Source organism: Acartia tonsa, chromosome 9 (assembly GCF_053477335.1).
Source record: "Acartia tonsa isolate MP-2025a chromosome 9, ASM5347733v1, whole genome shotgun sequence".
NCBI lineage: Eukaryota > Metazoa > Arthropoda > Copepoda > Calanoida > Acartiidae > Acartia > Acartia tonsa.
The window spans coordinates 29,092,186-29,152,029 of record NC_137268.1 but is presented as its reverse complement, the minus strand read 5'-3'; the positions used below and the strand labels follow the sequence as shown (position 1 = coordinate 29,152,029).

At 34.5% G+C, this 59,844-nt stretch overlaps 1 protein-coding gene across 1 annotated transcript; it reads right to left on the bottom strand.

The window, feature by feature from the left end:
- Window positions 1-1,802: 1,802 nt before the first annotated feature.
- On the bottom strand, window positions 1,803-35,111 carry LOC145328716 (medium-chain acyl-CoA ligase ACSF2, mitochondrial-like). The gene is made up of 21 exons (XM_080172517.1): window positions 35,017-35,111; window positions 31,605-31,670; window positions 23,633-23,701; window positions 22,431-22,514; window positions 21,372-21,419; window positions 21,093-21,154; window positions 20,498-20,559; window positions 15,517-15,647; window positions 14,721-14,761; window positions 13,573-13,661; window positions 13,071-13,145; window positions 12,210-12,279; window positions 11,292-11,361; window positions 7,139-7,209; window positions 6,399-6,442; window positions 5,588-5,640; window positions 5,066-5,148; window positions 4,433-4,529; window positions 4,073-4,155; window positions 3,858-3,917; window positions 1,803-3,096 (listed from the first exon to the last, which is right to left on the bottom strand). Exons 1-21 carry the CDS (start codon window positions 35,083-35,085, stop codon window positions 2,973-2,975), a joined length of 1,551 nt encoding a protein of 516 aa, XP_080028643.1. The 5' UTR covers window positions 35,086-35,111; the 3' UTR covers window positions 1,803-2,972.
- Between the last annotated feature and the right edge of the window lie 24,733 nt (window positions 35,112-59,844).

Sequence of the window (59,844 nt, the reverse complement as noted above, 5' to 3'; positions counted from 1 at the left end):
TAGGGTTAGTTGTAAGAGATTTTCATCGCAAATCGCAGAGGGCTAAAATAATTATACCCCATATTCACCCTTTTTACCCCATCCCCTCCCTTCCTACTGGATGAAACAAATGACAATAAATGAGTTCCATGTCAGCAACCTAAATTGATAAAAATTTCCCCCTGTTTTTTTTATATATCCATTACTAATAAGAATGGCAAATTCTTCTTTGATTATTTGATTATGAAGGCATTTTAAAAATACAAATAGCTATGTAATAAAATATCGTTTGAAGTCGTTTTTAAATATTTGAACAGTCACCATTTCAAATTTTGTTTCACCCAGCTATTAAAACCATGTAAATATTGTCTAAAATATCATTTTAGAAATGCGCATGTTAATAATACATGCCAGCCCTGACCAGTTTTATGAAATCCCATAAGTATTAAGTCGATAAAATATCCATAGTTTTCACAATTTTTGTTTTTACTAAATTTCAAATATTAAAATGTTATGGTTCACCCATATCTTTTATTTTTGGTATCATTATTGAAACATCATAAAAGGCGTCTATCTGAATACTTGCTTGGGTGTGTTATCATTTCTGCTAAAATATCAACACCACATTATTGCCCAAATTAGATGGTTTTAAAAAACCTGTTTTTGTATGCGACTAATTTGCGGAAACATACGGCTAAACGAGTGCAAATTATAGATATGCTTCGCTCTTAAATCACAAACACAGTGTTTTCAAAATATGTACAAGTTTGTTCTATGAAAGTCATTACAGTACTATACACATTTTTTAGAATAGGTTGCTATGACTAAAAATAGCATTTCCCCAAACTTAGTGTTGGGGGCTAATTTTACGGTACTTTTACATAAGTTAGGATGGGTTAAACAGGATAAAATGCAAGAAATTCTAGGTTACAATTCATTTTAATAAACATAATTTACAGATATTACACATTTTCAACAAGAAATAGAACAGTAAGAGTGAGCGCAGCTAACCTATAAATTAGATCTTGCCACTACACTCTTGTGGTTATAAGATGTTTATCTTTTACGATTATCTACATATTTGCTTGGAGTTTTTTTGCGGAGATGATGGTATACAATTCATGGTTTAGTCATTAAGTTTCATAGACTAAAAATATTAAGATCATTTAATATTCCCATAGACCATATAGAATTATTTTTAAAAGCAAAGCTTTTCTATAATCAGGGTCGGTCCGTCTGTCCGTACGTCTGTAACGGATAGCTCTTTTCGTCAATTTAGGCATGTTAGAATTGTCCTATCGATTTCAAACTTTGCATAATGATTCCTATAGGGGTTAGGCACGAGTTAAAAAGTGAAGCAACTCTATAATTCTTACCAGAAAGTCCGTACGTCCATTTTAAACATGTTGCATTTCAACTTTTTAACAACAAATTATTATGTGATAAAATTATCCGATTGGTCTGATTTTTGGTATACTGATTCCTGGGACAATAAATTACAATAATTAAGCAAATCAACTCTATAATCAAGTCCTAAAAATGTTAGTACGTCCATAAAAATTATCCTGTATCAAGAAGTTTTTCAACAAATTTACTCACAATTTTGCTTTGATTCTTTTTCATTTATATTCTGACACTCTACTATAGTGTTAATGTTCGTTTGTCCCTCCATTTCAGAGCTTCGCTTTTATGGATGTTATCATCCTTGTTTTAGGTTAGTTTATGGAAAATGTAGTTAACCTCCTTCCCTATGCTTGGGGTGGCGTCCCTAAATGTTAGGGGCGTGACCGCTTATATTGAAAATAAAACTCAATAAGACGACCTTTCTTATATACTTTATTCATACTATATATTAAAATATATATAATTTTTTATGAAAATTATTGTAATTTATAATATGTAAAATAAATATTATTTATTAAACTATTTAAATATAAAATTTAAACAACATACAAATATTAAATTTAATTGAACTAAAAAACCAAAAACATCATGTAAAAGGTGTTTTTTATTACAATTTTTTAACTTGAAAAGAAAAGCTTAAGCAATGTCATTTTATACTAATTAATTAAGATCAAATGAAAATACCCAAATTTTTAAAGATAATGAGTAAGATAATTTGGATTCAAAAATCCAAAAAAAGTCTCTTCCTACCGACTAAAATGTAAGCTATCTTAATATGAAATAGAAATATTTTGCCCAGTATATTAATAATGGCTGAATTTTAAAAATCTTTATATGAGGTTTTTTCATTATCAGTATTAAACTGTTAATTTCTTTTAAACATCCTGTATTCTAATATTTGAATAATTCTCCACAAATACAATTTTATCCAGAGTAATTATGATATTTTTATTATGAAACAGTCATTTTTTAACTTAAAAATTCAGCAGACAATACATATTTGGACCTAAAGAAGCTTTAAGTTGACAGATTTTATAAAGGCATTTGTTAGTTGTGCTTGTTTTGGTTGACCTACAGAATAAATCGGTCGACCTCTAAAAGTTGTTTGTGAACTGGGCATAGAAATTCAAACCTAAATGTAAACCACATTAGATACTGGTTAAGTAAGCTTAAGTTATAATATGTCCAAATATATGATTTTTGCCAATTGATAGACAGTTATATTTAAATAGATCTACGGGGCCGGTTTGCAATCAGACTTATTCCATCTTGTTACAGGAAATATTTACCACAAAAAATTACAGCTGTCTTTCTTAAATAGCAACCGAGAAAATCACTTTCTTCCCATAGCATTACGGACGGAAAGACAGACATTTAAAGTAGTAAGCTTTTTTTCTTGATAATTATCAATACACAATCTACACATAGTTATGAGAATGAGCTGAACTTTAAAGTATTGTGTCATTTTCTCAGGGATCTAAAGAGATAAGACAATGGCAAATAAATTGATGTAGTTCCCAACGATTTTACACAATATTACTAGTGTAATGAACAGCCTATTGTCCCCTTTCTCTCAGTATTTGCTGCAACTATTTCTTCTTTGGTTTGGAGTTCTTTTCCAATCCCAGTTTAGTTTCCATTGATTGTCGGAGCATGAACTTTTGTACTTTCCCAGTTGAGGTCGTCGGGAAATGGCCGACAAACTCAATATACCTAAAAGTAGAAACTAAAACTAGGGTTGTCCGGATATCCGGAAATACAAAAACTTTTATTGGCTCCTTCAATATCCAGTTATCTAGTAATCTGCCGGATATCTGGTATTAGAAATCAGCCAGATATCTGTCCAAATATGTAACCGGCCTAAACCTAACGGTGGCGTGCACAGGCTTTTGGAAACTCCAATTACTTGCAGGGACCTAAAGGGATAAGACAATGACCGATAAATTGATGTACATCCCCAATGATGATACAAAAAGTACTCCTTTGGACACTTAACTAAATTAACCAACCGATCAAAATTCAATGAAAGTCTCCAAGGTTGTTAAGCCAACGAATAAGAAAGCGTTATTATATGACTTTGGGGCTGAGGATGAATCAAGAGCTTTTTAAATTAATTTTCAAAATCAACTATATTAACAAATTACTAATAGCTGACCACCTAGCATCTAGGGGCTTTGAATTCAAAACGGCAGAATGAGGCTGAATATTATATAAAGCATTTTATATAATTGTAGTTTTTTTATGCATAAATAAGTTTTAAAAAATCATTTTTTTGAATGACCCTGTAGGTCACGGAAATTGTTTTAAGCTATATTAATTGTAGATTTAATCCTTGGGATTGTTTTAGGCTATTTTTATGTCCCCTATATACCCCTTTGAATAGAGAACCCCCTAGATGCTATGGGCGCAGCTTATAGTATTTCAAAAAATTAGAATTTCCATTCTCAATCGTCAATTGAAAATTAAAATATTACCTGGGTATTTTGAAATGTGCCATATTTCCTTTACAGAACTGTCTGATATCATCCTGTTGTTGAAGCAGCTTATAGTGCCTAATATAAAATGACGTCATACAATACAAATAACCAATGATAGGCCAGCATACATGTATATTGACCAATGGTAAAATGTATACTGGCCTATTATTGGTAATTTTTTTATTAGGCACTTTAAGCTGCTTCCCTGTTGTAGTGTAGTTCCAGGTACAAGTTTAATCCAGGCGGCCACTTCCTCACCCATCCTCTCATCTGTTACACCAAACACATGCACCTCCTGAATAGAATTGGGCAGGATTTCACGCCATTTTTAACATCGGGCTTGATACCGGATATTGAAACTATAGGGCCGGTTTTCCGGCAATATAATCTTTTATATTATACAACAAAAATCCCTTTTAACAAACAGTCACAAGTATTATTATTCTTAGTTTTACATAGCAGTAAGTAAGTAATGAATTATTAATATTACAGATTGACTAACTTAGGGACGTATAGTTATTGGGATCTTAAGCTTCTTACAAAAATCCTTAATACTTTATATGATAGAATACCTGAATAGATGGATGTGTGTGTAGATACTCCTCAATCTCCCTGGGATAAATATTTTCCCCACCTCGTATAATCATATCCTTGATTCTTCCCACTATCCTGAATTTTATTTAATACCTATAATTGCGACAACTTTTACTACAGAGAAACTTCCAATTTTTAATATTTACAAAAGGGCCTGCTTCATTGCTTCATGATCCATGTCAGATTTATATAGGAAATACACGCTTATAGGTGAGCTCGAGTTTTTCAAACATTAATTGTTTAAAACTTATAGTGGTTGAAGTATTCTGTAATAATTGACTGCCAAGTTTTAAAATATTGGTTAAAATTCATACAACAATTAGAGGCTATGGACGAAGCAGCTAGTATTTAAAAATAAATTTCTACTTCCATTTCATCCCTTCAGTTTATACATTAGAAAGGGTATGGGTAATAAGTGAATTTCTCGGCTACTGTGTAAGATAGACAGCTGAAGTTTTTTTGTCAAGATTTCGATACCATAGTATTATAATATATATGGGAATATTTGAAAAAATAAACTTTGACTTTTGCTTTCAACCTCTCAATTTTTATTTTTTGCAACTTATGGATGTTATCCTCCTTGTTATTAATAAAAATTTTGAAAGCTTTACCTACAATACCCATTTGATTGCATGACTGCCATATCCCCACTTCTCAACCAGCCGTCTGATGTTATAGTTTCTAGTGTCTTATCCTAATAGATATTAAAGAAAGATTTTTATTTAACCAGGGATCTTAAGGGATAATTTAAATCATTGGTTGAATGGTTTGGTCACAACAAGTTAAAACTAACGAATCAAAATTCATTAAAATTACACAAAGTTTTCATGCCAACGAATAGAATACAGTGATTATAGAAACTTTGGGTGCTAGTGTATATTTCAATCCAATGACCCGGTCCCTCCCTCAATGTAGCAATGTAGCTCTTGGCGCACATTTGTAAAGTAGAGTATTAACAATAATCTTATTATATTTTACAATCGTTTGTATTTTGAAGGGCTAGGAATAGAAACCAGACAGACCTACCAATACCGACAGACAGATGGACATACAAACTCAAACATTTATGGATGAGCTTCTTTAAACCCCAAAAATAAAAAAAGCTATGCATCTAAACTTAATTTATTGATAACCTTATCAGCCCAGTAGCCTCGCATAGTGTTGAAGCCTCTAGAATGTAACTCTCCTAAAATTATTTTTAAAATTATGTATCTAAAATCACGCAACCTAGTCAAAATAATATTAGCTTTTGATAATTGGGCGGTTTCCCGCGGAATGCCTACTTAATCGTTACTTTGTGTTTTCCTTAAGGTCATGTTAGGTTAGGCAATATTTGGTACAGTGCAGCCCAAAAAGGATAGGACACAGTATTTATAGGCCCCGCAGGGTTTAGACATGCAAATCCAAGACGTAAATCTAAAAATAAAATAGCCTAAAACTAACCTAAAACAGATGATATAAAATGGAGAACTAATACAGTGCAGTAGTTATCGAAATCTTAAGCTACAGACAAAAACCCTTACTGTAGCTGTGTTTAGTGCCCTAGGAAAATCGGGATAGATGTCACTGATTTAGGCCTATAAATTCTATTGACGTCATAGTAGATGGAAAGAGAAAAGGGATAATCCCCCTAGAAAAGATATGTGGTGTAGGATATATCCCCAAGTCAATAGAATGAACACAGTAATAGTGTCTGACTGATTATGACGTAACAAAAAAAATTAGCCAATGAGAGGCCACTATAAATTTTACCATTGGTCAATAACGGCCTCTCATTGGCTAATTTTTTTTTGTTACGTCATAATCAGTCAGACACTATTACTGTGTTCCAATAGAATAGGTAATTTAAAAGCAGTTCTATCCCCATTCTGCTAGGCCACTCTAGACAGCTACACCTTACTACTTTATATTAATCAACTTAAATAATTTAATTTTTATTTCTACCTGGTTCTCCAACAGGTACAATGTTATCATTTTCATCCACAATTCTATCACATTTTTACAGTCATATATTCAAGTATTGATATTTTACTGAGGAAAGTACCCTAAAAATGTGTGTTGGGGGGTGGGGGAGGCCTATGCTCCTACATAACTTAAAATGCTTGAGAGATCATTTTAATCATTGAAAGTTGGATTTTCCAAAAAAAAACACTTCAATAAGTTTACATATAAAAGAGATGTATACCAATTTTAGTGGCAAACCTAAATTTACATAGATAAATGCATAAATGTTGCATCTAGAGGAGGGATAGCAATGAAATAGCATAAAACCATCCCAAAATTCAAAACAAAGAATAACATTTTTGGACATATAAAAAGCTCCCCTTAAATGGAACAGCTCAGTGGTTAACGAGAGATTAAAGGACAAACGAACAAAAACCTTACCACTTTATACAATAGGATTAAAACTCAGATAGAGAGAGGAGACAATGGGCTTTTTATTACTCTAGTCCCCAAAGTTTCACAATAAAGTTTTATTATTCGTTGGCTTAACATCTTGGGGACCTTAACTGAATTTAAATTTGTTGGTTTATTCAGCTGAGTGTTCAAACATTTCAACCATTATTTTTTTTGCTACAGAAGGTTTAATTTTGTGTGCAAACAATAGGGATGTACATCAATTTATCGGCCATTGTCTTATTCCTTTAGACCTTGATTAAAAATTACTGAATTGACTATAATGCCTGATTTCAATATGATTTGAGGGATATCCAACTGTGCCTGTCATCAAGTCTATATCATCAGAAGAAAATCCCTGCAAATAATTTTGATACAAGGATGACACACATCCATAATTATTAATTATTGAAACAAGATGGAGTCCAAGAAAATGCCATTTCTCGCGGTCGTACGACGTCATGCGTCATGTTGGAAGGGTGACACAAATTTCAGATCTCAGTTTTCGCTATTTGATTAAATATTTTCTCTATAAGATAAAAGCGATGCTTGCAAGATTATTTAATTCGCTATGATATAAAGATAAATTATCTCAAATCGCGAAATCTGAGATCAGAGCTGGATCTTTAAATGTGTAGCCGTTGCCGTTGCCGCTGCCAGGGATACAGCCACTAACCTAATAGCAATCTTTAAATCAAACTGGCTACGCGTTGCCGTAGCCAAATAAAAATGAAATTTAAAAATAAAAAAATTATTTATGTTTTGGGTGGGCCATAGAAGATTTTAGAGATCCATATTTCTAGGATAGCTGGCATTGCACTGCAGTAAATTTTTTTTGATTACACGTTTTATTGGCAGCACTGGCAATGGCAACGGCTGCGGCTACGACTGCGGCCACGGCTACAGCTACGGCAGCGGTAACGGCAACGGCAACGGCTACACATTTAAAGATCCAGCTCTGAAATTTTATAAAAGAAAGAAAGAGAGAGTTGAACTTTAACATTCATTTTCAGGAGTTATAAACATCAACGACCCTTTTTAAAATAGATTCGCTGCTAATTGAATTAATTGATTTTACAACTTACAAAAACTAAATGTAAACAAGGATAAATTTATGAATTTAAAAAAAAATAATATATAAATGAATTGAATATGAATTATCTATTTTACAATAATGTTTGTTCATGCGTGATTGTGAGGGAGAGAGATATACTTTGTAAACAAAAGCAATTGAAGGCATAAGCATAATATTATCAGACATACGGACGTACAACATATCCTAATTATCAAGTAGATGCACTTCTCAAATTGGCTGTTTGTCTAGATTATAGATACACCAATGTATGAATCATATAGTTTATTCTCGTATTCATTCGAATCCGGTGGATAGGAACCGGTTCTCATCCATACGAAAAAACTATGTCTAGCATCGTATTATATCCAGTTTTCTACGAATATAGAAATGTATAATCATAAGATTAAAACCAGTTTTTTTAGCCGGTGCCTCCGGCACCTCGGGGCTAAAAAAACTAGTTTTAATCTTATAATTGTACATTCTATATCCGCGGAAAGCCGTTTATAATACGATACGAGAAATAACTATTCTTACACAGCGGCTTTGCAAAAATTCTTTTAAAAATTTGGGGAGGGATTTTTTTTTGGGGGGGGGGGGGGTGGCGGTGTCCCACCCCCTAAATAGCCTAAAACCACAACAGGACCAGTAGGTATATTCCCTGAAGAGTAGAATCCAATCGGTTCAGTGGTTACCGAGATCTTAAGGGACGTACGGACAGACATCATTCTACTTTGTATTATAGATAAAGATAAAGTTATAGAGTAGATTTGCAGATTAATTTTTATTTGAATGTACTTTACTCAGGGAGTGAGGGGACAATGAACTATAAATTAGTCAGGTCTCTAAAGTCTATAATCACGTTTTCTCATAAATTGGCTTAAAAACTTCGGGGACTTATATCTTGATTAATTTGTCCAAACTAGCAGTGTCCAAACTTTTCTTACCAACAATTTTTACCTACAGATCGAGATTTTTTTCAATCATTGTCTAATCCCCCTGGCTCCCTGGCGTTTCTAAATGTTTAATACAAGATCAAAGTAGGGGCCCTAATTGGGAATTTGAAACAATGATGTAAGGTAATCCAGGACTTAAAAGTTTGTGCTATCAAATGAATAATTGTCTGTAATATTTAGGATGTTGGAACCTACTTGGTTAGGTCTGAACAATATATATATATATATGAACAATCTTACGATGTGTAGGCGAAATTGAAAGTTTAAAAGTCAGGTATCTAAAAGGGATAAGACATTGGCCGATAAATTGATGTACATCCCCAAAGATGATCTACAAAATTCTGTAGATTTTTGTAAGTGGTTAAAATGTTTCAACACTAAATTTAATGAACCAACCAATCAAAATTCACTAAAGTCCCCAAAGTTATTGAGCTAAAGAATATGCAAACGTTACCATAAAACATTAGGGACTAGAGTAATAAACAGCTCAGTGTCCCCTCTTTCTCTGTTTAAAAGTAGACAACTTATGAGAAATAAATCAATGAATTAATCTAATGAATTCCTATTACTTTAAATTCTTGTAAATTTATAAAAATTACATACAATTTCTAAATTTCATCGTCTCAATGATTGATTACTTAATAAGTACTCTTATTAAACGCATTAATTAATATAAAACCCTAAATTTTGTACAGATTTGAAATAATGCTATATGGTTTAAATAAAGAAAATAAACCTAAAGTTATAAATCTTCCATGGACTTGTAAGAAACTCCACTGTAAAGAAAAACAATATCGGTCAAGCAGTTATTGAGATCTTATCTACAGGCAGACAAATATTCTGTTATATCCTCTCATAAAATAGTTATAAATCTTCCCTAGACCTATCAGAACCTCCACTGTAAAAGAGATCCATATTAGTTACGCAGCTATAGAGATCTTTAGCTACAGACAGACATTGGGTCCCTTTTGTATAATAGCTGGCGGCTACGCCCGTAGAAGCCTCTAAGGGATATTAGGGAGGGGGGAGTTGAATATGATAACTGAAATTTTTAATTTAAATTTTTAAAAAAGTTTGTTGTAACTTTTTTTTAGGAGGGCGGTGGTACCCTCCTCCAAAACTGTTATAAACCTTTCCAGGACCTATAAGAAGCTACCCTGTCAAGGAGAAACATATCGGTACAGCGGTAAGCAAGATCTTTCGGTACAGACAAACATCCTGTTATTTTAACATAAGGATTATTAAATAAGTATATCACTAGCGGCTACGCCCCTAGAAGACTCTAGGGACACTTAAGGAGGGAGGAGTTGAATTGGATAACCCAATTTCTTATTTTAGATTTTAAAAGAAACTTTTTTTGTGGGGGGGAGGGATTTTTTTAGGGGCGATTTCTCTTGGGAATGTGGTGGAACCCTTCCCAAAAATAGTTATAAACCTTCCTGGGACATATAAAAAGCTACTCTGTTAAGGAGAACCCGATAGGTTCAGCAGTTAGAGAGATCCTTTAGTACAGACAAATAGACAGACATCATCTTACTTTAGTATAAGGATTATCGGGTCATTGAATTGACCTCCAGAAAATAGAAATATGGCCTTATGCTCCACTGGAGTGAAGAGGCTGGTAAGTAAGTAAGTAAGTAGTAACTAAAATCTTTCCGTAAAATTTATTTATTTTTGAATTCAATAAATTAGCTTTTACTCTTAAATAGAAAATTTCAAAACTTGTATAAGTATAAAAATTATGGAGCTTTATAATTTTATTCGCAATTACAGCAAATTAATTTTGCTAATGTATATTAGAGAGTATAAATTGAAGTGAAAAAAATAATTTCGAGACACCTAGCGGGAAAATGTTAAACTATGTGATATACCTGGGTGATAGCAGTTGTATATAAAAAACAAGGATGACAACATTCATAAAAGCGAAGCTCTCAAAGTACCAAAACATATAAAACATCAGAAAAAAACTGAAAATGACTCAAATTGTACTGACATAATACATAACATCAACAATATTTTTTTAGTAGCAAAACGTGATTTTATTGGCTTCTATTCAAGATAGACGGCTGCTACTTCCTGTCTAAATTTCCATAATTATTGACCATATTTATGTATACAACATCCATGGCGGTCGAACTGCTTTTAAGCAGTCTAAATATCATACATATGATTTCCTACAAATTTTGGGTGTTTTTGGCCCGATTTTAAAATTTTTGTTGATAATAGTTTCAGTAGATAATTAAATTTCATGTTGTTTCAAGGGAATTTGTATCTTTAGATGACAGGTCAATATCAAAACTAAATATCTTAGCCAGTTTTTTGAATGATTTAAAAGTATTTAGGCTATTGATATTAGAAATTTAGAAAAAGTATGGTATAAAGTAGTTACGCTATTAATATTTACATCCTTACCTTTGGACAAGGGGCACCAGCCATAATACCAGTCTTTACAGTTGTTAACTTTGGCTCAGTTTCTTTCACACTAATTTAGTTTAAAATAGCAATTCAACAATTACCAGGAAGAGAACCTGCGACCGTGGCTCAACACGTAGCGCATCCGCTCGTCGTTGGGGAGGTGATAGGTTGAATTTCGTCTTATCCCTAGCACTATAACTAACTAAAGATGATAAAATTGGTTCTTACTGCTACTATGTCAGGTGCGAGAGACATTAGTAGTTAGAGTAGGGGGAATGCCTTGGCCATAAACAGGCGCAACTCATTACCATGCAAAGTTAGGACAAATGTCATGCAATACCCAAGGTGTTTGGACATAAAAGGAGACATTTGGCTCCCGTTAGTTATCCTGGGTTGTTGGACCTCGCAGTTGAGTGTCATGGACAGAATCCAAGCCCGTTTGAGGTAATGATAATTGGTAACCCTAAGATTTCAATTTCAGTTTCAAAAATTTTTTTTAGTTTTTTTTATAGCAAACTCTCCCAAAATAGTTAAAAACATTCCCTGGATCTATTTATAAGAAGATTCACTGTATAAAGGAGAACCTTATCGGTTCAGTGGTTAATGAGATCTTTCACAACACACACACACACACAACAAAGCAAAAGATATTTTGTAATAATGATACATGGTAAATATTAGAGGAAAAAGATTTGTTGATTAATTTAGTCCTCATATTTTCTTTATTCCTGTGAAGCGCCGTCATAAAAATACGTCTAAAAAGGAGGGATGAGGGGAGAAGCGGGAAAGGAAAACCCTAAAAAAGATATGTTTTTAGACGTTTTTTATGACGTCACACATGACACTTTACAGCAGTTCTATTTCTGGTAAAAAAACTTAGTAATATTAAAATAATTAGCTAAATTGCAATTTAACCTTTGTAGCATATCAATAAACATAGTCGGAGTTCCGTATACTGAGGTACAATTTTCTGATTCTATGGCCTGTTTTTATACCATATATTTTATTAGAGAGTGAGGGGACAATGGGCTGTTTATTACTCTAGTTTTCCTATTCGTTGGCTTAACAACTAGGGGACTTTAGTGATGTTGGTGAATTAAGTCGAGTGTTCAAACGTTTCAACCACTAACTTTAATACAGAAGGGGTAATTTTGTTTATCATCATCAGGGATGTACATCAATTTATCGACCATAGTCTTATCCCTTTAGATCTCTGATATTAATAATTTAATTCTATGCTTCTTTAGACTGGTTTCATAGCATATACAACAACATTGCCTTTTATATTTTATCAGAACATAGGCACCGCATAATGGTTCTCCAATCTTCCTTGGATTGGGCACGTTTTGTGGCATCACTGAAAGAGTTCACTTAGGAGTTCTACCTGGAATTCTCTTTCCTTTGGGATTCCACGTCAAGGCTTGATTGGTTAGATCATAGCATATAATACAGTGTGGTTTTTAGTAAAAAATTAATGCTTAATTAAGCCCACTTACCAGTGGCAGAAAGGAATCACTTGCTCTGAGAGTTTTATATAAGAAAAAAAATATTTTGCTGTTTTCAACAAATTATGCCTCAAAGTTATATAGTCAAAATTATGACTGGAATTTGGTCTTGGTTCGGTAATATTTCCAAAATCGATTGCAAAAAAAATTCTCACTCAAAACTCCCCCAAGCCAATATAGAAAATATAACAATTGATGAAAAACGTCCTGAAACTTGAAGAATAATTGTTTGTCTAACAATTTTATACATTAAAATATATAATATATTCCTTGATACAAGCAAGTCCGTTGAAGCTAGGGCCGGGTATAACACAAGTAGCTCCATACAACATACCACACATAGTTCCTGAAAAAATAATATATCCAAATTATTCATGAAATTGCATAATGACTCCTGGAACAATGAGATAAAATCTAGAAAAAAAACAAATTATTACCATAAAGTACATTGCATGAAAGTTTTATTGAATTTTGATTGGTTGTTTAGTTATGTTGGGTGTCCAACCATTACAACCACTAATTGTAATCTACTGTGGGGGTGATTTTATTTATCAGAGAAAGACCAAATTGCTGCCAAATGTTGTCAAAATGATCCAAGTGACGTCATAAAATGAGGAAGATGAGAGGAGAAGTTGGATAGAAAACCCCTAAAGAAGAGATAAAGGATAATCCCTTATTTTTATGACAATTTTGCAGCAATTTGGTCTTTGTCGTTTATCATCATTACATAAATTTATGGGTTATTGTCTTATCCCTTTAGATCCGTGACTTACCTGCCACATTTCCAAAGCAATGGTGAAGAGGAACAGAGAGACATATTCTATGTTCACATTTGTTATAACCTAGTCGGTCACCAATCTGATAAGATTTCAACAATATTATGCCATTTCATTACAATATCAATTTTACTTTTTGTATTTTGTATTGGTCAGTTACAATATTAGGAACTAGCGTAAACGCCGCCCCTAGTATCCTTGAAGAGGGGAAAGTTGAATTCGATAGCCCATTTTTTAATTTTATATTTAAGAAAAAGTAAAAACAAAATTTTTTTGGGTGGTCAACCGATCCTGCAGGCGCGATTTCTCTTGGGAGGGTGGCAGTACCCTCCCCAAAAATAGTTATAAACCTTCCCAGGGACTATGAGAAGCTACCCTATAAAGTAGAACCATATAGATTCGGCGGTTAGCGAGATCATTCGGAACAGACAGAAAGAACCTGTTACTTTATTATCAGAATAATATATAACTTAATCACAAAGTATAACAACCCATTGAATATTATTTTTTCTATTACAGAAAAAATCTGTTTTCTTATATAAAAATAAGTCATTATGATGTCATTATTGAGTAATTTGTATTAATTTCATATCATAAAAATTATTCATTTTTTTTCTATTTTGTTAGTATTTTTTTAAATTGGTAATTTACAAAGTACAAAATAATGCTTCCCTTTTTAAGAAGAAAATACTAGAGGGAGAAAGGCTTAAATATCTGTATCTCCCCATCGTCTTGTGCAACCATTCTGGCTATTGAAAACCAACCAATGGTATCGCTAATATTACACAGCCAAGTAGCAGAAAATAATTTAGAAGTAGAAGAAAGAGGTCTTTGAAAAATGAAGGGAGGTAGTTGTCTGCTTATGCATCTATACTATAGATCTGTTTTCCCTTTAATAAAAATGGATGAATGTGCCCAAAACTAGTGAAGCTTTTATATCCATTGATCATATGAAAAGACCTATGAGTTATGACTTGAATATCAGCAAATAGCATCATGAATATTAACACAGCCAAGCCACTACTAAAAAGCAGAAAACAATATGCTAGCAGACGAAATATGTCCCCAAGACAGAGATCAGGTAGTTGTCTTGGTATAATTCATGTATACATATTTATTTCCTAATGAATGGCATATGTTCCTGTATAGCATTGTTGACTAAGTTGTAATGAGTAAGCACCACTCCCTAAATTTATAAATCAATCATTTCATATCCCTTTAAAATGTTTTGGACATTTTACAGGAAAGTTCAAACTTTAATTTAAATTTTTTTTTAAAGAAAAATGTAAAAATATTTTTAGGGGTGTGGATAATTTTTTTATTGGCATTTCTATCGGGAGGGTGGTTGTACCTTCCCTGGATTGATAAGAAGCTCCACTATAAAGGAGAACCATATCGGCTAAGCAGTTAGCAAGATCCTTCAGTACAGACAAAAATACCTTACTACTTTATATATTAGGATATCCGTTTAGAAATCAAAATTAGTTATTACAATTATAACTTAATCTTTTCAGTGAAGCTTCTCATAGGTCCAGGGAAGCTTTACAACTATTGTAGTGGAGGGGGGTACCTCCACACTCCAAAGATAAATTGCACCCCAAATTTTTTTCCCTTTTTTAAAAAAAAAATTAGAAATGAAAGTTGAGGGTTAACTTTATAATCAAAATATTGATGTCAGTTGGAATATTTGTTTATCGCATCGTATTATAAACCGCTTTCCGTGGATATAAAAATGTACAGTTATAAGAAAAAAAAACAGTTTTGTTAACCCTGAGATGATGAAGGCACGGGTTGAGAAAACTGGTTTTAATATCATGATTGTACATTTTAAAATTTGTAAAAAAAACTGAATAAAAAACGATAAGATACATGATTTTTCAGTGTTGATGAGAACCGGTTCTTATCCACCGGATATTGAAGCCATACTGTAAATATTTTTACCTTTGGTTGACCAGTAGTGCCAGAAGTGAACTGGATATTAGCAGGACTATGGGCACTCACTCTCAGATTCTCTACACTTTGTTTAGCTTCCATACCAGCATTACTTTGTACATCAGTAAAGCTAAGGGTTCCTAAACCAATAATTTTAAATAGTTTTCTTTTAGCTGTTTATGGTGCCTATAAAAAATGACGTCATACAATACAAAAGACCAATGATAGGCCAATTTCAGACTAAATAACCAATGGCAGGCCAGTATACATTTTAATTAACCAGTGATATGCAATCATGGCGTCATTTTTATAGGCACATTTTACTTAAAGGACCACCTCACATAAAAACGTTTCACATAAACTCATTTCTCAAAAATGTTCTTTTGACATAAAGGTAAATTTAACATAATAGTACAAGGTGAGTCAAATATAACTGAGTTTTCCGATTTTCAGAAACAACCAGAAGGAGTACTGAAAAAATAATTATATGTCCTTGTTCTCTGTACAAAAGCACATCAAACTTGTAAAAGGTGTTTTTCATTATCTCTATAAATGCGGCCTCTATGATAGGTGTATGGTGTCAAAAAATGCCTTGTGTGAAAAATGTTGATCAAGTAAAATTAAAATATCTCATTTATTTTGTATAAAAAATCGTAGAATTTCAATATTAATTTAGAAAAAGGTCTAAGAAAGGTACCTAAATGAGTTTTAAAGGTGAAATGCTTTTTGGCTCCTCATAAAAGCATTTTTAGAATACTGCGATTTGTCATTTTTTCACATTTCTTGATTGTGATGTGGTAGTGCGAATGGGGCACTTGTCCAAAATCTGGGATATGGAGATCGCTCTTCTATGAGTACTACTTAAATCCTACTTTTACTGCAATACACATAGACATTCTCAAAATCGGTTTGTCAGTGTAGAATGCTTTTCCTTTTATTCCCACAAGTATAATACGAATTTGGCTGAACCAGTGGCAGTTCAACAAAGACCCACACATGGTATTATATTGCTTTAAACTAAGAATAAATGGCTGGTTATGATGTTCGATCTATATAATATAAGTATATCAAGTATAAATTAATGAAGATGGCTTAATAAAGTGTATTTATATATACAAGTGAATTAGCTAAGTATGAAAGTTACAGGATAGGAGATAATAAACATAAGTAGAGTAGGACATTAGATTGCCTAAGTCCAAAGCATCTAATTGTGCATAGTGTTAGGCCTCTAACATAAGACCTATGCACAATTCATGCCAAGTACAAAGGAACCTAAATTTAATACTATACAATGCATGCTAAATTAACTAAGTCATTACCTTTAAGCCAGGAGAGAAGAGGAGAACTTTTCAGTCCAAGAGTTATTAAATAACTAACTTATTTTAAGAGGTGCAAGCCATAAAGACAACTTCTAACCAGGATCTAGTCCTGTCTGTTCAATTGAAGTGTTTGCATGTTAAACTTGTGACGTCAATGTAGCTGTGGCTATATACATACATAATGGTTACATGATTACTTTAACAATAGATACATATTTGTATAAGCATATATCATTATTCAATCACATAGATATTACCATGGATAGGCTAGTTTTACCCATATATGGTGTTATATTGGTAAAAATAGGCTTGAAATTACATAAAAATACATTAAAAATGCCTGAGGGCTGACCATATTATCTGTGCTTTATGCCTGAAGCGCTCGCGATAATTACACAGAGCTGTCAATCAGAAGTTGGAAGAATATCCCCTGTTGTATAAATTTATGATGAAATTTATAATAAAGTAAAGTAAGATTAATCTAGAAGCGAAGCTTTTCTTTAAAAGTATTTGTCTGTACGTTCAAATCATTTGAAATTTTAGATCTTGCATCTCCAGATGCGTTTTTAGCAAAAGAATTTTCTTTAATAGCGTAGCTTAAAGTATAAAGAAAATAAAATCTTTTTATTTGACAAAAAAATCTCTAAAGACAAAAAAGTTATTGAAGTTTGAATTTCTTTTATAAAAATGCTCTTTTTAAATTTTACCCTATTTTGATTATTAAGTTAATATGACAAATTATAAAATATAAGCATAATTTGTCAAAAGGGGGCGGGGATTTTGATGATTAAATCAGGTTATCATTTGATAATCTGATTTATACTGTAAAAATTTTATTTAAATAAATTGTATTTTTAAGATGTTAAATATTTAGAATCTGTTGAATAAAAACTTTAATGAATAAAGAATATGTTTGGTCATCTGTTTAGAATGGCAGAAATATTTTATTAGAAATAAATCTACTTAAAAAATACAAAATGATAGACGAAAAAGTCATCACACACACTTTTTGAAATCTTTATGCTCTAAAAAGCTCCGTTGTTTTCAGAAATATTCAAAAACACCTTTTCTAAGTTAAATGTATATTTTTATAGAGAACAAGAACCTATAATTTTATTTTCCATATTCCTATTGGTTGTATCAGAAAATCGGAAAATTCAGTTTTTTCTGACTCACCCTGTACATTTAGCATAAAGTTACACCTGATATAAACGTACATTTCACATATAAATACATTTTACGTAAGGTTTCATTAAACATAAAGTTGCACTTGATATTAAGATAATTTTACATAAAAGTACATTACACATAATTGTACAATTGACAAAAATTATTTCACATAAAGTTTCATTTCACATAAACTTATTTGACCTAAAGGAACAGCTCATATAAAACGTTTCACATAAACTCATTTCTCATACAGGTTCCTTTGACATAAAAGATGAATTTAAAAGGACTCTCCACAGAAAAATCAACTTTGGATTTTTGAAAATCTAACCTGAAACTATTATTCTCTGTTCAATTTTAGGCATTTTTTGTTTTTGGTGGCATCGCGATCGAAGCCCTTTGAAAATTTTGTCCGCCGCCTATTTGTACTGCCGCTATAACAATATATACTACACTTTCCTCCACTCAATATATGTTCGCCGCTAAAGAACATTTGCTCCATTGCAACCGGCCGCTCTACGATTTATTCTCTTCCTTGACTGGACAATCCTGCCGCCTCCATTTTGTGTTCGCCTCCGCCAAACATAACCATCTTTTGCCGCAGTTGCCGCATTCATCGCCCTTCTCCGCCGCTACTCCGCTATACATTGCGTACGTAGCTATACACAACACCCCCAGCCTCCATTTAATTTCTGAACAAGGGAGAGGGGAGCATGTATTAAAAAGCGACGTACAGCGGAGTAGCGGCGGAGAAGGGCGATGAATGCGGCAACGGCGGCAAAAATAGAAGCTAAAAATCACTAAAGCAGCACAAATTAAATGGCGGGAGGATTCACTTAAAGGAGGTAAAAAATTTCAAAGGGCTTCGATCGCGATGCCACAAAAACAAAAAATGCCTAAAATTGAACAGAGAATAATAATTTCAGGTTAGATTTTCAAAAATCCAAAGTTGATTTTTCTGTGGAGAGTCCTTTTAACATAGGGTACAATTAACATAAAGTTACACTTGATATAAACGTACATCTGACATAAAGATACATTTCATATAAAGGTACTGGTACACTTGACATAAAATGTACAGTTAACATATATGTACATTTGGCATAAAGTTACACTTGATATAAACGTACATTTGACATAACGGTACATTTTGACATAAAAAAATATGTTACATAAAGGTAAGATAAGATAAGATAAGATTTATTTTCCTCAAGGGTACAACATATTTTATTAGATATATATCATATATTAAGGTTACTATGCTTTGATTGGTTTGATTCTTCTGATTTGTTATGTTTGATACAGGTTTGAGAACAATTTACATAATAACTATTATTAAGTACCTAGCATGGAATTGGCCGAACTTCGTCTCCACCTAGTTGCCAGGCCAGTTCGAATAGGATGAAGATAACATTTTACAAGAAAAATTCCATGCAACATTGTACCAGATAGTTGGCATAACCCTTTAAGGGTTGTGGAGCCACTGGTGTACTTTGACGCTTGCCAAGCCGATACAATGTTATATGTGCAAATAAATAATCTTAACAATAATGATAATAAAATACAATATCTTGCTGTGTATTTCAGACATCCTCCTACTATCAGTTGCAACTTCTCCAAGCATAAATTCGGAACAATTAAGGAACCAAAACCTTCAAAAGAAGTCGCTATTCCCGTTGTGATCCTTTATCAACTCCACCCAGACAGTTTCCTTTGTAACAAATTATTTTCATTATAGAGTGGAGTTTTGTCCGTGTCTAAGGACATCTCCACACTAATAATTACAGGGTAACGATAAATATCGCGACAACGCTGGTCCAATCCAATAAATAAAATAAAATAAGATTCTTTAATGATGTGTCTATAGATAATAAACCGTACCTATATAACGTATTTAGGTACACTTGATATAAACGTACATTTGAAATAAAGGTACAATTAACAATAAGTTACACTTGATATAAGGGAACATTTGACATAACGGTACATTAAACATAAAGTTGCACTTGATATTAGTGTAAATTTTACATAAAGATACATTACACATTATTGTACAATTGACATGAAATATTTCACATAAACTTATTTGACCTAAAGGAACACCTCACATAAAAACGTTTCTCATAAACTCATTTCTCATACCTTTGACATACAAGATAAATTTAACATATGGTACATCTAACATAAAGTTACACTTGATATAAATGTTCATTTGACATAAAGGTACATTTGACATAAAAATATATTTTACTTAAAGGTACACTTGACAAAAAGTTACATTTGACATTAACATGCATTTCAAATAAAGTTACACTTGCCACAAAGATACATTTCATATAAAGGTACTGGTAAACTTGACATAAATGTACATTTTACATAGAGGTAAATTTGACATAAAGATACATTTCATATAAGGGAACACTTGACAAAAGGTACATTTTCTATTAGAACTTCCACACTAAAACTTATTTTATAAATTAACCATTCAATAAAATGATATGTACCTGGTTTAGTTTTGTCTTCTTTTGATATAAGGATAAGGTGTCGAAGGCTTGGAATGCTTTTACTATTGAATAGGTGTTTGTGTTCGAGTTTTATGAGTTTAAAATAAACTAAGCTTAGACATCATCTTATAGTCAAATCAACCCTATCAAGTCGATAACTAATAATATTAATATTCACATAAAATGTTTGTTTATAAATAATGAAGATATAATGTATCTTTAATATTAATAATGCAGCTACTCTTAGTTTGTCTGTCCAATTTGTTATGCTTCGCTTATAACTTTGTACTTTGTTGTCCTAGGAATCAGTATTCGAAAAAATCTGATAAATTGGATAATCATATCGCATAAAATTTATTGTTAAAAAGTTAACAAATCAACATATTTACATTGGACATACGGACATTCTGGTAACAATTGTATAGTTGCGTCGTTTTCTTAAATGTACCTTACTCTTATAAAAATCATTCTGCAATATTTGAAATCGATAGGACGATTCTAAATGCCTAAATTAATGAAAAGAGCTATTCGTTATATAGTTATTCTAATTATAGAAAAGCTTTGCTTTAAAAAATCAGATTGTTTGTAAAAACACCTATCCAAGAAGTCTTGTGTTGCTCCTAATTCTGGTGCTATCCTCTGCAGCAGCCTGTAGTAATGGATGTACAAAACACATGGATATTATGGCAGAGAAAAAATTATCCTTGCTGTATGGAACTCGCTTATTGGTCAGTTCGTTTATCCAATAGGATTGGAGAGGATGGGGTAAAGAGGGGTGGATGTGTGGAATCGTTATTTTAGCCAGCAGCGTGTTTCACCTTATTAATTAGAAAACATGAAAATCTGATGTAAGAATATATCCATTCCTGTAGTAGTCTTGACTCTTGAATTTGTCATTGAACACCATGGCTGAGATTCCGACCTAAGAAAATAAATATGCTGTATAGAGTAATATGATATATTAGAGCTTTCCCTCTAAGAGCCTGTAGAGCATCGAACCATAGGCGTCCAAGGGGGGGGGTAATGGGCCATTTGGCACCCCCAAAATTTTGTGAACAATACCCCCCCCAAAAAAAAATTACCCCTACCTTGGGGGTGCCGTAGGCACCCCCAACGATTTTAGGGGGGGTATTTACCCCCCCCAAACGATTTTGGGGGGGTAAATACTAAATTTTTTATAAAATTTAAATTACCCCCCCCAAAAATTTTACCCCGGGGGTAAATTTTGGGGGGGGTAAACAAATTTTACCCCTGCCAACAGATTTCAGGGGGGGTAATTATCCCCCCAAGCAAATTTTACCCCCGGGGTAAAAATTTTGGGGGGGGTAAAAAAATTTGCGGCGCGCTTCGCGCGCCATTTTACCCCCCCCAAAACCAAATTACCCCCCCCTTAAAAAAATTTTACCCCCCCCAAAATAAAAAGCTTGGACGCCCCTGCATCGAACCCCCTCCCCCCTCAAATTAAAAAAAAATAAGAAAGTCCCCAAAACTTGCTGGGCTAACCTGTAACCAATATAACATAAACTTTGTGTTCCTAACTTTACTTTTATATTTTCAGTGATTCAAAGGTTTTGTTAAATTCAAGAAGACAATTTTGTTCACCATTCTAGATAATCTGAATAGCCTAATCAAAGAATCGAAACCTCCGTGAAAGTTACAGGAATATGGAAATTAATTTGTAAAATCAGGAAACTTATTTAGGGTATAGTCCCTTTACTGGCAACTCACCTAAGGGGGCGATTCTTCGTATTTTTCACAGTAGCTTTTTGTCCTATTTCTAGCCCCTGGGGAGGGGGGGGGGGCTCTAACCCTGCGGAGCCAATTGCCTAACCCTGTGGGGCAATCACCTGGCCCTATATAACCTAACCTAACCTAAAAAGGGTCGTTGCCACGAAAGGGACTATTCCACTTATTTTTAAACTTTTTTAATTACCTTGTTGATACAATACTTTAATTCTTCATGTTGGTAAGCTGGGTTGATGTTTACCAAAACTAGCCCAGCTTTGGCAGCTGCAAACTAAAGAGAAAAGACAACTTTTTAAAAATTAGATTAGGTAAGGGATAGAGAAACCAAAGAAAAAACTTTTATAGTATACACTTATTTTACAGGAGCTGGCTCCGAGAGCAAGTATGCTCCGAAAATTGAAAATATGCAAGTGTAGTATAGTAAACCTTATTTAATAAATTAATACATAAAAAGCGTAACCAATGAAGATAAACAATTTAAATAAATACCAAGAAAAAGTGAAAAAATTACTACCAAAGTTAGTTGTATCGAAGATGCTAATTAATCAAATGAATCTTCTTGTAAAACTTCAGAATCTAACTTCATATTAAAATCCGTGAAAATTCCATTGACAGACAGGGAGACCAAAAGGCATAAATAAGCACAAAATAACACCAGCCCTCCCTTCCGTAAACTGAAAAACTTCTCATGACTGCCAAAAAAATGCACTTAGCTGATAGAAATCCTATTGTATAAACAAACGGAAGGAAAGTGAGTTATAGAGTAGCCTGCTTAAAAAATTTTCACCTGTGTTAGGTACCATACATAAGTGCTAGGACCAAGGATTTACCTGTGTTAGGTACCATTCATAAGTGCTAGGACCAAGGATTTACCTGTGTTAGGTACTATTCATAAGTGCTAGGACCAAGGATTTACCTGTGTTAGGTACCATTCATAAGTGCTAGGACCAAGGATTTACCTGTGTTAGGTACCATTCATAAGTGCTAGGACCAAGGATTTACCTGTGTTAGGTACCATTCATAAGTGCTAGGACCAAGGATTAACCTGTGTTAGGTACCATTCATAAGTGCTAGGACCAAGGATTTACCTGTGTTAGGTACCATTCATAAGTGCTAGAACCAAGGATTTACCTGTGTTAGGTACCATTCATAAGTGCTAGGACCAAGGATTTACCTGTGTTAGGTACCATTCATAAGTGCTAGGACCAAAGATTAACCTGTGTTAGGTACCATTCATAAGTGCTAGGACCAAGGATTTACCTGTGTTAGGTACCATTCATAAGTGCTAGGACCAAGGATTTACCTGTGTTAGGTACCATTCATAAGTGCTAGGACCAAGGATTTACCTGTGTTAGGTACCATTCATAAGTACTTGGACCAAGGATTTACCTGTGTTAGGTACCATTCATAAGTGCTTGGGCCCAGGATTCCAATCCTATCTCCAGTTTCTAGTCCTAGCTAAAAACAAAAACAAAGTTATCAATGGATAAGACAATGCACGTTACATCTCCATTGATGATAAACAATATGACCTCTTTTGTAAATCAAATTTATTAAACCATTTAGGATTAAATGAAAGTACCCAAAATTTTTTAGCCAACGATTAAGAGAACAAGAGAAATAGAAGTTATAAAACCCTGGGTACCAGTTTAATAATTTAATTTACATCTCTATTGATGATAAACAAAATCATCTCGGGTATTGTCGTGACGTCGCTTTTTAAGGAGCGTTTCTTGATATTTGTATAGTAGCTTTTCTCCTATTTCTAGCCCCAGTCGCCTAAACCTGAGAGGGTAACCATTAACATTTACATAACCTAAAATACTCAGATTTTCAAACCAGTAAAAAAAAGAAAAAAAATTTATCAAAATAAATCATTATAACGATTAATTAATTGATAAAAATATTTATGATTGATGTCTAATTTACTGAGTAATAGTAAGTGGTTTCTTTTTCTAAATACAAGGATATTTAAATAAATTTTAAAAAGGCTAGTTTTGATTTTTAGGTAAAAATTTAAAAGTAAAACCTACATTTTGAATATTTCCATTCATTTGTTTAGCGAAAGTCGTAAATTAAGGATTGTTGAAATAGATCTATTAATTTTAAACCATGCATGAGTGATCCTGTAACAATTAGGTATGATTGATATAATTGATGAGGATTCCCAGGAAGTATAAACATCGACAACTCAATGAATGTTGTGCTTATTTTGTTACAATATGTTTTTAAAAGCGAAGCTTTTCTATAATTAGGGTCGGTCCGTACGTCCGTCACAAACGGATAGCTTATTTAGTTAATTTAGGCATGTTAGAATTGTCCTATCGATTTCAAACTATGCATGGTGATTCCTTTAGTAGTTAGGTACGATTTAGAAAGCGTAGCAACTCTATAATCATTACAAGAATGTCCGTACGTCCATTTTAAACATGTTGATTTTTTTACTTTTTTAACAACAAATTTTTTTGTGATCTAATCATCCGATTGATCTGATTTTTGGTATGTTTATTCCTGGGACAGTAAAGTATAATGTTTCAAGCAAAGCAACTCTATAATCAAGTCCTAAAAATGTAAGTCCATAAACATTATCCTGTATCAAGCAGTTTTTCAACAAATTTACACTTACAATTTTGCTTCAACTCTTATACATTTATTTTCTGATTATTCAGTTCTGACACTATATAAGTGTTAATGTCCGTTTGTCCTACAGTTTCAGTGCTTCGCTTTTATGGATGTTGTCATCCTTGTTCTGGTTCTCTTTGTGTGTCCGTCTTTATGTGTGTGGTGTGTACTGAAGAATCTCGATAACGACTTAACCAATATATTTCTCCTTTACAGTGTAGCTTTTCATAGGTGTTGAAAAGCAGCCTATATATTTCGAAAAAAATAACGAAACTTATACGTGGTTTTCCGCTGTCGTTGGGGGGCAACACTTAGTAAAATTGACGACCTTTAAATCTGCCCCCCCCCCCCCTTAAATATTATTTCAGATTCATTTCGCTTGTTGGCTATACCTTATTCCTGGTTGAAAAGGTTTAAATTTTTTTTTGTGTAACTTGACGTAAAGACAATAAAATAGGCCCCTTCCAGTTTATTTTAAAAAAGAAAAATAGGTTTATCAAAGCTGTTTCTTAGGTTCCTTTGTTTCTGCCTGTCCTATCTGTTCTTTTGTAAATAATCCTCCTCCAAAGCTCGTATTGTATTGTCCATGTGAGGGAGAAACATATTGGTTCAACGGTTAGCGAGATCCTTCAGTACAAACAAACAAACATACAGACATTATGTTAGTTTATTATAAGGATTTATGAATAATAATTAATTTTTTGTCCATTTTCTTCAAAAGGATTGGTCTTTGACATTCATGTTCTTGTTTTGATATAATTGTTCAATACTTTTTTATCATTATCATTACAATGATTTATGAAATAAAAGTTTCAATTACGTAGATTACATAAATCAATTGAAACCAACCAGTACGTCTTATTATCTTTGAAGTTATATAAATAGTTAGGTAGGTGAAATGATTTCTTTGTTTTGCAAAGGTTATTGAGATCCTACCTAGCTCTTATCCAAAGCTTAATAATGAAAGATAAATATTATAAAAATAAGTCCCAAGGACGCCCAATACGATTACAAATTACAAATACACAATAATCTATTAGTTTACCTATCTGTAATAGAGCAAGTAGTGAAGTAGCGTACTAATACACAATAATATATTAGTTTACCTATCGGTACTAGAGCTAGTAGTGAAGTAGCGTACCAATACACAATAATATATTAGTTTACCTATCTGTACTAACGCCAGTAGTGAAGAAGCGTACCAATACACAGTAATCTATTAGTTTACCTATCTGTACTAACGCTATATATTAGTCAAATAGCGTACCAATACATAGTAATATATTAGTTTACCTATCTGTACTAGAGCTAGTAGTGAAGCAGCGTACACTACACAATAATCTATTAGTTTACCTATCTGTAATAGAGCAAGTAGTGAAGTTGTGTACCAATACACAATAATCTATTAGTTTACCTATCTGTACTAGAGCTAGTAGTGAAGTAGCGTACCAATACACAATAATCTATTAGTTTACCTATCTGTACTAGAGCTAGTAGTGAAGTAAGGTACCAATACACAGTAATCTATTAGTTTACCCATCTGTAGATACTGAAAATTATACATGATGCACTTTGTAAATTTTTAGCCGTCGGAGTTTTGTCCAATATAAGTGCAAACCCCCAAAAACAACAACCAGCTTTTCTTTTCAGTCACGGATCTTAATTATAAGTCAATAGAAAATGAATTGATGAACAATAAATATACTGAATCATGATAAACAAAATAACCCATTCTATTTATTGTTGAAAAGTTTTGAACAAACCCACATAGATAAAATATGAAATATTTGATAAAAAAAACCAATGTTTTTAGGATAGCGAATAAAACTCTTGATATAAGTATGTCCCTCCCACACTATTCATATTACATTTGTTATAAATGTATTTTAAGTCCCTAAGAAGTTGAAAGTAACTTGAGATCGTAACACTTATAAAAATTAGATTTTCTCGGTTCCCATGTAAGATGGAGCACCCAATACCAAAATCCAGTATACAACTTAATTAGCTATAAAATACAAATGTACGTATTTGTATATTTATATATGAAGGTTTTGTCATTTTATATCATTTCTTACAATAAATTCATAGTGTAGATGCATAACCAGACAACTGCCTGCCCCCTTTTCCACGGACCTTTTTCGTCTACTAGCAAATTGCTTTATGCTCTTTTGTAGAGACTTGGATGTGTTAATATTTCTGACGCTATTCATTGATTTTCAAAGACCCAATTGAAAATCGGCACAAGGTCCTTATAAAGGGGACATATAGTTATTTAACCCTTCCCCCCTCTAGTGGTTTACTCTAATCTTCTTACTCTTTTTTATTAATACTGAAATTCAGTTTATAACTCACTTTGTCCGTTTGTCCCTCCATGATGTGGAGCTACCTTTGTTTTTAAAAACTTATTTGATATTTTTCAATTAAACCTCTGAAAAAATGAGATAAAAATTAATTGAATCAATTAACTCAAGGGGGGGGGGTCGTATTGACATCTAAACTTAAACAGTGAGCAAAATGGTCTAAATATTGAGCTAGATTCTTGAAACTTGGTACATAAGCCTAGTCCAATAGGTACTACGTCTAAATGAAAAAAAAATCCATTTTTATTTAATTCTAGGTTAGATATGAAAACCCTGCGGAAATGAGTTTTTTTAGGCCTTTTTTGACCTATTTTGGATTATTTTGATGTAGAAACTTACTTTTATTGTTTTTTCTTAAGTTCATAAGGACCTTATTTAAGATGATTTAACAAGTTGGGGACCGAAATTAAAAAAAAACAAACTATATTTTGATATATGTATACATATATAACAACACAAACTTTAGAAAAAATGCACTTAACACCTGTGAGCCACCCACCTAGCCCGCTGGGGTCGGTCCCTGGCTTGCTCATTCATCTTAAATAATGTCCTTGTGTATAGACACAGTGTATTCATGAAAAAAAAACCTAACAAAAAACAATTAAAGGTAAGTTTCTACATCAAAATAGACCAAAATGGCCTAAAAACCCCATTTCCGCAGGGTTTTTCTTATCTAACCAAACCTATGAATTTTTTTTACCATTTAGATGTAGTACCTATAGGACTAGGCTTATGTACCAAGTTTCAAGAATCTAGCTCAATATTTAGACCATTTTGCTAAGCCCATTAGGGGGGGGGGGGGGCTTAGTAAAAAAGTATATAAATTTTGTTCATTAATTGAGTGTTTAAGTATTCTTTATGTTGTTTTTAAATATTTTTTCCTTATTACTCACTGATTTAAACTCTTAAATATCTAAATTACTAAATATTCTATTAATTGGCCATTGTCTTATCCCTTAAGATCCCTGGTAAAACTACAAGCAACAGAAAATATCTAGATATGTAAAACATCTTCGCATTTAAAATACAAATAAGCAGGTATCAAAAGGGATAAGACATTTGTTTTTAAATTGATGTACATTCCCAATGATTATACACTAATTTACCCCTTTTGTAGATTACAATTACTGGTTGAAACGTTAGGACAATCAACTTAATGAAGTCCCCAAAGTTGTTTGGCCAACGAATAAGAAAACGTCGGGGACTAGTGTAATAAACAGCCCAATATCCCCTTCCTCGCTGATAAATATAAGTATGGTAGAGTACGCAAATAATCTGCACAAACAGCAGGGAGGGAGGGGACATTGGATGGTATATTATACTGGTTTCTAAAAGAGAGGGGTAGGTTTCTGGTAAAATCCGTAAAGGTTATGTGTTATAAGTTAAAAACAGTAGTAGAGCGATAAAAATTTATGTAACTTTAAAAAAAAAATTTTGTCTTTAGTTCTTTTCAATAAGAAATACGCATTTTTAGTGAATATTATCGTTCTACTGCTATTTTTAAGCCTTAAAACACACACCTTTACGGTTCTACCAAACCTACCCTTCACTATCTCTCATTTGTTGGCCATAAAACTATTGGAACTTTTATTATATCTTGATTGGATGGAACAAACTAGCAGCGTTTAAACGTTTTCACCAATTGTGCTATCAACAATGTTTATCGTTATTGGGGGCGGGCATCAATTTACCGTCCATTGTCTTATTCCTTAAGACCACTGCAACAAAATCTTCCCTTATTAATGTTAATGTACCGTTCATAATCCTTTGCGATTGATTTATGGACGTCAATACTTTCTAACAATAAAAAATTGCAATTTTTGCTACAGGATTTTAGCTATATTTTTAAAGGCCTATTGACTAAACTTATTGAAAAGGTATGAAAAATGTTATGTTAGCATGGATGGCAACATACAAAAGTAGGCTAGCACAAAAATCTTAGAAAAGACAGACGGAAAAAGTGAGTTTTTAAGTAAAATATTTTAAGCTGTAAGCGATAGATAGACGGACAAAACAATCTATAAACTAGATGCGCATATATAAGAGTAATCTTCACAGAAAATTTCAGCTGTCTATCTATCTTGAATTAAAGAGAAGCTTCGCTATGAAGAAATATTGTGCTTAACAGTTTAAATGTAGAAATGTAATGGTCTACTATGCTGCTCACTATCTAATTGCCCTTGTTAATAAAATGTAGAAACTTAACCCACCCTAAGTTAGATACTTAGAAGGTTAAGCAGGACTAGGACTATCCTATAGTTATGTTAATCTGTCCTAACTTTTGTGCACTGTGCATGGGACTATGGAACGGACAGGCCTAGTATAGAGTGGCTGCGCAGTATTACAGAAACATAATAGAAAACAGAGTATATATGTAATAGTTCACTATTTACATCATAAACCTGAATTTATAATCCTACGCCATACAAATACTATGTACTATGGTTTTTAGAAGCGAAGCTACTCTTAAAGTATCATACAGGTCTGTTGGTAATACTTATTATGAATTAGCAGGATGTCTGTCTCTATATCTGTCTGTTTGTCTGTCTGTACCGAAGGATCTCGCTAACCGCTAAACTGTTAACGTTCTCTTTTACAGGGCAGCTTCTCATAGGTCTTGGAAAGGTTTATAACTATATTTTGGGAGAGGGTAAAACCACCTTCCAAAAAGTAAGCGCTCTAGAAAAACAAATTCTCCCCTCAAAATCTTTTTTTTTAAATTAAAATAAAAAGTGCGGGGGAGGGATGGTCGAACCTACCCTCGAAAAACCTCCTTAATTGGGTATCCTTTAATATACTTCTAAACTCAGAGAATGAGAATTAATGTTTTTATAAACCAACCCATGACTGATGAATTGAGGAAAGAGTAATTAATCATCCAATAACATATTCCTGTATTCATGTACAGAAATGGATGTAAAAAAAATACATGGATATTATGACAGGGGAAATATTGTCTTCAATTTAGCTTACTGACATGGAACTCATTTATTGGGTCAAAACCTATTTTAGACCATCTTTTAGGTTTTTCTAATGCCTAACCAATGCGGGGGGCTTATTTGTACATTTTAATCTTAACCTAACCTAATCTGTATTAAAATACCTAATTGAATTAATATTTCAACACTCCGGCGTTTGTCCACTCCTGCGTTTGGGACTCCTGCGTTTGTCCTGGAACCATTTATTAATCACAGTTCGTTCATACATTAGAAAGGAAAGGGGATAAGGAAACGGGGGCAGTACTGTAAAAGGGCATACTTTAATTTTTGGGATTTAATCATAGAGATGCCTCGCTTATAATACTGTTCCTTGTTGTCCTAAGAAACATTATTCCAAAAATCAGTTGAATAGGAATCAACAGGAATAAGTTTGAAATTGTTAAGACAATTCTAAAAGACGGAAAGACTATAATAAAAAAGCTTCGCTTTTAATTTGCTAACATAACTTTGGGGGGGGGGGATCAGTGCACTGGAAATAATGAATTTAATGGTTGAATTATGATGGCATACTGTACTGTGCTCCTTAGTACTTTTATGCATACTTCGTGGCTTCGTCTCTAACATCTGTGTTAAATCAGATTTAAATTCACACACAAAAAAAAAAGACAAAAAGAGGTAAGGAGGAAAGTTAAATTTCTAGGCTGTCGTCCAAGATGGACGGCTGAATTTTACCAATAAGCATCCATTATATAATGTAATTGGTCCGTCAGGTCATGGTAATGCTCTGACGGTAATTTGATTTATTTTTTGATTTACTCAACTTCCATTCTAGATAGACGGCTGATTTATTGAAGTAAAGATTTTTTCTGAATTATGAGCATCCAAAATATATTCACTTTATCCGTCAGTCTGTCTGTAATGCTCAAGAGTAAATAAAACTTTTAAGGAAAAATGTGTTTTTCTCTTTTGTTTTTTAATATTGAAGGTTTTTTAGTGAAAATTTTGCAGACCTATGCACTACTCTATAAATTATATTGTATTGTCTGAAGGTCTATCGGTAATGCTCTGATATTGCTTTAATGTGCATTTTAAATACAAAGATAAACTAATGAAATTTTGGGTAAAAATTGTAAACTATAGTAAATTCAAGTAATGCTTTGAAATTGATAATTTTGTATAAATGTATTCTTGTTATTATCCTGAAAAACAAACATTTAAAACAAAGAAAACGAAGTAACTGATTTCGTCGTACTTTGCACATTAGATTTTCATATCTTTTAGGTTAGGTTAGGTAAATGTTAATGATTGCCCTGCAGGGTTACAAAATTGCCCTTGCAGGGTTGGAGCCCCCCGCAGGAGCTAGAAAAAGGAGAAAAGCTACTGTGAAAATAAGACAAAACCCGCTTCTTCGTTTTCTTTGCATGATCCATAAATTTTCACCTGAGTGAAGCCAGCTGCCAAGTTGAGAACTTCTTCTTGCAATTCAGCGAAGGTTTTTCTTTTGTTCTTAAAAGTTACAAGTCAATATTGGTATTTTTTCGACGGCCATACTACAGGGTGTTTCAAGAAAATGTTTTTTTTAAAATTAATTGTGTATAGAAAAATAACAAGGTTTTACATATTTGGAAAGCCTGTTAAATAACATTTATGTTTCAAATATTTAAAATTGATTATTTCAACAGATTATGCCTTAAAAACCGGTTTTTCCAAAGTTTCATTTACTAAGTATATTTGCGACAACTTTTATTTAATGAAATCTTCCAATTTTTAACATGTACAAAACGGCCTGCTTTATTGTATCAAGATCCATGACAGAAAAAAACGTCTATAATCGAGCTCGAATCTTCCAAACATATTGTGTATAAAACTCATAGTGCTCCAATAATCCCTATTAAACTCTCATTGACCAAAACGTTAAGACCCATTATTCTACTTTTAGCATCATATATTCAGTTTTTTAATTCATGTTGCTATTTAAATAACATTGAAGTATTTGATTTCTATTCATAAAACAGAAAACTTAAATTTATAATATAGTAAATCTAAGAAAACTTAGTTTTAAAATGAAATGATTCATGCGACACCCCCGTAATGCGGTCAGATATTAAACTAAACATTTCAATCCTTTGAGGACGATAAATTGAAATGAAGAATATAAGGATTTCAATCTTTAAAATATGATAAAAAAAATGGAGCAAAACGTTAAATCGTGTATTGTTACATTGGGTGTAAATATAAAACTAATAATTATTGATTAAATATATATTAAACAGATATTCTAACGTAAGACATAAGTCGTAGTAATCGAATCATTATGTGTAACGTATATGAAGAGAGAGAAAGAGAGAGGAAAGAGAAAAAGAGAGGGAGCGAGAGGGATAGAAAGAGATGGGGGGGGGGGGAGACCGAGAGAGAACAGGGGAATGAGAGAGAGGGGGAGAGAGAAATAGAAGAGATAATAAAAATGAACATTTAATTGAAGAACAAGAGAATAAAATTTGTAAGGCAAAGAGCGAGAGTATTTAAAAAGAGTATTTATCTCTGATAATTAATAACATTAACAAGGATGACAAAATCCGTAAAAGAGAAGCATTAATCAATTCTACTAAAGAACATTAATAAATATAGAGTAACTGCACTTAAAAGAGAAAATATCTAGATTTCAGCAAAAATTTAAGTAAATATGTCATTTAATAGCTTAAATAAAAGTTATTTTATTTGGACATCCTAACGTTATGGTGATAGGGCTATCTATACAACTCTTTTACCCCATTTCCTTCCCTCTTACTGGATGAACGAACTGACTAATAAATAAGGTCCATACTGGCAAGCTATGTAGGGAATATTAACACAATTTTCAGCCATTGAATAGCAAATGAGAAAATTACTTTTTCCTCTAATCCTAGCCAACAGACGAACGGACGGACATTTTGAATTATAAATAAGCAATAAGCAATTTTAATAACAAATGTCTATTATAATCTTGATTAAAAATTTAAGCCATCTAATTTTTATAGCAGCTGAGAAAACAAATATTTTAGAGTGAATTATAGAGTAAGAAGGATAATTTCAATTACAAAATTTCTTTTCCTAAGGGAGGGAGGTAACATATGACTGTAAATTACACTGTTAACCAAAGTTTAGTTACCACTTTGACTAAAAAACTTAATCAGTGTTTCGTCAGTTCTAAACAAGAAGTGTTCAAACTTTTAAATCAACAGAAAGCTTACCTTTGTTTATCATCATGGGGGATGTAAAATAAATATAAAACATTATTTCCTAAGATCAATGAGTTTAAAAATCATCAACAAGGATGATAATATCCATAAGTAACAAAGTTCCAAATTGTAAAAGTAAAAACACAAAAGCAAAAAGAAGAAAACGCGGCATAACCGTCAGACAGACGAACGATGATTAGTGCAGTGGTCATACAAATCTTTACACAAAATATTAGTAGTCTTTGATATCAAAAAATAAAATTGTGTTTATGTGCAGTACTGATTGATCAACGGATAGGCGGACAGAAGTACATAGATCTAAAAAAAAAAATCTTCTATATTAAATAGCAGAAAGGAAAATAAACATTTCCCCTACAGTAATTCTATTTATTTCAGAGCACTTTAGACGGAATAACGAACTAAGTGTGGAATAAAACTTTTTAAATTAATTTAATTGACTTCGCTCGCTAATAATATTTAACAGGAAGATAAGGATGACAACATCCATAACTATAGAACCTCTTAAATTTAAAAAACAAAAGGCAAAGCAAATGAAAGCAAAAAGGGTGCACAACAGACTACCATATAAAGTAATGATGCATAGTGAATCTTTACACAAAAATATCTTTGATAAAAGCTGGGAAAATTATTTAAGAGCATTACTGATAGACCGACAGACAATATTATACTTAGAGTAGACGTGCATTGGTCAGCAAACATAAAATAATTCTTCTGTCATAACCCTGAAAGATTGGACTCTCTACAAATTCTTAACTGATCGGATTTTATACCTTAATAATTGCATAAGCCTTCTACCTTTCCAGTAGGGATATTTAATATTCTCAAGAGCATTACAGACCAGCGAACAACGTGAGCTGTAGGCTAGTTTTTAAATATTTGAAACATAAATGTTATGTAACAGGCTTTCCAAATATATGAAGCATTTTATATAATTTTTTTCTATGCAGAATGTTAAAAAGTCATTTCTCTTGAAACACCCTGTAGGTTATGAAACTTCCAATCAACAATGCATAAAATTGTCTAAATATGTGTTGATAATATCCTAATAGTATGCATATGTTAATATATATGTCTAATATGATAAAGAGTTTTAAAAAGTGCACAGCTCAAAAAATATCAGTGTATTTATGACATACTGGATTTTTTTTTATATATTTTGATCTCTACATTAGCTTGGCATTTAATATATGGCTGGCAGCCAGGTATACTGTTTACCTGATCAATATCTACAATAGCTTAGGCTGACCGCAAGGTCATCTTTACCTGATTGTTATCTATAATAGCTTGACAGTCAGGGAACAGGTTGGCAGTCATGATTACCTGATCAAAAGTTTGACGGTCAGGTCAACTGTTTACCTGAACTATATCTACAATAGCTTGACGGTCAGGAAACTGAGTTGCAGCCAGGTCAACTGTTCACCTGATCAATATCTACAATAGCTTGACGGTCAGGAAACTTGCAGGCAGCCAGTTCAACTGTTTACCTAATCAATATCTACAATAGCTTGACGGTCCGGAAACTTTGTGGCAGCCAGGTCAACTGTTTATCTGATAAAAAATCTTTAACAGCTTGACATTAAGGACACTTGGTGGCAGCCAGGTCAACTTTTTACCTGATCAATATCTACAATAGCTTGACGGTCAGGAAACTTTGAGGCAGCCAGGTCAACTGTTTCCCCCATACTCAGATTTACAAGGGGTGGTACTCCTTCTGCAAATCAAATGTTCTAACAAACATATCAAAGTAATATTCTTTATTGTAAAGTGTCAATGTTTTTGGGTTCTCTGTGGTAATTAAAGCTTCACATAGGCTTTGACAATGTTGTGGGCTATTTTTTGTTTTGTTTTTTGTGCCCTTTCAAATGCAGAGCTTCTAGATGTTCAATGCGAAGCCGTTAGTTGTATATTAAAGCAGTTAAGTGCATGTGTGCGTTATGTTTGTGTCTTCACTAAGATCTCGTAAACGACAGGACAAAATGCTCCACAATTTTTAGAAAAACTGAATTTAAAGACACCCAACAAGATATATCTAGTAGGTATAAATTTTATCGCTCAAAAATTTTCCTACTTTTCATACAATTCCTAAAATATTCGTTGTATATATATTAGATGATTTGTATGAACACTTTCCTGTTGGCCCTTTCATGTAACTCCATTTGGTTTGTGATCGAATGGCTAGCTGCTGTTTCCTTGGAGCACCACCTGATAATTGCCTAGAAAAAAAGTTTTCTTGTATTCATTCGAATCCGGTGGATAGGAACCGGTTCTCATCCATACGAAAAAACTATGTCCAGCATCGTATTATATCCAGATTTCTACGAATATAGAAATGTACAATCATAAGATTAAAACCAGTTTTTTTAGCCGGTGCCTTCGGCACCTCGGGGCTAAAAAAAACTAGTTTTAATCTCATAATTGTACTTTCTATATCCGCGGAAAGCCGTTTATAATACGATGCGAGAAATAACTATTAAAGTATGGGTTTATAAGGAATAGGACAATGGGAGATAATTCAATGAACACCCTCAATAATGTTAAGCATAAAGCCCAGGATTAAAGTGATAGGCCAATGGCGGATAAAATAATGTATATCACTAGTTATGATAAACAATATACCACTTATTAAACTTACAATTATTCGTTAAAACATTTGAACACTCAACTTAATGAACCAACCAATCAAAATTCATTAACAGTTCCCAAAGAAATCATTAAAATTTTATTTTGTTATTTAGAGGAACCCTGCGTCCTAAATATTAAGTTATTGTCTTTTAAATAATTTAGGATAATTATTGTAGCTTCGTTCTAAAATTATATGATCATATAATTCTCACTTGCTAAAGGCTGGGATTACTTTTACAGATGTTTAACCTGGGGCTTCAAATTGTGTACTGTTTGTTTATAAAACGGGTCAATCATGAAATCATGATATGGATCTTCAACAAAATAAATGAGAAGCTATTTTCTCGTATTCATTCGAATCCGGTGGATAGGAACCTCGGGGCTAAAAAAAACTAGTTTTAATCTTATAATTTTACATTCTATTTCCGCGGAAAGCCGTTTATAATACGATGCGAGAAATAACTATTCCGTAGAAAAAGCAGGTTGAAAGACAGGGAGGGAGAGGACATTGGGCTGTTTATTACACTCATCCCCAAAGATTAATAATAACATTTTCTAATTCGTTGGCTTAACAATTTACTTATATGAATTTTGATTGGTTGGTTTAGTAAGTTGAGTGTCCAAATGTTTAATTGTAATCTACAAAAAGGGTAAATTTGTGTATCATCATTGGACTGGTACCCAAAGTTTTGTAATCTTTGCAGAAGTTTGTCTGTCTGTCTGTCTGCCTTTTAATACCAAAAGATTTTGCTGAATCGTTTAACCAATATGGTTCTCCTTAACAGCAAAGGAGAGTTTTCATTCGTCTATTTATGGATCATTTATTTAAGAAAAAATTAACCCTCAAGAAAAGTTTTACTTCTTTAGTATAAATTTTTAGACTGGGGTTTACTAGATTCATGTTACTATTGGATGTATTCGTCCTACTTTTTTTAATGTTTATTCAGACAGAAAAACATTTTAATGTGATATAGAAGATAAGAAAATTCTATAAGAAAAATAGTCTTTTGCCTTGGGTAATTCTTGTCTTTCCAAACAAGGATGACAACATCCATAAGAGCAAAGTTCTAAAAGCTGACGGTAGGACAGACAGACATCACGTTTTTACAGAGTGTCAGAACTTAATAATCAAAAACTGAATTTATAATTCTAAACAAAATTGTTCATAAATTTGTGGCAAAATTGCACGATACATGATTCTTTTTAGGGACATACTTATATTCTTAAGACTTGATTTTAGAGATGCTTCGCTTATAGAATTGTACCTTGTTGTCCTAGGAATCATTTTTATATAAATCATATTATTAGAATGATTATATGATTTAGAAGATTGTTGTCAAAAAAGTTAAATTTCTTCATGTCTGAAATGAACGTACGAACTTTATGTTGACAATTAAATCATACCTAATTGTTACAGAAATAATCATTGAAATCAATGACACAATTTAAAAATGCCTAAGTTATTGATAAAATCTATTCGTTACGGAAGTACGAAGGAACAGCTTTTGAGATCTTTTTGTCTTCGCAGTTGTACTTTTACAGCCAAAGTAGTTTTTAAAGCGATATTTCATATATATAAAGAGTTCGTTATATATTCTATACATTATTCCGCCGTTTTAACAACTAAACATCACAGTAACAAACATTGTATGCTTACACGTCCATGATTTTTGTGCTTTACTATTTATGGATATTAATATCCTTGTGAAAGTGTCACCTAACATTACAGGACCGTAGATCAACTAATTGTTTACAGAGTGGAAAAACCCTGGTGGAACACTCTTTTGCCGCCAGCATTTTTTCTTCTACTGACCCTACTACGATGGTTGGTGTTCTAAAACTGAACACTTTTAAAGCATACTTCTTTTTATACTCTTTATATTTTTAGCGTACTCTGACGTCAGCGAAAAAAAGAAATTTAAAAAAGTTAATTATTTGGTAAGCAAAACGAGAAAAAAATGTGCCCCAAAACCCTTGAGGGTGAGAAAAAATAAGATGATAAATTAAATTGTAAGGGATGTGTTAACAGCAAATAGTTTTAGAAAGAACAATCTACATTAAAAGATTTATTTTTATTCATTGTTTGCTAAAACATATTATAACTCTTTTTACTTCTAGTTTTGTGGTTCCCCAATTATCAATAAAAAAAGAGTACGTTCTTTGAAATAAATGCAATTGCAATTAAGATTTTACCACTCATGAACATTTCAATATTTTGCCTAATTCATTTTGAAAATGTAAAAAGGACTACAAATCAAAAAATCTACAAAGAATGTTTATGGAGAAAACGCTTAGAGGTTAACCGTTAAAGGAAGGGAATCTCTACAGAAGATTTTAGAAATGTGTAAAATCTAAGATATAGATAGGTAGGTAAATTATGTCTCTCCGCCATAGAACTCCCATTTCCACAACAGCATTACAGACCTTATTACAATGAGGAAGAACATAATTACCCCTTGTGTAGATTAGTATTATTGGTTAATAAATTTGGACACAACCAGTTTGAAACCAATTAATACAAATTTAATAAAAGAACCCAAAGTCTTTTAACCGACGAATATGATAACGTGGTCATAAAACTTTGGATGTTAGTGTTATTTACAGTGCAATGTTCTCCCTGCTTATTAAGAATTCCGCGTCAAATAAATTTCGCGACAAATTTTCAATTAATTTTTGCTGTCTTTAATGTTTCAATGTTTTCTTATTTCAATTACTCAAAAAATCTGTTGTTAGAAAAATAGAATGATTAAATAGTATGTAGAAATGTAGTCAATCAAAATTTCAGCCAATTGATTATTTATCAAATTCGACATTTCAAATCCGATTTAAATTTAAGATAATATTATATTGGTTCTATTTTATTTTGTACTAGCAGCTACATATCGAGAGGTTGAAGTTGAATATTCGATAACCCAATTTCTGTTTTAGACTTAAACAGAAAAAGGGGGGGATGGGATAATTTTAGTTTATTTTTTTTTTGGGGGGGGGGGAAGTTAAATTTTTTCTAGGGGCGATTTCTCTTTGGAGGGTTGTGGTACCCAAAATAGTTATAAACCTTCCCAAGACCTTCGAGAAAAGAAGAACTGTGGTATGCGGCAGCTCTGGACCATGCAGAAACCAAGACATTATAGTGATGCTACGCACCTAGCTAAATCCTGTTATTCTACAATTATAAAGCCACCTGAAAATATGTCAGATAACGGTACTGGTTTCATCTCTCAGTTGTCCTGCAAATGGAGGGAGGGGTGTTACCCCTCCCTCTCCCATCTTAAGCACCGGAACCTTCCCCTTCAACCACCAAGTTATCAGCACCACCTCAACCCTGAGGATAAAGGATCTAAACCTGCCCTCACCTGATAGAATCACCCCCACACAGACTGTTGTTGTCACAAGTAATCATCAAACCTTCCCTCTTCAGTACCCAGACCTACCACTCAACCCCTCTGTGCTTATCTACCTATTGTGCTGCTCCATGGGCTATCCTGCCTGCCCCAGACAGGGATAGCCATCTACCTAACCATTGCAATTATCTATGTTTTACTGTATGATTTATCTTTAACTATCTTTATTCCTAATCCACATGTATTTATATTATGGTTAACTGTATTCTTAATTCCCCCCACCCTTTCCAGGGATGGGGAATCATGATTGCCCAAACTGACTATTGTATATGTATTATAATGCTTTTATGTTATGATCATTTATTCCTATCCATGTAGTTATTGTTTGTTGTATATAGCTTTAGTATCCTTTAAACCTCCAATAAAGTGACAACTGAAATAGATGTTGATTCTTGTCTAGTGAATGCTAGAGAAGCGTAGCTTCTCTATAGTAAGGTGTCCACGTCTGTTCACACTGCCGTAGTCTTTATTCGAACTCTGGTGTCTGCCATTTACCCTAGGCGGATACCACAACTTTGGTGTCAGCTGTGTGAGATTACGGCGAACCACAAGTGTAGAGCAGACGCGCATCTGAGGCTAAGGTACTCCCAGCAGTGAATCTGGCAAAACTGACGCAAGCAACCTGAATTACCCACCCTGGACAGCAAAGTTTAACTCTGCATCCGGCAGTTGTGGAAGCGAGACAGCGAAATTTGACGAATAACCGCGAGCAGCGCTGATATCTAACGGAGAATTGAGCGCTCAAAGGGCTGAAACAGGCCTGCGGACCGGCTGAAACAAGCCAAATAAGTGTAAACGGCTGAAAATAGGCCAATTTTACTGCAAGAGATAGCAGGATCCGAACCAGTGGCGCTAGCAGGACGGGACATTCCCTGCCGCCATCAGCTGGATTTGGATAAGCGGCGCTAGCAGGACGGGACATTCCCTGCCGCCGATAGGCTGAAACACGCCACATAGCTGCAAGCGGCGCTAGCAGGACGGGACATTCCCTGCCGCCGATAGGCTGAAACACGCCACATAGCTGCAAGCTGCGAGCCAACATACGAGTGTAGTGCACCAGAACAGAGAAAAACTACGTCAACCCCAAGTATCCTGAGAGGCTACAACGCAGCCACCCATCTAGAAAAACAGATTTATGAGCAAAGCTTGGCAAACAAATTGTTGTGTTGTGATAAATCTAAAAATAGAACAGGCTTGGATTTATTGTGTATTGTGATAACAGCTAAAAATAGAACAGGGTGAGTAAACAAATCTGTTATGCAATTGTGATAAGGACAAAAATAGAAGCTAGATGTAATATAATAAAGACCCTGATATACAATCAAATCACCTCAAGCCTATAGCACAACAACAATACACCCCTTATTCCAAGGGAAAGGGAGGAGCCCCTCTCCATTGAAGGCAAATACAATCAGGGTGATATAATAGATAAGCCTAGGATTAAGAAGAAAAGGCATTATTACACCAGCACACAGTTACCCCCCTCCCTCACAGGGGGAACGGACGGAGTTACCCCCGTCCCCTCACGCGCTTCCCCCTTCCTACCCACACTAGACTAAGTCCGTCTGTAGTGTGGGGCTAGCGATCGGACACACAGAGCGCCATTCACGGGTAGCGCCACAGAGTGCGGAAAATATCATAAATCCAACGGACGAAGCGGACCAATGAGAGAGCGAGTTGAGGGGTGAGAGCGCGTTTTCCCCGTGTGCGCGGATTTGACGGTGCGGACGCGCGTTGCAAGGACAGGAGATTTCACGCACACACACACACACACACCGGAGCGGAACTACTCCATAGCATTTAACAGGGGTATTTTTAGCAAATAAAGAATTACAAGCTTCTCTCCTTCTAGCTCTAGTGTGATAAAGGAAAACCCAACCAGTTCCTTAAACCCGCTCAGACCCTCAACATCTTCCTAGCCTGCCAACCCTACTTCAAAGCTGAATGGTTAGTGAAACAAATATATGTATATATAAATACCCAAGTGATAAATAAGGTTGTTTTTTTGTATCATTGGTACAAGTAAGTGAATACTAACCTCACCAAACAACACTGGAAACTGATATGGTAACTGAACGAAAGTACGCCCACCCTGTGGACATAGCCTGACTTGCTGCCCCACACTGGGCAGTGGTGGTGTGTACCTGGACCATCGACCTTCATAGTTGTGAACTATATACAGAGGAAGCGTGATTTTTTTTTGGAGCAAGGAGGAAAAGCTAGCTAGTTCTGGGGATATTCCTATACACGTATATATATATATATGGGCGTGTAGCCATGTATATATATAGATAGCCTACCTATCCATATATCTACTAGCGGATACGCTCCTAGAGACATCTGTGGATGCCTAACATATTCCCTGTTACCTTTAAGCTAAGATCCGCTGGTTACCACAGAAATCAAGAGCTATACTGGAAAGGAGAACAACCCAGGCTCAACAGTTAAACAAGACGCTGGCACCAACAGACCAACCCCCTGCTATTTATCATGGGGGCGCGCCAGCCACAGAAACTCTTGAGCCAGGAGGACCGAGCCTACGGCTACGTGGACTACCACCCTAATTACACAGCTATAGTATTTATACTAGGGGTGAGCCGGCTCGAACCTCCTTGCAGCGCGGCTACTCTACTCTGCTTCTATATCTACAAGATACTACTTCTGTTATTACTTTGGCCTACTGTGTTGAGTACAGTGAACATCAAACACATGCCAGGTCACAGACCCCTGGTCCCTGAGATGCCCTTGTCTGGAAGGGTGACTGAATGTCCGCTGCACAGCTCCTGTTCAGTTGGTGCTCAACGCACGAGAAATAGCAATACTGGACTGGGGATTGCTGAACCTGTAGGTGTCCTCCTGGGGGTGTTGAACGATGCAACTGAGCCTAATGAGAAGGTGACAAGCTTCAGAGACTTAGTGGCCAGCCCCAAGATGGACACTACCACCAGAACTGAGACTCCAACGGGGCCCAGCCCTAGGGCCAGTACCACCTGTTTCTGGGGTGGAAAGGTCCTCCCTGGCGCTGGCCTCACCAAGCTGGAGGATGGGGAGCTGTCCCAGGGGAATAGGCTCTTCACCCAGATGCCCGACGCGTACCTGGGGGTGGGGGAGCCGCCACCCAAGCCTCCCTGGGAGCCCCCAGGCATGGAACGACTGGGGACCGGCCTAAGGATGGGGACTGGTGACCTGCTGCAGTGGAAGACTTTACCCAGCACGGAGGGAGCAGGGTTGACCAGCAGCAGTGAGGCTGTTCCCCCACACTCCAAGACCAGATGCCGCTACTCTGTTGAACCACTGCACATGTCCCAGCCAAGTTCCCCCATGCTGCTGAAGATGGAGGCCCACCAGGATGCAGAGCTCCAACCAGGGAAGTCAATAAGAAGGCCACCCCTTGCCAAAACCAGAACCACCGCAGGGGCTCCCCACCAGCAGCTGACGGAGCCTGGCAGGGACGCAATACCAGCTGGCAACTCTGGCCCAACTCAGGTGGCTACCAACAGTCTGCTGACAGTCCGGAATACAGTTCAGGCTACCATCAGTATGGCATCTTCTGGGCCTTGCTGGTCCACCTGTGGGTACCTGTCCACACACTGGCCACAGGTACCCCCCAGAGATCATAGCCCCCTTTCCGACTGGCACCATCAACGGCCTTTGCTACCAACCACCTGGCATACCCAGAGGCAGGATCCCTCATGTGGAGAAGCACCTGCAGAAGCTAAGGCCGAGGCTGGCCTCGCCACCCAGGGGAGGAGAGCCGCTGTTGGATGGAAGGAACCTGTGTGTATGGGGAGGAGGCTGAATGTAACCAAGGAGCCCCCACAAGCAGCCCAGCACCGCCTGACCCCTAGTAGGGGAGACCCTGTTTGTCAGCTGGTGCCCCAACTGGAGGAGGAGAGACCTGGCAGGTTGATACACCCTGGGGAAGCCGGCCTGATGGGACCCAGCTGGACGAAGGGGCGCTGCCGCTTCAACGGCCACACAGCCGCCAAGTGTAGAACCGGTTGGGACCGGGCAATGAAGAAACACCAGGCCGCCCAACAACCTGCATGCAACCAGTCTGCCACCCAGGTCCACCTGGAGGGAGATGCCCAGCCGTCACCCCAACTAGCTGCCGCCGCTGGGGCCGCGGCTACCCAGGAGTCTGTGTCTCAGATTGGGACCATGGTGGCCAGGATCAACGTGCTGGGAGGAGCGGCTGAACCCAACCGGGTTGGCCTGGACCTCAGCCGCAACCACAGGGGACCGGTGTCCGTAACCCCTGTCACCCCCAGCAAGAGCCGAGGGGCGCTACCCAGCGCCACCGGGACGGTGTACGAGGAGGCCCTGGCGGCCGCCGAGTGGGAGAGGCAAGAGGCGCTAGCCAGCGAGTCTGAGTCGATGTATGGGACGCCAACCGGCGTCGCCACCTGGAAGGAACGAGAGGTGCTTCCCTGCACCACCAAGCTGATGTCTGGGGCGACAACCGTCGCCGCCACCTGTGAAGACTGGGGGGTGCTATCCAGCGCCCCACGCTGGTGCCTGGGGCGACAACCGTCGCCGCCACCGAGAGACCTGGACCCCTGTGAAGACTGGGGGGTGCTATCCAGCGCCCCCACACTGGTGCCTGGGGCGACAACCGTCGCCGCCACCGAGATACCTGGACCCCGGAATGAGCCCGCAGCCCCAGAGGAAGGGGTGACACCCAACACCCCCAGCCAGCCAGAGCCCCCAGCCAGCAGGGAGAGTCCAGCTGTCCCTCACCCTCAACTGCATCCAGCTGTCTACCTCCCTCAACCAAGCCAGGGTAATTGTATTGCACTGGTGTACCAGGAAGTTTGGGCTGGGCCAAACTTGCCTGCGCCCCCTGCATCTGCCCCAGGAGCCAGGGTATCAGCCATTACCAGCCAAACTGAAGAAGCTTTGACCGCTGCCTGGGGAGTAACACAACTAGATGCGCCAAGTGCCGAGCCTAACCATAGAAGTAGAGGATCCCCAACAATTATGTCTACCCAAGATGGAGACAATGTGCCTGGACCCCTTCAGGCTAGGGGAGGAAATCCGAAGCCTTGTGCCTCCAGTCCACCAGCAGCAGTGTCCGTGGATGGGCCTGTCTCCCAGCCAACTAGAGCGGAGCCACCCTTGCAGATCCAAGACAGCCTCCGGCATAAAGGATGGACTGTTACCTTTCCCTACCCCGCAGGTCGGACTGCCATGCACCACCCTGCCAATGTCCAGAATGAGCCTGAAGGAGGCAACGCTCCTACAGTATGGCAACCACCACCTGCCCGCGTTGACAGAGACCCTGGAAGCCGAATGAACCTGACCAGCCCCGAGGGCGAAGAAACTGCGCCTGCATCCAGTAGCCAGCCTGCCAGCAGCAAGGTGATCAACACGATGGAGACCACCAGCCCAGTGGAGAAACCTGAAGAGGTGTATACCAGGCGGCTGTTGGTCCAAGCCCCCTCATGTGCTGTGCCACCCCTGGAGGTTGCCAGGGTGGCCTCAGAGGTACACATCCAACGGCCAGAATATCCAACAGGACCAGCTACTCCAGCAGATATAGCCGATTTCGTTAGACCTGGGGAGGGCTGGAGTCCACCACCGTCCAGCAACTGGTATCCTGGCGGACCCATTCCACAAGGACAACAAACTGAAGGCCGCAACCACTGTCGGAAGTCTGGCGGTGCAGACAACCCCTCCAGCCTTCCGAGGGGAGAGTTGTGGTATGCGGCAGCTCTGGACCATGCAGAAACCAAGACATTATAGTGATGCTACGCACCTAGCTAAATCCTGTTATTCTACAATTATAAAGCCACCTGAAAATATGTCAGATAACGGTACTGGTTTCATCTCTCAGTTGTCCTGCAAATGGAGGGAGGGGTGTTACCCCTCCCTCTCCCATCTTAAGCACCGGAACCTTCCCCTTCAACCACCAAGTTATCAGCACCACCTCAACCCTGAGGATAAAGGATCTAAACCTGCCCTCACCTGATAGAATCACCCCCACACAGACTGTTGTTGTCACAAGTAATCATCAAACCTTCCCTCTTCAGTACCCAGACCTACCACTCAACCCCTCTGTGCTTATCTACCTATTGTGCTGCTCCATGGGCTATCCTGCCTGCCCCAGACAGGGATAGCCATCTACCTAACCATTGCAATTATCTATGTTTTACTGTATGATTTATCTTTAACTATCTTTATTCCTAATCCACATGTATTTATATTATGGTTAACTGTATTCTTAATTCCCCCCACCCTTTCCAGGGATGGGGAATCATGATTGCCCAAACTGACTATTGTATATGTATTATAATGCTTTTATGTTATGATCATTTATTCCTATCCATGTAGTTATTGTTTGTTGTATATAGCTTTAGTATCCTTTAAACCTCCAATAAAGTGACAACTGAAATAGATGTTGATTCTTGTCTAGTGAATGCTAGAGAAGCGTAGCTTCTCTATAGTAAGGTGTCCACGTCTGTTCACACTGCCGTAGTCTTTATTCGAACTCTGGTGTCTGCCATTTACCCTAGGCGGATACCACAGAACAATACCAGTTCAGCGACATCCTTCGAGACAGGCAGACAAACGGACATCGTTCAACTTTGTATTATAGATAAAGCTTTTTAAAGCAAGCATGAATTAAAAGTTTTTTTAGATTCTGTTTAATTAAATTCAAACTCGAGGCATCGCAGAGGCTACATTCGTAAATCAGATGCAGCCCAATAAGGCTTAACAAGAATGACAACATCCATTAAAGCAAAGCTCTGAAATCAAACTGTATATAAAAACAAACACAAAATTTAATAAGCAGAAAATAAATTTAAGTATAAAAAATGCAATATAATCGTGTTACAAAATTGCACCTTATAGTCTTGTGAAACATTGGCTCAAAACTCAGATGAATAAGGAAAAAATCTAACCAGAGCTGGATCTTTAAATCATTTCAATGGTGCGCCAAATCGGGATGAGCCAACTTTCCACCAATGAGAGCACAGCATTTTACGAAATGCCGCGCTGTGATTGGCTGAAATTCGGCGCACCCCGATTTGCGCACCATTGAAATGATTTAAAGATCCAGCTCAGTGCTCCCTAGGCGTTTTGAGGGAAGGCACCTTTATGTCTTGATCATTTTTAAAAAGTTTTGGTAAAGATTTTATTTTAAATAATGATAATGTAAATTACTGGACTTTTTGAACTGTTTATAGAGTATTAATCAGTTTACCAGTATGGCTTTGATTCAAAACCAATTAATATCAAATGGATTCAAACTTTGTCATACTGAAAAATAATATCTAGCATACTATTACATACAATTTTCCATGAATATTGAAATAAAATCATAAAAGTTTTGTGAGCTAGGGCCTTCAACCCCTCCAGGCTAACAAAACTGGTTTTAATTTCATATCAGAGGAAAGCTGTCTATAATACGATGGGATAAATAACTATTACTGTTTTGGTAAAATGTTGGGCGGAAGAAGGCAATAGAATAGTAGCCCTTCTTGGGCTTTCAGTTAGACATGAAAAAAACCTAAAACCATCCCAGGATCTAGGTGAAGCATTCGAGAATAACTCAAACGGTTTAATGATTATATAGATCTTAATGGACAAACAAACATAAAACAACTTAAGTAAATAGGATTTTCTACTTGCCTTAGAAATGTAAATTTCATTTTAATAAACACTTGATGACTATGTCATTACTATAAGTATGAGTATATGTAGTTATCTACTAATAAATTAGGTAATTCTTTATGACTAAACTAAATAAATGATCATAGATAAAAAAATTCAAAATCTGCAAAAATCTGGTTTAAAATATCTTATCTCTGGATCATCTCAAGGAAATGGGAATGGGAAAATGAATCAAATATTCAATATTTTAGGGGTTTCACACCTTTGGGACTCACTTAAAGTGCTTGTGCAGGATTTAGCAATTTCTGACTGACGTTAGGGACTAGCGCACTATTGCCGCTGAATTTGTTATGATCCTAGAAAACAAAAAGCAATAAAAACACAATTTCTAGCAGACAAAAAAAATTATTGATTAAAATTATTTCGGCTGGTTCTAGCAATGATTTTTTTCCAAAAAATATCATTTCATAGACACTCTACCTTATATTTTTATAACAATTTTTCTTTTTTTTGAGATTAACATTAACACTATTTTCTTTAAAGAAGGTGTATCAACTTTTTTTTTATAGCTAGCCGGTTCTTTTAGTAAGTAGTAGATGTAAAATTTTTCATAGAATTAAGATATGCAATCGGTTTTTTTGTAGACCTCTTATTTTTTAAGTAATTTAAGTTTTTTAAAAAAATAATTAAGTCGGTTTTAAGGTACTAAAACGCAACAAAATAAAAGAAGAAAATGGCCAGTAAGAACAAAAATAGTAAGATCTTTAATTTGACACCTTACTTTTAAAATTCTGTTGAGTAATTATTGAAAAAATCTATTTTTTTAACCTCGGTTTAATAAAAACTTTAGACCTAAATATTTTCTCAAACAGACATAAAAAACATGGGTTCATATATACCTTTAGAATCAGAAAAATATTACGAATCCATTGTAAGCAAAATTGAAAAAAAGTAAAAAAATAAAAAATTAAACAAATGGCCAATTGTATTTTTTGTTCAGGCAACACTATCGTCTTCCCTTTTTTACCCCCTCTTTACTCCCTCTTTACCCCCTTCCCATTTTTATACTCAATTCAAGAATTAAGACGTTGCCTGTACAATATAATATGATATTTTCATATAATTCCTTTTATTGTAGTTTATATACTATATTGTAAACTTTTTTTTTCAATTTTGCTTACAATGAATTTGTAATATTTTTCTGATTCTAAAGGTATATATGAACCCATATTTTTTTACCTGTTAAATAATAAAATTAAGTTCAAAGTTTTTATTCTCGTGGGTTTAAAAAAATCGATTTTTTCAATAATTACCTGACAGAATTAAAAAAGTAAGGTGTCAAATTAAAGATCTTACTATTTTTGTTCATAATGGCCATTTTCTTTCTTTTTTTTGTTGCATTTTTGTACCTTAAAATCGACTTAATTTTTTTTTTTTAAACTTAAATTACTTAAAAAATAAGAGGTCTACAAAAAAACCGATTGCATATCTGAATTCTATGAAAAATTTTACATCTACTACTTACTAAAAGAACCGGCTAGCTATAAAAAAAAAAGTTGATACACCTTCTTTTCTAAATAAACCTGTTCATGGCCTTTCAGTGAAAACTTTTAAATTGAATTAATCGCCAATTGTACCATACCTGTATCCCTTGGATCATCTTTTATCTTAAGGAAACTTAAATAATTAATTTCAGATGATATTTTATAAAATAGATTATCGTAGTATTTTCAAAATGAATTTTAAGTTAGGAATAGTTATTTCTCGCCTCGTATTATAAACGGCTTTCCGCGGATATAGAATGTACAATTAAAAGATTAAAACTAGTTTTTTTAGCCCCGAGGTGCCAAAGGCACCGGCTAAAAAAACTGGTTTTAATCTTATGATTGTACATTTTTATATTCGTAGAAAGCTGGATATAATACGATGCTAGACATAGTTTATTCGTATGGATGAGAACCGGTTCCTATCCACCGGATTCGAATGAATACGAGAAATTATTTTATTGAGTTCGCTCTACACAAAGTTGAAAAAATCCTCAACTAAAAAATAGAAACAAAATAATTTTTTTTGCAAATATTTAAAATTACAATAAAGGAAATCTTAAATTTGGAATTTTATTAATCAAAAAATATATTATAGAATTCATTTTGTAAAAAGATGTAGGCTTTAAGCATTTATTTGAAATAAATTAAATATGTAAAGGAGGGGTATTTTTATGTTTGTTTGTTTATTAATATAGGTTATATTATGTCATGGGTTATTTAAAAGGGTCAGAGCCCACCACAGGGATTAGACATAGAAGTGGATTCAGTGCTCGAAAGGCACTTTAAGAGAAAGAATTTATTCATTTTCTGTGGTGAATTTAAGACATGTAAGTAATTGTACAATGATGACAAAATCCATAGAAAGCGAAGCTCTGAAACGGTAGGACAAACAAAAATTAACTCTTGTAGAGTGTCAGAACTTGGTAAGCAGAACATTAATTTCTAAGTTTAAATGAAATTTTACATAAATTTGTTGTAAAATTGCGAAAATATTGGATATATTAAAAAGATATGTTGTCCTAAGAATCATTATTCTAAAATGAGATGAAAAGGATAACAATATTATAGAAAAAAAAAGTTGTCAAAGTTTTAAAAATAAGCATATTCTTAATGGAAATACAGACTTTCTGGTAACGATTATTGAGTTGCTACTTTTTCTAAATTGTACCTAACATTTATAGGAATCATCAAGCAAAAATTTAAATCTATAGGACAATTATAACATGTCTAAATTAACGAAAATAGCTAACCGTTATTGACGGACGGACCCAAATTATAGAAAAGCTCCACTTAAAATAAGTTAAATATATCTCCTGCCGCAAATTATTTCACTTTGTTAGACAGCATTCAAAATTACAGACTTTAAAATGTGTGTCTTATGAAAACAGTCAATTCATTAAATTTTGTTTTTGAATCTTAAAATTATTTATTACTAAATGGAATAGAGCTTTTCTAATGAGGAGCGAAGCGCACGAAAATCATTATTTATCATAATATTTAAAAATTAAGGGGGATAAATGGGGTAAAGGAATCTTAAGCGAGGGGTGTGTTAGGGCTCACCCGGAGTGTGTTAGGACCTTCCCCCCCATCCTACACGACACTGATTGTAAAAAATGGAAAAGTGCCAATTATTGTTTTATCTATTTACTACTTTATAGGAACAGAATGTTCAGAATATTTGAATTTCTTTAAGTAGGAAATGCAGCAATCAAATTCAAAACAATTTATCAGGGATCTAAACAGATAAGACAATGGACGATAAATTGATGTAAATACCCAATGAAGATAAACAAAATTACCCCTTCTGTATATCAAAATTACTGACGTTTAATAAATCAACCAATCAATATTCACAAAAGTTCCCAAAGTTGTTGAGCCAACAACTAAGAAAACTTTGGGGACTAGTTTAATAATCAGCCAGTTGTCCCCTATCTCTCTCTCTCTCTGACAGTTTATTATCTTCTTCTTAAATCATGGTATACTTTCTAATAAATCATATTGGTTAGTTTATATAGAAACACAGTATTGCTTAAAACTAGCTAATTCTGGTGACAGTTAAACTCTGAAACGGTAGGACAAAATAATATCAACTCAATTGTAGAGTGTCAGAACTGAATAAGCAAAAGATACAAGTATAAGTTTGGACTAAATTGTACGTAAATTTGTTGCAAAACTGTTAAATACCAAGTTTGAGTTTGATGGGACAATTCTGATATGTCGTAATTAACGATACAGCTAACCGTTACCTAACTGTTACGGACGAACGGACCGACCCTCATTATAGAATAGCTTCGCTTCTAAAAAGCTTTTCATTGTGGGCTGGTTTCTTTTCTTATTTTCTAATGTACGTCAGAGCATTACCGAAAAATCAATGGACCAGCTAAATTATATAATAAATCCTCATTAATATTTGGGAATCTTTAAAAAACATACAACAGTCTTTATTCAAGAAATTCATGCTTCTACCAGACGTACATGTTAAATTATGGAATAGCTTTGATGACAAAACTAGGATTTTGGCCAACTTTCCCCACTCTCTCTTATATTGCAAAAATGAAAGGATGTATTATGAATGGCTGTGTATCTGTAGCTCGCTAGAAAAATCCCCCTCCCATTAAATTAAATAAATTAAATTAAATAGAAAATAGAGGGAGTTAATTTTTAACAACCCAACTTGACTGTTTACACTAGTCCCCAAAGTCTTTAAAAAAAAAAAATTATTCGTTGGCTTAGCAACCTTGGAGACTTTAAATTACATTTTGATTGGTCGGTTCTTTTAGTCGAGTGTCCAAACGTTTTAACCACTAATTCTAATCTACAGAAAGGGTAATGTAGTGTATCAAGATTGGGGAGTGCATTAATTTATCGACCATTGTCTTATCCCTTTAGATTCCTGCTGACAGAAAGTAGTGCATATTTACCAGGGAGGGTGGAGGATACAATCAATTTACAACCCTTACCTCCCCTCCATCGCCCTCCCCTAAAATCCAGGGATATTTAGAGATAAGAATAGGACAATGGAACATAACTTTATGTATAATTCAATGATGATAAACCAAATTAATCAAAGTGTAGATAAAATTTGGCTGAAATTTTAGACATTAATTGTTTAGAACCAAACAATAACAAGTCAATCAAAGTAGCAAAAGTTATTTGCTTTTTATTTTTTTAACAAAATTATTAGGCATTATCTTCTTTGTCAGGAATCTAAAGGGATAAAACAATATTATAAAACTTTGTGTACCATAGTCCCCTTCCTCCCAAATATTAATTAAAATTTTAAAGTACTATCGTGTTTCAGACAGTTGCAGAAGTAACAATTACATAAACAGAATTATTATTAATTGTTTTTCATTATATTATATGATTTATGGGTATAAGCGAGTTAGTTTGAATTAATACTAAAGATATAAAAAGTAGTTTTACCAGGGAGGAAGGGGACTGTTTATTACACTTGCCCCCAAAGTCTTATAAATTAATAACGTTATTTAATTCTTTTGCTCAACAACCTGGGGACTTTTATTGAATTTCGATTGGTTGGTTCATTTATTTGAGTGTCACACGTTTCAACCACTAAAAAAGGGTGAATTTGTGTTTCAACATTGGGGATGTACAACAATTTATCGGTGATTGTTTTATCCCTTTAGATCCTTGAGTTTTACTAGCAATATTACTCATTTAATGTAATGGTATATTTCAGATAGATATTTAGGTGCTTTTCCACAAAGTGCTTGTTAAGCACTAAAGCCTCTCTCCCCATCCTTCTTTAACATTAACTAGCGGCTACGCCCCCTAGAGGCCTCTAGTGGCACTTTAAGTGTTTTTTTTGTTTAAAAATAATATGTAACATATTTATGTTGCGTTCAAGTCTCTACGTAAAAAAAATTCACGGGACCTATGGTAAGCTACCCTGTAAAGGAGAACACGTTCAGTTAAGCAAGATCCTTAGTTACAGACAAACATACACAGAGACAGACACACAAACACACAACTTGTTCCTTTATTATAAGGATAACAAGGGAATGGAAGTTTCTTTGTATGCCTTACCCCTGCAGGGCTACCTTTTACCTAACAAAACCAACCCTAAAGGAATTAACAAAATAATAACTACCAATCCCCCAGATTTCAATTTATTTGAACAGTTCAGTGCGCTATGAATACGCCGAAAATTATGTAATTAAAAATTTAAGGAGTCAAATCACGAATAAGGTAGAGCCAACAAGCGAAATAAATCAGAAATATATTTATGGAGCAGGTAAAAAGATCGTCAATTCTACTATGTGTTGTCCCCCCCCCCCCCCTCCCCCAACCGAAAGCTGAAAATCACGCATAGGTTTCGTGATTTATTTCCGAATTAATTTCGATATTGGTATAAGCTGGAGTCAATTAATTTTTTAACTTTCTGTTGCTGCGTTACTTTGGATCCAATTTTTGTTTGAGTGTTTTCTTTCCTTATTTTTTATCAATTATTTTTCTAATAATAACAAAATTAAAGGATGAATGTCTATTCTTGTTTTGTAACTTAATGATTTCTTTCAAAAAAATGATTTCAAAAGGGGTCTCTAGGGGCACTTGCGGAGGGAGGAGTTCAATTAGATAACCCAATTTTTTTTGTTTTAGATTTTAAAGAAAAAGTAAAAAAAAATTTTCAGGGGTATTTTATTTTTTTTTGGGAGGGGGGGTGAGGGTCGACCCCACCTTAAAAATCGCGAAACCTCGAGTAAAAAATATAATAAAATTTTGTATGTGATTGTGTAAGCCTTGTAAATGTTTAAAAGTTTATGGTACTAGTTCCCAAAGTTTTATAATAACTTTTTCATATTCTTTGGCTTAACAACTTTGGAGACTTTTTTTCGAATTTTTGTATTGGTTGGTGTTGAGTGTCCAAACGTTTCAACTACTAATTGTTATGTACAGAAGGGGTAATTTTGTGTATCGTCATTGTTGACGTACATCAATCTTACCCCTTAGACCCCTGATGAAAGTTGTGTAACTCATTGGGACGGACAGGTTGGCGGATAAATATACATACAAGTTTTATACAGTAGCTACGTCCCTTGAGCGTTTCACATTTCTAATTAACTCAATTAAAATAATTCGTTTAAAAAAATTAGAATTTTCCTTGTGACATTTATGTTACACTGTGGGCTAGAATTGAATCAAGACAAAAGTAAGTGCCGAGCCCTGGGACCTATGTATGGTGAAAATAGACATAAAACCATGATTATTCCAGGTAAAACCAAAATATTTCAGCGGGGGCTTTTTGAGAAAATTAGATTCGAAAATTTCAAGTTCAATTTTCACCCCCTAGGAGTTGCCGCATAATCATGACAAGAAAAGCAAATATTATTTATTTTAAATTTTGAACAACTTTGCTTTTATGAAGTCTTTCATAAAACCTCTCTATATATGATTTATTTTAGGCTGAATTTTCGTGACCTTTATCAAAGCAATTGATAAAAATGGCCATTAATTAACTCCCTTTTGGAGTGGTTTTATGAAGAACTTTGCATGTTGATTCCTATAACAGTAAGGTACGATCTAGAAAGCGTAGCAACTCTAAATCAAAACCAGAATGTCCGTACGTTTATTCCCGCCGTGTTGGCTTGTTTTTTTACTAATCTAGTTATGGAATTGAAGGTCATTGTTCATTATATATTAACTATTTTTCTAAGGTGTTTGTATAGTTAAACATACAACAAACTTAAAAATGATCAATTAGTCTTGGATAGTTTATATTTATTTGGTAGGTCATTGGGTTTATCTTTGTAACACTAAATATATTAATCATATATCAGCGATTTCCCTTACAGTGTCTGTTGAACACTGACCCCCTCCCCCCTCCTGCTCTTATTTTGTATTTTTTCATAATATACCTGAGGTCCCTAATTCCTGCGGGGCCAGTCAGCACCCAATATAGCCTAAATTATCCTTACTAAAAAATTGAATTAAAAACGAAAAATTTTCCACCTCTAACTCAATTTATTTTCAAAGATAAAGGGGAGGGGTTTTGGGCTCAACAAAGCACTTTAAGGAAAAAAAAACCTAAAAACCCAAATGTTTCATGAATTATTAATCATTAATGTATATTTTCTGTTCAGTTTCCCTGAACACCCTTTTGCTAAATTATGTTGACCCGATCCATGGACAGATTGACCGTCCGTAGCTTACCCTTCTTCCCCTACCCTTTAGTGTGTTATTCTCCTTCCCCCATCCTTGTTTTATCGTTTCCCCGTTCCCTTTTATGATTCCCCTTTTGCTCTGTTGCGCTTTTGATTGTCTGTTGTGTTGTTCTGATGGAAGGAGTGCGTAAAGTAGATACATGACACCAGGAAGAAGGGATGGGGCATGGACTGTAAATCATAATTGTACTAAAAGTTGTTTCATAAACGTTGGATACTTTGAAATGAATTTTGAACGACTGGTTACAAACTTGTGTTGTCCAATCTTTTTAACCAATAATTTTCAATTACACAAAGGGTAACTTTGTTAATCAATCTTAGAGATTTGTATCAAATTATCATCCATTGGCTTATTCCTTAAGATCCCTGTACTTCACTGTCCCCAGAAGCTATCACATAAATTGGGTTGCCTGACAAATTATTTAATCCCGATGCTGTTTTGAAGTTTATCTTTCAAATCAGAGTTTTGTATCTTATGAATTTACAAATCGAGTTATTATGGTAATTAAATTTGAATAAAAATCAAAGGATTAACGAATATAAATGAGTTTTGATGGGAATAGAAACATGTTGTTACGGTTTTAATACGAAGATTTTTATAGTACATAAATTACCTACTATTGGTCAATTAAAATGTACACTGGCCTGCCATTGGTAATTGGCCTATCTTTAGTCATTTGCATTGGATGACATCATTTTTGTAGGCACTGTAAAGAGCTTCTTGGAACGTTAAAAATTTCATTTTTATTAGCATTTAAAATAATAATTTTATGTTGATATCCCTGTATTTTCAGGCATTCAGCGTCCATGATCCCCGGAGACAGATTATATCCTATTCTTTGTTATACCTGGAGATTGTCAACCGCAGGTTTACCGCATTTGTTAACCGCAGAGTACCCGCATTTATTAGTCCAATAAATTATCGTAAAATTTGATTTACAATTACATTTGGGGAGTTTGATTTTCCCTATCTCTAAATCTTTGAGAAACAAGGATGACAACATTCTTAAAAGCAAAGCACTGAAACGGTAGGATAAACAAACATTAACCCTTTTTGAGTGTCAGAACTTAATAATCAGAATATACAGGTATAAATGTCGAAGCAAAATTGGAAGTAATAAATGTTTGTTGTTAAAAAAGTTACAAATCAACATGTTTAAAATGGCACATACTGGTAACGATTATAGAGTTGCTGCGCTTTCTAAACCGTACCTTACTACTCTAGGAATCGCCAAGCAAAGTTTGAAATGGATAGGACAATTCTAACATGCCTAATTTAAGAAAAAAGTATCCGTTCTGGACGTACAGACGGATCCTATAAAACAAAGCTTTGTAAATGAACTTAATACAATGTTTCCTCCTTCAAAGAAATAAAGCAAATAATTGACAATTATATTTTAACTGGACTTAGATATCAAACAACTCATAAGCTCTGTAATTTTATTGTCTACTTCCAAATCCTTATATAAAAGAAATAAGCACTGTGTGTGTCGTCTGTAACGAAGGATCTCTGTAACCGCTGAACTGATATGATTCTTCATTACAGTGTAACTTCTCATATAAATAAAACAAATAGTTGGGTTGGATATGAAACTTACGTAGACATAAAAACAAATAAATAATTTATTTAAATTTAAAACCATATATCCCTATTTGCTTTTTTTAAAGGAAAGCCAAGTTAAAACGTTTCAAATTGCAAAATTTTAATAAAAGCATTACAAGTTGCTAAATTTGTTAGTAATTTCATGACAAATGATTATTAATTAATCGCATAAAATATCCAGCGGCAAATAATCCTTGTTTTGTTTAAAAGATATTTGAATGTTTGTTTGTTTCTCATTTTTGTGTGCAGTTTAAGATATTATTCTTTTAAGGGGCAGTCGCATAATTAATATTTTTTAAAAATTTTACTAGAAATATTTATTATTTCACAAAAGTTATTTATTGTGTTGTTTTGACTACAGTAAAGTTTTTAATGGTTTAAATTCTTATTTATGATTTTAACCCTAACATTATTTAAAACTTTTAATTAGGTAAAATTGAAAAAATCAAGCAAAGAAAATTTAAACAGGTCTTAACAACATAATGGATTTATTATTACTAGGATCTTACAACAGAATTACATGTTTTCTTATAAAGTGAACCCACCAGCAGTGGGCTAATATAACAATTCACACCCTTCCACCCCCTTTACCCCATCCCTTATCCTCCTATTGGATTAACGAACTGACAAATAAATGACAGGGGGAAACAGCAGCCTAAATTGACAATAATTTTTTCCCCTGTAATAATATCCACATATATTCTACATCCATTAACAACATTCAACTGATATAAATATCCATAAAACAAGGATGACAACATCCATAAAAGCGAAGCACTGAAACGGTAGGACAAACGGACATTAACATTTGTATAGTGTCAGAACTGAATAATCAGAATATAAATCATAAATTTATAAGAGTCGAACCAAAATTGTAAGTAAATTTGTTGAAAAACTGCTGGATACAGGATAATGTTTATGGACATACTTATATTTCTAGGACTTGATTATAGAGTTGCTTCGCTAATAACATTATACTTTGTTGTCCTAGGAATTAATACACCAAAAATCAGATCAATCGGATGATTAGATCACATGAAAATTTGTTGTTAAAAATTTTTTTTACATGTTTAAAATGGACGTACGGACATTCTGGTAATGATTATTAAGTTGCTACGCTTTTTAAATCGTACCTAACTACTAAAGGAATCACCATGCAAAGTTTGAAATCGATAGGACAATTCTAACATGCCTAAATTAACGAAAAAAGCTATCCGTTACGGATTGACGGACAGACGGACCGACCCTAATTATAGAAAAGCTTCACCTTTAAAAATGATTATTTCAAAATTATTATATTTCTATACCAATTAATCATATCTGTAATGAAAATTGAAACATTATATACCTTTAATAATCTAGCCTAATAGAAATTATAATTCTTTACAGAAAATGATTTTATCATATGTATTAATCAATAGCATATAATTTTTTTCAAATGAAGGTATACAACTCTTATCTCTCAATAAATCTTAGGTGCTTTCTCTTAAAGTTCCTATTTAAAAAAGTGAATGATATACTGATATCAAATTATTTATTATACCTGAACTGTCCCTTAGATTGAGACAATATATGTTGTGTAATGTAATATCTCAGGACTGGATCATGTCGATGAAATGAAACCTGATTCATGAATTTTGAAGATAATGTAAAAATGATGACCCTTAAATATTTTTTTTAGAGTAAGTGTCTTGAGTGACTAAGCTTTGGAACCTAAAATTTGCTTTGTGTTATTGTTTTTGGACACCATGGAAACTGTCCCAATTTTGTATAACTTTTGCGGAACATGTTCCAGTTACGTCATATTTTTCTTTCCCGAAAAAGAGAAGGGGGGAAGAAAATCTCTTCAAAAGAGATGGGGAAAACCCCCTTTTCTCCCATCTCTTTTTTCTTCCCCCCTTCCCTTTTTTTTCTTTCCCCCTTCCCTTCTTCGGGAAAGAAAAATATGACGTAACTGGAACATGTTCCGCAAAAGTTATACAAAATTGGGACAGTTTCCATGGTGTCTTGTTTTTGCATCATCTTTTATATTTAGGGGTCAGGTTTCTATTATCTGATGTGACCCATTCCTGAGGTTCTTAACAATGTGTATAAAGATTTTGTGCGTTTGACCTAGAGAGGGTTGTATGCGTGAGCCTCGGCGTTTGGCGAACATTTAAATGCACTGAGAAAAAGCTATTCAAAACAAATTAATGTAGAGAAAATTGTTATTTTTCTATATATCTTTATTAAGAAAATATAACTTTTTCTACAAAGTTGCCTTAATTTTGAGTACCTTAGCCCCCCGCCCCCTTATTTAACTTTAGTTCATTGAATCTTTTATAAAAAAAATGAGTATTTTTTCCTTATTTAGAAATCAATGTACTGCCCTTTTTGTGGTAAAAAATAGTAACACTTTCTAAATATGTATTTTCTATTCTATCAATCTATCGCTGTATCCCTGATTAGAGGCTCAAAAATCACCTTTCTTCCCTTTTGTTTTTCCCCACGGACTTAAAAAATTTCAATGTTAGGATTCATTATTATTATCTAGTCTCCAGTTCTTATTAGGTGTCACAGTCGTCGTGATGGTCTTTAGTTGCTATTAGGTGTCACAGTAGTCGTGATGGTCTCCAGTTGTTATTAGGTGTCACAGTCATCGTGATGGTTCTATTTACGTTGTTGTACCCAATGAGGGTAAACTATAAATTATTACACTGGTACCCAAAGTTTTATATTCACGCTATCTTATTAGCTTAGTCAAAATCTAATATAATTTAATGTGATTGGTTAGTACCAACTATAAGTGTCCAAACTTTTCAATTATTAATTTTAATCTAAAAAAGGGTTAATTGTGTTTATCATTATTAAAAATGTAAAAAAATATCGTTTATTGTCTTTTCCTTTAAAGTGCCTGACTAATACATGCGTCCACAGACAGGGTCACAACTAAAGAAGTTAAAATCAGGAAGGAAGGAAGAGCAAGAAAGTTAAGCAGAAACAGAAAAAATAAAGAAAGAAATATAGATTATTGTATTTGAGTAGATTATAAATTATATTTGTTTGTATTCTAAATTCTAATAATTATTAAGACTTGCCTCCTTTTTTGTGTTGGGTCATCAATTTAGTTCAATTAGATAAAGCTAAAAAACTAATTAATAAAGCTAAGTTGTATTTGCTGATGCTATATTAGTAAAAAAAGCTACCTGCCTTTTTTTAAAAGTAAGTAATAATCAACACAAATCTTGTATCTATATCTTATCATAAGTTAGTAAAAAAAGAGCATTTTTATATAAAAAGAAAAATATTAATTAGGAAAATACAAGAAAATTAAGGAACCTCGTAAAAGTGTCGAACTATGACGTCAGAAAAAAATAACAATTAACCAATGAGAAGCCAGTATTCACTGTAATTGACCAATGGTAAAATATATAGCGGTCTCTCATTTGTTAATCATTAATTTTTTCTGAACGTCATAGTCAGACACTTT

Bases quoted from the DNA above. Each gene is read 5' to 3' on its own strand.
- LOC145328716 (XM_080172517.1), bottom strand. From the start codon at position 35,085: ATGGGGGAAACAGTTGACCTGGCTGCCTCAAAGTTTCCTGACCGTCAA. The intron at 31,671-35,016 runs GTAAAAAGTTGA...GTAACTTTTAAG, and splicing joins CTATTGTAGATATTGATCAG to AACAAAAGAAAAACCTTCGC. The intron at 20,560-21,092 runs GTGTTTTTACAA...CCTATTCAATAG, and splicing joins ACACAAGACTTCTTGGATAG to TAAAAGCATTCCAAGCCTTC.